We start from the raw sequence: 72,089 nt of genomic DNA on the forward strand, positions 1-72,089 counted from the left end.
AGGCCGCCATTAGTATCTCCGAGAATCCGGTTCAACATGATCGAACCAAGCATGTGGAGGTGGACAGACACTTTATAAAAGATACAATTGATGCAAAGATCGTGGAACTTCCATATGTCAGATCAGAAGATCAACTGGCTGATATCTTGACAAAGGCTGTGAACTCTCAATCTTTTCATGGAGTATTGGACAAGTTAAGCATCGGTAATCCCGTTACTTAACTTAAGGGGGAGTGTTGGAAGGAAAGATTCTTCACCATCAAGGGAAGATCCTACACAATCAAGATTGCAAAATTAGTGATTGATTAGTATCTTTTCCATACCTTGTATAAAATTAGGTATAGGATTTAATAGCTTACCGTATTGAGGAATATTGAAGGGCCTATATAAGGCGTGTAAATCTTTGTAATTCTTCAACCAATAATGAAATCAATTCCCTCAAAACCTATGTTGAACAAATAGTAAAGAAAAAGGATAGTAAAACCACATCTATTTATTAGTCTGTCAAAGTAAAAACTTGTAGAGGACAAATCTCTACAAAAATTATCAAACATTTACAACTGCAAATTTATTTCAAACAAATTGCAATGCATCATGTATGTGTAAACCACACAACACTAAGTCACTAAGTAATACATGTAGAAAATCAAATACACCTCATTACAGACTTTATTATGCATGAATACATATGCCTACAAATATCTTAGACGAGAACTCGTCACAAGTTGGTGAAAATGTCGACTGCCAATCTAAACGTATTGACCGCGACATCCATTCGTGCCTAAAAAACACATTCATACTAGTTAGCAACATATAACGTTGGAGCATTCGGCTATCGAACTTGACCAAATTTGAAGTCTAGATAAAATTTTATGGATTTTCATTTTTAAATTAATTAATAATACGTCAGTAGTCCATTATACTTACACAGTGATTTCAGTTCTCTTTTGATACATACCAGACCATTAGAGGAAGCCTGTTCATTGTGGAGCAAGGTGTAGTTGTCCAAGAACTTGGGGCCGGCGGCGTGGGCATCGTGTTGGAAGGCGTTGGACTGATAGCAACGTAGGCATAAATCGAAGGTCTTTTTCCGGCCTTGAAGCAGTGGACGCACGAGAAGAAAGTTCCGGGGATGAAGTCGCCGCAGCAGTAGCAGAAGGGGTGGTAGCTTTGGATGATGTAATTGAGCGTCATCATGTTAAGGACCTAAATCCTTAACGTCGATTTCCACACAAAATCAAGAAACGAGATGTCGTCGTTGTCGAGCGCCCAACGTTGGGTCGTGACTTGGACGGCAAAAAGGGGCGGTTGAGCGCGAGATCAGCCTCGTCGGCAACCTTAGGAGATGTTTCTTATTTGCTACTCAATTGAGCCAAAAGAATGATAATTTCATATATTGATTGACTGAATAAAACGATAACAACCTAGCCCTATTTATAATACTAGAATACTAGCTTAGGGAACAAGAAACAAATATAAGAAAAGATATGCAAATCCTAATATATCTAAACTAATTAATACTAATCCTAATACTCGTATCAACTCCCCCACGGTTAAAATCCACCTTGTCCTCAAGGTGGGAACCACGAACCAAGGACAAGAGTTGAAAGCAAAAGCTTGGCGAGGCGTCTCCTCCTGGATCAAACGTGTATCGAACCGCTGAATGTCTCCATTTATCACCTCCATAAAAAATCAATAAATGTAGACTAATGTGGTCGTCCAAATTCAACGCTACAATGGAAAGTTCTGCCACACATTCATGAATGCTCAAACACGGCGTGTTATTTCGCAGAGGAATTAACCTTGCATCGGCGTCGAGCGATGGTAATCGAGGCTTCATGCTTGTAACATCACTGACACTGACATCCACATAGACACCAACAATTATGCGGGAACCTGTGTAAGCACCATCTTCTTTCTTTCCCCAACAATTCTCAACAATAGATTTTGATTGCAATTGAACAACCGGGAATGAGGCGATGACCTTTGGCCCTTCCTCAATGGAAGCGTCCTCATCTGCATCGTCTAACGATGAAACTCGTTGGTCTTCGGGTCTGCCATCTCTACCTTCCCTAGATCCATGATTCTCACTAGGCAATCGAATGACAACATTTAATACAGATTCTGTATCCGAATTGTCGGCATCACTATCCTTGGTCTCCTTTGTTGCTGTCTCTAATACAGAGTCCTCAAAATCACCAAGCTCATCTTCGCCGTCGTCTGTCGGGTATCCCTGCTGCTTGTGCAATCCAGACTGGTCCCAACAGGTAGGCGAGCGCAAAGGCTGGTACGGGGTCTGATTGGTCACCCGCGCGGGCTGACCGTACATGTCCCGCGGTGGAAGGCTCAAGTAGTGGGGCTGGTGGCAGGCAGAATGGCCTCGCGGTGCTCGCACCTCCTCCCGATGGTGAGGCCGGTCCCAGCACGTCTCCGCGCGTCGGGGCCGGTGATCTAAGGATGGGTAACTGTGGTCCTGCTGCTGCGTTGGTGGGTCCCAGCACGTCGGGCGGTGTGGCCGCATTGCGTGAATCGGGTGGCGATCGAACCCTAATTGGATTCGTTGATCCCCATGATCAAATAGGTGGCCCCTCTCGGCATAGCCACCGCGGCGTCGAGGGCGCGCATCCTGCGCGCAATCGCGGTACCCGATGGGCGAGTATCCCGTCCGTGGGCGACGATCAGGTGGATCCAAGCGGCGTAAGACGTAGGGTGGTTTTGGCTCAGGCTGAGTGGGCGGACGGCGGTTGTCAATGCGCCGCTCTGCTGCGTCCAGACGATATTCCATCATGTCCAATAGGCGATCGAGTTTTGCAATAATAGGGTGTATCTGGTGCGGGGGCTGATATTGTTGGTGAGTCCGCATAACGGCGGCGGTGAAGCTCGGCAGTGGGAGGTGATCGGTGGTACCTTTTTTTTGGTGAAGAATATATCTTCTTCTTTTTTTTTGATTGCTGAGATTTGGGTTAAGGATGAACGAAGACGGAGGATGAGCTCTGGATGAAAGCACCAGTTGTTAAGGACCTAAATCCTTAACGTCGATTTCCACACAAAATCAAGAAACGAGATGTCGTCGTTGTCGAGCGCCCAACGTTGGGCGCTCGACAACGACGACATCTCGTTTCTTGATTTTGTGTGGAAATCGACGTTAAGGATTTAGGTCCTTAACACATCACCTCCCAGAAATCCAGGGTTCCATAGCCGTCCATGTCCAGTTTCTTAAAGAAATCCGGATTGCCTGTTAGCTTGTAGCCTTTCTTGGACATGAACGATGAAAACTCCGACATCTCGACTTTCCCGTCTCTGTCGCTGTCCATTGCCGTGAAGAACTGTTTTGCCTTCGACTGGGTTTTCTCCGAGCTTGCTTTGACATGTGCTTCTGCTATTGCCTGCAGTTCCTCCATCACACTCCGTAAAAAAATTTCATCCGTCCCTGAAAATTTATCGCTTATTTTCATTTTTGTCTATTTCTAAAAATTTGAAAATTTGTCACTAATTTTTATTTTCATATGATGTATTATGAACGTAGAAGTTACTAACTTTTTCAACTCACTTTCTATTATACCATGCCGGGTCATACGGTGACAAATTATTAGGGCCGGAGGGAGTAGATAAACTTGTAAACGGTACTAGTTTTAAGATAAATTGGTAAAGTAAGAGAGATGAAAAAAGTAAGAAAAAGAGAGGGGAGAAGTAATGAAAGTAGTATTAGTGGATCCGAACAGAACTGAAAAAACGAAATTAGCCAAAAGTTTAAACCGAACTGAATCGAAAAACTAAAAAAAATCGAAATAAATTTTAAATTTCTATTTGATTCGGATCGGATATATTGTTTTCGGTTATTTGCTTACCCCTAACTGAAAAATAAACCAATCACATAATTAGAAACTAAAAAAACCATTTAAAAAAAGTGAAAAAGGTGTTGTTATATCTAACCTTAGCCGGCTGAGTTTTTGTCTGAATGAAACTGACAAGAGCTGCTTGACAAGAACTGACAAGATGGCGGTGCTCGAATTTGCCTCGGCGATGGCAGTCGCAGCAGAGATCGTAAGTACTAGGAAAGTGATCCAAACAAAGAACACAAGAAAAGTAGGGACCTAGTATTTTCTGGTGGCAGCCATCGTAGCGGTAGATACTAAACAATGCTTTCTTTTGATGGTAGAAGACGACAAGAACATCGGAGAAATCTAGGAATCCTGTGTTGCTGGAATTGAGTTTGCTGAAGAATTCTTTGCCTGAAGGGAAGCAGGCTTTGAATTCTTCCAGACTTATACTTTCGTCGTCGTTGAGATCTAATCTTGTGAAGAAATCTTTGGCCTCGTCTCGTTGCTCCTCGTTTGATCTCTCTCGTAATAAGCTCTCTCAAGCTCTTCTTAGCTCTCGCCTGATCATTCAATTTAATTTTTAACTCATAGATCTGTTAGGATCGTCGACTGCAACATTAGTTTCATATTGTCCGCTTTGGGTCAAGCATGCACAAATTTATTTTTAGGTCATTCCCAAAAGACATCAAACTAATTGGGGTTGGACATGAATTATGTACACCTTCCAACTTCCTTCCTCATCCAGTGTGGGATGAGTTTGTACCCCTAACAAACCTCCCCTCAAACCGAGACCACATCGGGAACACAGTCGACAAGAACATGGGTCGTTCCAGCCCTGACCCCTGGGTCATCCTGGGCTCGACTCTACCTCGAGTCCTTCAGGACCCGACCCTAACCGGGGCTCATCCAGGCACGATCCAAAGCTACCTGGCTCTGATACCACTTGTTAGGTTTGTCGACTGCAACATTAGTTTGATATTCTCCACTTTAGGTCAAACTCGCACGGATTTGTTTTTGGGTCACTCCTAAAAAGTTTAAAAATACAAACCCGTGCACACTTGACCCAAAAGGAATAATATTAAACTAATGTTGCAGTCTCCTAACAAGATGATGATTTAAAAAAATAATATTTCGAGCCACTAAAATTTAGTACATAATATGTATACTCTCAAACAGCAAATTAACAATGTTTTCTCTATTCATTAAAAAGTGATCATACTTTGGTCATCGTTCACAAAAGTGTATCACCTTCTTTTGGGACATTCAATCCTTATAATTCAACATCACACCCACCTACTTTTTTGTCTGATGGAGTATATTTTTTTGGTGTCGCCTACTCTTTTTAACTAATTCTATTATTAAATTTAAGTACTTATACAAGAAGGATTGTATTCAAATCCCTTTTCTATATTTTCTCCTATTTCCTTCTTGATCTCAGCCCCACGATTTTGTCATCCGACGGTTAGATTGATGCCACGTGTCATTTAATAATGCAGATTTTCAGTTGAATAATGCACACCGACTAATAATGCACCGTTATAGTGTAATAATGCAGATTTTCAGTTGAATAATGCACACCGACTAATAATGCACCATTATAGTGTAATAATGCAGATCATCTGGACCGTTGATGAATGAGATCGTATCTAGTGCCAATTTTTGTAATGTTCTTTCTTCAATTTTGATTACTCAGTCGTATTTCAGATAATTAGGTGTACGTATTAATTAATATACCCCATTAGTCTTTATAATTAGACTAATTGTAACATACCAAAAACCACCTAATTTTTTTGTGTGAGAACGGTTATCTCAAAGTTATTAATGAAATTATTCGAAATAATTAATGATAAATGTATAGGACCAAAACACTATTAGAAATTAGTACAAGAAGAATAATGTGGGTAAAATAAAGGAAGAAATCGAAATTAAATCGGTGAATGCGTAGGAATCGCAGGGTTACAATCATTGTGCTGGTAACCAATTAAGTGTTTGGTAATTTATTTGTAACTTTTGAAAATGGTTAAAATGATATACTCCTATAAGAATCTGCTAACGACGGTTATCGCTTCCAACACTTTGAGGCTCCATCCACTGATCCACGATACCTTTTTCAACTGTTAATTGGAAGATATAACAAAACTCAGATAACAAAATAATGTAAACTTAACTGGGCAAGATGCCTTCTTAAAAGCATGCTCAAGAGGCAACTGAAACTCATCTATTCATGGATTTTCTTATGATGGCTCATTGTCCAGGAAGAGAAATTAAAGAAAAGTTTTGGGACATTCAATCTTTATAATTCAGTGGTTTTGATGCTGTAAATGGGAATCAAAATGAAGAAAATAGAGTTAGGCTTTTGTAACTACTCAGGCTCAAAGGCTCAAATTGTACTCTCGTCATTCCATAGTAGTGGAGACATTTCTTTTCGGCACGGAGTACTTAGTTAAACACAAATTTGGACTATAATGACTATTGCTAGCTTTTTCCTTTATATCTGTTTAAGACTCACTTATAGCTTTATTTTATTATATAAGTATAGTGTCATGTTAGGTTGAAATTTTTTAGCTTAATTGAAATTTAGAGTCACTCATCCATAATATTTTCGAAATGTCAACTCCAAATAGATTATGTCAACTCGTGGGTATTATCGTCAATAATCTGCACATCAAATGTCAATAGCCTGCACATCAAATGTCAACAACTTATAGTTGGCATTATATGTGTATAATTGACATGAATTGTATATGTAGTTGACATTATATTGTTTAGTTGACATGAATTGTATGCATAGTTGACATTATATGTGTGTAGTTGGCATGAATTATATATGTAGTTGACATTATATGTGTGTAGTTGACATGAATTGTATATATAGTTGACAAAAAAATTTTAAAAAAAATTAAAAAAATTAAAATTAAAAATTATTTATTGAATAAAATGTACCATGAAATTACCATTCTGCCCTTTCATAATTAATTAATCTAAAAATATTTTCCATGTGGCAAATTCTGAACCACTCATTTAATAAAAATAAGTGGCTGATAATGCATCTCAATTCTCAATTAGACTAAAAAATGTCAATTGATCACAACCCTATAAGTATATTGATAAAAGTTTATCACATAAAAAATTGAATTCAAAATATGCAAATAAAATTACCTGTTATTACATTAAGGTTATCACACTTTATTAAAAGTGCCAACATGAAACTCTAACAATACTTTGATCTTTCATCACATTTATGTCACGCACTAACGTTACACTTGAGTTAAAATGTTATTTCAATAATCCTATATTCACATTTCTATCAAGTGCAAACAATGAAAACTTGCTCCTACGTCATACACGGAGTGGTTGTTATAATCGAATGCTTAAACATGATTCTACATTAAAAAAAATCAAATTAGTAATTAAGTTTAGTTTTAGAAGAAAATAATTAAAAACCACTTATTGAAAAGATAATTGATAAAAATTAACTTAGTCAAAATTACTGGTTCATGTTTATTTTGATTGTAATACTTTAACAATTCCTTCATTATTTATTTTATTAATTTACATGACATGATGACATGTATTGTTTATTTAAAGTTTTTTTTAGTTTCCTAACCCAAAAGTTAATTAAGAGACCCAAACGTAAAATTAAATTGAAAAGGCCTAACCAATCATACTCTTGTTCCCGTCGCCTCTCTCACTCTCAATTCCATCTCACAAAATTCAACTTTCAACCCAAAAAATCTCTAAATCAAAGAAAACCGTAGATCAGAATCTTAAAGATGGTAATCAAGAGATATGAGATTGGTAGTAGAAAACATTGTAAGTATCGTAGGATTTCTGTTGTATATCTTATATTTCACTGTGTACAATGCACTCCCTTTTATAGTTGTAAATACAAGATAAATATGGAAAAGATCAATTTATTCTAATTGTATCAATTCCCTATTGATTTGATTCTTCTTCCTAGAATAGAGTGGTTTATGCTTCTTTCCTTTCTTGGTGTGTAGGATATTCCCTTTTCCTTTCTTGACACTCCCCCTCAAGTTGAGTAACGGCATCTCCGATACTTAACTTGGTCAGAACTTCCTTGAAGACCTTAGCATGCACTGCTTTAGTCAGAATATCCGCTAGTTGTTCTTCAGACCGAACGAATGGAAGTTCGATGATGCCACTATCTATATTTTCTTTGATGAAGTGACGGTCAACTTCCACATGCTTGGTCCTATCATGCTGGACTGGATTTTCCGAGATACTAATAGCTGCTTTGTTGTCACAGAAAAGTCTAATTTTCTCTTTTGGAGGGAAACCAATTTCCGTGAGTAATCTTCGCAGCCACAAGATCTCGGTGATTCCACTCTTCACTCCACGGAACTCTGCTTCTGCACTAGATAATGCCACCACTTTCTGCTTCTTACTCCTCCAAGTGACCAAGTTTCCACCAACGAAGGTGAAATATCCAGCTGTAGATCTTCTATCGTTCGGGTTGCTGGCCCAATCAGCGTCAGTGTACCCCTCTATTTCAAGGTTCTCCTTCCTTTCGAGTAGTACGCCATATCCTGTTGTCCCCTTTAGGTACCGCACAATTCTAAGGGCCGCTTCCATGTGCTCTTCCTGAGGTTTGTGCATGAACTGGCTCACAACTCCTACTGCATATGCAATGTCCGGCCTCGTATGGGCGAGGTAGATCAATTTCCCTACAAGGCATTGATATCTTTCTCGATCTGTCATTGCAGCCCCCTCAAGGATCTTCAGTCCGTGATTCATCATAATCGGAGTCTCAGCTGGTCTACACTCGAGTAGTCCGGTTTCTGCCAGTAAGTCTAAGACATACTTTTTCTGTCTTAGGAAGATGCCCCTTTTTGATCTCAGGATTTCAATCCCCAGAAAATACTTCATTGCACCAAGGTCTTTCATCTCAAATTCCTGGAACAAGTTCTTTTTCAATTCTTCGATCTCTTCGATGTCATCACCTGTGATAATCATGTCGTCAACGTAAATGATTAGACACGTTATCTTCCCATCCCTTTTCTTTAGAAACAGAGTGTGATCTGCATTGCTCTGTTTGTAGCCATATTTTGTCATGGCCTGGCAGAATCGCCCGAACCATACTCTAGGTGATTGCTTTAGCCCGTAGAGTGTCTTCCTTAGTCTGCATACTTCCCCTTTCCCGAAATCTCCCGAAAATCCTGGGGGAGCCTCCATATACACCTCCTCATTCTTCTTCAATTCGCCATGTAGAAAGGCGTTAGTCACGTCGAACTGATGTAATGGCCAGTCTTTGCAAGCTGCCACAGACAATAAGGTGCGTACTGTACTCATTTTTGCCACCGGGGAGAATGTTTCATCGTAGTCTATCCCATAGGTCTGGGTGTACCCTTTTGCTACCAATCTCGCTTTGTATCTCTCGATTGATCCATCTGCTCGTCGCTTGATAGTGAACACCCACTTGCATCCAACTGGTTTCTTTCCCTTTGGCAAGATACATTGTTCCCAAGTTCCGTTCTTGATTAGGGCATCCATTTCCTTCTTCATAGCTTCCCTCCAGTGTTTATGCCTCATTGCTTCTTCCCACGACTGAGGAATGTGTACTTCCTCATATAGAGCTGCTTCGAAGGCTCTGGCCATCTCCGTGTATTGTCCCTGAACAGTGTTTGCTATTGAGTATCTGGACTTTGGACCTTGCCAGTCTGGAGAGTACCGTTTTGGTGGCACACCCCTTGTGCTCCTGGTCGGTAAATATCCACTTGTACTTGGATCCGGTTGGGCCACACTGTCCTCCTGTCTCACATCGTTAGCACTAACCTGAGGACTCATATGAGTACTAGAGCTTACCTCAGGATTCGAAGGCGGAGATGATGGTGGGGTAGAAGCATCGAACCCCTCAGACTGTATATGAGTGGGTAGAGACGTCTCGGCGGTTACATTAACTTCCTCTGATGGACCGACATCCAGTGTAGACATGGGCAATGGACCGGCGGGTGTAGGATCGGGTGGCGGTGGAGTAGGAGTTGGGATGGGCAAGGATGAGGGTGTATGAAGCCAACTTAGCGAGTCTGTAGTTTTATTCTCCCCCTGACTGCTAAGTTGGTGGAAAAAGTACTCAGATTCGACAAAGTCACAATTCAAGGTTGTGTGTAGATGATGTGTTTTGGGGTCATAGCATCGGTATCCCTTCTGATTTTTTCCGTATCCTAAAAACACACACTTGACAGCATTCGGTGAGAATTTAGATCGGTTCTGTTTTGGGATGTGGACAAATACTGTGCATCCAAAAACTTTGGGTTCGAGAGTGAGAGAGGATGGAATATCTATATAGGCTGAGAGAAAATCCAAAGGAGGTTTAAAATTTAGGATATGGGTAGGGAGTCGGTTAAGAAGGTAAACTGATGTGGCTATGGCTTCAGGCCAGAAGGAGTGTGGGACACGGGATTCGATGATTAGGGCTCGGGTCATTTCTAAGAGGATCCTATTTTTCCTTTCTGCCACCCCATTTTGTTCAGGCGTGTATGGACAGGTGGTTTGGTGAACAAGGCCTTTTTCAGTGAAAAATTGTTTCATTTTGGTGTTTACATACTCCCCCCCATTATCAGTCCTAAGTATTTGGATATTCTGTTTGTGTTGGGTTTGTATGAGACTATAGAATTGGGTAAATTTATCAAAAACTTCAGACTTAGAGTTCAAAAAATATACCCACGTCATTCTAGAGCAATCATCAACAAACAACAAGAAATATCTAAAGCCATTATTACTAGTAACAGGTGCAGGGCCCCAAACATCAGAGTGTATTAAAGAAAAAACAGACTTCGCACGAGTATTATTGAGTTTATATGAATGTCGGTGGCTTTTGGCCAAAAAACATGTCTCACAATTCAAAGGGTGTGAAGTGGCTAAATTTGGATAAAGTAACCGTAAATATCCTATGGATGGATGTCCTAACCGGCGGTGCCAAAGCCAGGTCTGTCTGTCAGTCAGTCCTTGAGTCAGCATCGCAGTACCCTGTTGAGCCATCTCATCCACGTAGTAGAGTCCTCGGTGTTCAGTGCCACGCCCAACTATCTCCCCCGTCCTCGTATCCTGTAAAATGCAACAGCCAGGTTGCATTAGTAAGTTACAGTGAAGTTCTCTTGTCGCCTGACTGACGGACACCAATTTATGAGACAAGGAGGGGACATATAAACAATTTGAAAGGCTCAATTTAGGTGAAATGGTAATAGTGCCCGCCCCTTGAACCTGTGCTAAATCCCCACTAGCAGTTCTAATATATTTTTTCCTAGTGCCCGAAATGTCCTTAAAATCAGATGCATCCCAAGACATTGTGTCTGTCGCCCCACAGTCAAAAATCCAATGATAATCTTTGTCCTGGGTTTCGGTGGAAGTAGACGAGAGTGCTAAGGCTTGAAAAGAATTTTTACATGCTATATTGGGCTCAAAATCGAAATTATAATTCGGATTTTGGGACTTTAGGGACTTATTATGCACAGTTTTGACTTTATAGGGTGAACAATGTGATAAATAGGATGGATGGGGCTGTTTTTGTGAGACTTGAGCAGTAGGAGGACTAAAAAGAGATAGACTTAAGTTTTGGGGTGGAAAATGATATAACTTCGAAACTGAGGGGTTAAATGAGTTCAACCCCTCATTACCTCCATTCGTTACCCTAGCCGCCATGGCCGATCCCCTCTCTTCCTCGGCACTTCGATTTCCAGCCGGTGGTGGACCGATGCTGCCCGCCGGGGCACCGCCGGCGTTGGAAGCTCGGTTTTCTCCACCTGCCCAGACTCCAGGCGCCGCCATCTGTCCTCCCTGGAACCACGGTTGACTGCCGCCACCGTCTGCCCAAGCTCCAGCCGCTATCGGTGCTCCTCCCTGCGTCGCCGTTTGAACACCGTGATTCCACGGTTGGTCACTGACGGCGACGGCTGCCCTTCCTCCGGCGTTTCGATTTCGGGCAGCTCTTGCCTTTTTCATGTCATCCCACCATTCCGGGAACCCGATTCGCAAAAAACATCCGTCTCGGGTGTGTTTCTTCCCCCCACAGTGAGAGCATGTGAGTTTGCTCTTGTCTTCGTCTCCCTTTCGGCTGTTCCACGTTCTGTTTGGGGCTGAGTTTGACTGTGGTGGAGGTCGGGTTCGGTCGGTGGCCGCTAGTCCAGAGCCGATGCCATTATTCGGTGGTTCTGTGGTTCCGAGGACGCCTTCATTAATTGAATGCCTTCGTACCATCCCGTAAGCTTTCCGGACAGTTGGTAGTGGATCTTTGTCCATGATTTCTCTTTTGATGCTTGCGTATTTTTCATCCAGTGCACTTAGGAATTGGTAGAGGCGATGTCGTTGCTCCCTTTTGTTGTAGTTCTCGACGTCCGTCGGGCTGGGGTCTCTGGAATCAATGGATATCCATAGATCCTGCATCTTGTTCCATAGGCCCTCCAATGTCATGTTCCCCTGTTTGACTGTCATGGCTTGTCTGTGCAGGTCATAGATTTGAAACGGATCAGCCCCGCTCCCGTAGGTGACTGCCAGGCCTTCCCAGAGGTCTCGGGCAGTAGCGTACTGAGATACTTCATTCACGAGCTCTGCCTCGAGATTGTTGATGACCCAATTGAATACGCAATGGTCCCGTTGCTGCCATCTTGCGTAGCCGGGGTCATTGGTTGGGGGAGGTTTTGAAACTCCAGAAATGTGAGAGGTCAAACCTTTCCCCCCAATCGCTCGTTCCATAAGATTAACCCATAGGGGGTAATTATCCCCGTTGAGTTTGGTTTTGATGGAGATTTCTCCAAAGGATTCTGGTTGGTTTGGATTTGGTGGTGTGGCTGCGGTCGATGATGAATCCGCTTTGTCGGGTATTCTGAGACTTTGTTTGAGGAATTCTGCAAATTGTGCAGCAAATTCCGTTGGAAAATTCATTGGGTTTGGGTGGTTTTTTGGTGTTTCTGTATCTGAGTTTTCGGAGTCTGACATGGTTGGTTTTGGATTTGCAGGGTTGAGGGTTGAAGGTTAATCAACAAGGCTGGGAAAAGGGACGATGGGGAACGTCGTATTTCTGAGTCCCCATCTCAAATGCCTGCTCTGATACCATCTTAAAGATGGTAATCAAGAGATATGAGATTGGTAGTAGAAAACATTGTAAGTATCGTAGGATTTCTGTTGTATATCTTATATTTCACTGTGTACAATGCACTCCCTTTTATAGTTGTAAATACAAGATAAATATGGAAAAGATCAATTTATTCTAATTGTATCAATTCCCTATTGATTTGATTCTTCTTCCTAGAATAGAGTGGTTTATGCTTCTTTCCTTTCTTGGTGTGTAGGATATTCCCTTTTCCTTTCTTGACACAGAATCCCCAAAATCGAAATTTCGTCGCCCTTCTTCTCCCCGCGATTTCTACTCCCGACGGGTTGCCGGAGCTTCGCCGGCATTTTACCCTCTGTGAATTCTCCTTCCGGCGAGCTCCATCTCAAATTCCAATCGGAACTCTCGAGTCGAGGTAGCGTCTGGAAAGGAACCCTAGATCGAGGCGAACTCGGCGGCGCCTCTCCCTTCGCCGTCCGTCGGTCACCGCTGCCGCCAAGCTGGCTGTCCGTTTGAAGCACCGCGGCCCGCTGCCGCTGCCTCTTGTCCCTTCGTTGCTGGTGTCCCACCGTGGGCAAGGAGAGGAAGCTTCGTCTCTCTCTCTGCACCCACAGCTCCACTCCGCCCGCACCGCTGGCCCTCCGTCGAGCTGCGGTTCCGCTAGCTGCGATCCCAGCCGGCGTCGCCTGGATGCGCCGCCAAGGCAGCCACCGTCCACCAATCGGCCCTAAAGCTAAGTCTCTGAACTCTCATTATCTAGCTCGCATCTATCCCGTTGATTAGGTGTACAATGGATGAAGCTTGGTATTAGGGATTATAGCTATTCACAAAACATGGAAAGGAAAGCATGAGGACAAGCTATGATTTTTCGTTCTGTTTGGGGGTTGCTCTTGCTTGGTGGCTTATATCCTAATTTAAGATACACAGTACTGTTGTTGCCTACAAATTATCATGTTGCCTGCTGTTATGGTGTTGATAAAATGGTTGTGTGTGTGTTCACATGGATGAAAAGGAGTGATAAGGTGAGTTGTGATGATTTACATGTTGTGGTGAAGGGCTAAAAGGAAGGAAAGGGTTCTTGCTTGCTCACTGCCCCTTTTTCCCTATTGTTTATTTAAAGTTAAAAATAGTGATGATAATAATAATCTCTGGTTTTAAATTAATTAATCCAATCAAATATATGTCTAAATTAAACCTATGATCCAATGCTTGATTGATTTGCTTATTATGTTATAGGCAATAGTTGAGGCCAATTAAATAACTAAATCCGACTAGATGAAAAATCGAACATTTTTTAACTAAGAGGGAGTGTTAGAGCTTGATAAAGGGCTGCTGGAAACAGATGCAAGAGTGGTCAAGCTTGAGGAAGAGCTACTGGAAATAGAGGTACTTCTTTACCTTTTATTTTTGTTTCATTTTTGTTGATTGGACCTGGAACTTAAGCTTATAGACTATTGAAAATTCACTAGGAAACGGACAAGTAAAAGATTGTTTGTAAATTCATTAACAATTTGAGCCCGGTGTGATAAATTTTCTTTGTCCTGAAGAGCAGGTAACACCTTAGTAATTTTCTTGACCTTATTTATGATGTTATGGAATGTAGCAATTTTTGAGCTATCATTGCTAAGATATGTTATTGACACAAATTGATGTTAATATTTTGTGTTTCTAATATCTTAACAGGAACACATGATGTTGGTGCGAAGATGAAGTTAACCAAGTATTCTAGTGCGGATACAATAAGGAGCTTCTAAGAGAAAACCTAAGTGAAACATAAATTGTATAGTCATTTAGAACCTTTTTTGTACCTTTTTATTTAATATTGTATACTTTGATTTCATGAAAACTATTACATAAGTTATTTATATAAAAATATGTTTTGTATTTGAAGTCATGCTAAATGTCATGGGGAATTGATAGTACGTTGGAAAATGGATGTAATTATATATATTTAGATTTAGAAAAATCAAATAATGCAATTTATAAATGTTTGAAGGATGAAAAGATAATTTTTACATATGTAGGTTAAAATTGTAAATTATGGATGTTTGTAGGTGAAAATGTAATTATCAATATTTGTGAGGGGAATTCTGTAGATATTTAGATATAATAATGGGTGTGCTCACATTGATCATATCCTTACACTTTTAAGTGACATGAGATTGTGTTTTTCTTCACATTTATGAGTATGGTAATAGAATGTGTATTATTACACGTTACCTATTCTTACATTTACTGTCATCACACTCACACAAAGTGTGATTATAGATAAAGTGTAATAAAAACATATTCCTGCTCACATTTTCAAGTGTCATTAAAAGTCAATTTTCTAGTAGTGCGAGTATGAAGAATGAGAATTAGAGGATCAGTTTTTGATCTGGTCACGGTTACAAAATTTTGTCCTAATCGATTTTCTATTTTATCAGAGAATCATATTAAATTTCAATTTTAATTTTATATTATATAATTTTATCTGTATTGCAGTAATCAATTTCTAAGTATTGATTTATTAGAAATTTTAAGTGTTAGAAATTTTTTAGTTATTTAATTGTTTAAATTTTTAGGTGTTGGATTATTGAATTTCTAGGTATAGATCATGAATATTGTTGATTTGCATTTTGTTCCGTGTTAATTTCAATTTTTAAGTATAGAATTCATGTATTGTTACATTTTTAGGTGTTGGATTATTAATTTTTGTAGCTGTTGAATTGTTTAAATTTTACCTGTATTAATCCGAATTGAAATTGAAGAAAATTAGTTTTCGATTCCAAAACTAACTGGCTGGTTAACAGAACTTATTAGGTCCGGTTCCTAGATTTTCCAGTCCCATTAGATCCAGAATCAGCTAAATAAGCAGCCTAAGGACAACTTTTTTTTTGTTTCTACTGCATTTTACAGTCTGTCTTTGAAAAAAAAAATCTCATTTTTTTTTATTTTAGGGTGTCCACAAAAATAGTCACATTTTCTCACACCTCTCTCTCACTTTAGCAATTTAGAATTAAAACTCGTGCCGTTCACAAATAAGACTATTTTTCGAGGGTGGAGGAAATAGTATTTTCTTTCTACGTGTCAGATGGGAAGCTCATTTATATTAAAGAAAATACACTCATCGTCTATTAGAAATAAAAACATTTATTATTTGCTACGTCCCTTAAAATTATAAACTTTCAATTTTAGGAAACTCTTCTCTTTTTAATGAGATATGACTCATTCTTCATTAACAATACTTTAGGAAATATTATTTTCCATTATTTTATCAATTTCACATTGATATCCCATTTTAAAAGTTTCTATTATAAAAGAGACAGATTAATATTTATTGCTTTCTACTAACTTTTGTGCCTGTCTCGGATTTTCTGAGCATTATCTAGTGCAGAATTGACTGGTATGTGATGTTGTAAATTGAAAATGAAAAGTAGAACAAGAATATCATTTCTGTAACTACGCGGCCCAATATAATTGCTAAGAGCACCCGCAATGGGGCGGACGATAGGCTAAATTAATATTTATATTATTGTAAAAGGAAATTTTCTCTAAAAATGAAAATGTGACATCTGTAGTATGACAAACTAAAAAGGAAAATTTCACTTTCTTTTATAGAATGGATGAATGTATTATATTTTGTTCAATGTTTTCAACTAATTAATGATTTAATACGGCGGGACACTAATTTACTAAACCTCTATCAAACTCAAAACGTGATACACATTTAGTGAACCTAAAGAATATATATATATATATATATATATATATATATATATATATATATATATATATATATATATATAGAGTAGTGATCAAGGTATAATTAATATTAAGTGTATAACTAGAGAACAAATCTCAACCACTCATTATCTTAATCCAATGATCAAAATAAGGAAACATTTTTAGTTAATAAAAATTGCATAGGGATATTTTAGTAAATCTAACTCTATTCTCATATTTTCACATACACACTATTCCCGCTCACACACAAACACACACTCTCTCCTTCTCTCACGAAAAAGGTGACGGAGCAGCTTGCACCTCCTCTCCGGCGACACCCTCCTCCGGGCTGCCTGCCTCTCACGGCTGCATCCCCATCACTATATGCTCAGTATATGAGAGCGAACCTGATGCTTTCCACACTGTTGACAAGTCAAGCAAGGAACGTAAGTAACAGTACTGCCAGTGTCAACTAAGAGGGCAAACTGCTGCGGCGGCGTTCCGATCCACAGCCGAGTCGGGTAATACCTGCACCACCGCATCATAATTCATCAGGCAAACAAATAATAATCGAGTGATTGAAGATCAAATCTCGCATCACGACAGAAAATGTCAAATTAAAAGAGAAAAGAAGACGCAGAGCAGACCCGTTGAGGAGGAGATCGTCATGGAGAGACATGCGAGCATTTGGGATGGTGCGCGCATGGAGACGGCGGCGGGTGAAATAGTCCTCGTAGCTGTTGCGCTGCTTGAAAAACAGGTGCAAGATCATGGCGTTGCCTCTACTACTCGTGTTGTTTACGAATCTAACTTGCCTTGCCCATTTGGTTTACCTTATTCTGTTCTTGCTCAATCACTGTTGCTGTAGTGTCTGTAGAGAGAGATCTTTGGATTGTGTAGACTGTAGTAGTAACTTTTTTTGTTTCTAGTTACGTCCGACACTCACTCAATACACGAAAGCAACGTGTAACATGAATTTGGATTTGTATTAGTATTATTGAATTTATGTTGAGTTCTTTCCTTGTACTTATACATTTTTAACATCTACACTTGTAATTAGCTTGATTTTGTTAAGTTTTCTATTTAATGATACGAGATCCATTCTTGATTAACAATAATACAATTATGTTATAACCATTATTTTACTTCACTCTTGTTTACAAAACACATCACTTTTAGCATGATTTTACTTCACTCTTGTTTACAAAAAACATCACTCTTAGTATGATTTTACTTCACTCTTGTTTACAAAAAACATCACTCTTAGCATGATTTTACTTCACTCTAGTTTACAAAACACATCACTCTTAGCATGATTTTACTTCACTCTTGTTTACAAAACACATTACTATTAGTATGATTTTACTTCACTCTTGTTTACAAAAAAACATCACTCTTAGCATGATTTTACTTCACTCTTGTTTAAAAAACACATCACTCTTAGCATGATTTTACTTCACTCTGGTTTACAAAACACATCACTCTTAGCATGATTTTACTTCACTCTTGTTTATAAAACACATCACTATTAGTATGATTTTACTTCACTCTTGTTTACAAAAAAACATCACTCTTAGCATGATTTTACTTCACTCTTGTTTACAAAACACATCACTCTTAGCATGATTTTACTTCACTCTTGTTTAAAAAACACATCACTCTTAGCATGATTTTACTTCACTCTTGTTTACAAAACACATCACTCTTAGCATGTTTTTACTTCACTCTTGTTTACAAAACACATCACTCTTAGCATGATTTTACTTCACTCTTGTTTACAAAACACATCACTCTTAGCATGATTTTACTTCACTTTTATTTATAAAACACATCACTCTTAGCATGATTTTACTTCACTTTTATTTACAAAACACATCACTCTTAGCGTAATTTTACTTCACTCTGGTTTACAAAACACATCACTCTTAGCGTAATTTTACTTCACTCTAGTTTACAAAACACATCACTCTTAGCATGATTTTACTTCACTCTTGTTTACAAAACACATTACTATTAGTATGATTTTACTTCACTCTTGTTTACAAAAAAACATCACTCTTAGCATGATTTTACTTCACTTTTGTTTAAAAAACACATCACTCTTAGCATGATTTTACTTCACTCTGGTTTACAAAACACATCACTCTTAGCATGATTTTACTTCACTCTTGTTTACAAAACACATCACTATTAGTATGATTTTACTTCACTCTTGTTTACAAAAAAACATCACTCTTAGCATGATTTTACTTCACTCTTGTTTACAAAACACATCACTCTTAGCATGATTTTACTTCACTCTTGTTTAAAAAACACATCACTCTTAGCATGATTTTACTTCACTCTTGTTTACAAAACACATCACTCTTAGCATGATTTTACTTCACTTTTATTTACAAAACACATCACTCTTAGCGTAATTTTACTTCAGTCTTGTTATATGGTCATCATCATCAGCTTCTATATATGCTTCATCTCTTCTTCCACTAAAATAATAATTGCAAGCAGTTTACAAGTATGAGATTCCCATGTTTTCTACTTGTGATCTACTTATTCAATTTTGTAAAAGCAGAAGAAACTCTAGAGACGTACATCGTCCAAATCGACCCACAAATCAACAATATTAATCAATATTCATTTTTGGCAGCCAATGTCGAGCTCCAGTCACGTCTTCTCCATCACTATAACCACGTTTTCTCTGGTTTCTCAGCAAGACTATCGGCAGCTGAAGTGAAAGTCGTGGCAAATACAGAGGCCCCCTCCTCGCCGTCCCCAACCCCCTCCTCCGCGCCCCCTCCTCCCCCAACCTCGCCGATGTCCTCCGCTGCCACGTCCTCCTCGAATACCTCTCCCTCCCCAACCTCCGCTGCATCCCCCGCCGGCAAGCTCGTCGCCACTCTTCTCCAAACCTGATTTTGGCTATGCAATGACCATAATACCCCCGCCTTGTTATTATGGAGTAAATTTGTAATTGAGGGAACTAATTTCTCCTTAAATTCAAAAATTAATACTAGCCCTTGATTTTTTTGATATTGTGGCTATGATTTGTTCTCTAGTTATTTGGTTAAGGGGTGTTTGCCATAGATCACTACCCTATATATATATATATATATAGGGTCTTGTTAGGTTGAGATTTTTTAGCTTAATTGAGAATTGAGATGCATTTTTAGCCACTCATTTTGAAATGTCAACTACAAGTAGATTATATCAACTAAGGGTATTATCGTCATTTCATTTCAATAGCCAGAATATCAAATGTCAACAACTCGTATTAAAATGTCAACAACTAAAAAAAATTTATTTTTTTATTTTTTTAAAAATTTTTTAAAAAAATTTTTAAATTTTTTTTTAATTTTTTTAATTTTCACGCGATGTCAACTACGATGTGTAGCCTGCACATCAAATGTCAATAGCCTTGCACATCAAATGTCAATAGCCTGCACATCAAATGTCAACAGCTTATAGTTGACATTATATGTGTATAGGTGATATGAATCATATATGTAGTTGACATTATATATGTGCAGTTGACATGAATTGTATATGTAGTTGACATTATATGTGTGTAGTTGACATGAATTGTATACGTAGTTGACAAAAAAAATAAAAATAATAAAAAAATAAAAAATCGAAAAAAAAATTTAATTTTTTTTAAAAAAATAAAAAAATATTTATTAAATAAAATGTATGATGAAATTACCATTCTGCCCTTTCACAATTAATTAATGTAAAAATATTTTCCATGTGGTAAATTCTGGACCACTCATTTAATAAAAATGAGTGGCTAATAATGCATCTCAATTCTCAATTAAGCTAAAAAATCTCAATTGATCACAACCCTATATATATATATATATATCTTTTATGACTAGTTAATTTTACTCGATAATAAACTATTTTTAATTGAATGGGGAATTGATAAGTCTATTTATCTTCGCGACTTCGCCTATAAATTTTTTTGACTCATTGGAGAAATTGATACTTAGATAATGCACGATTGGAACGACGTCAACCGTGTTTACTAATTAATGAGATTTATATTTGTTGTTTTTCTTCAAATTTTTTTCACCTAAGTTGACTATTTGTTTTTTTGTGAAACTTTCATAAAAATTGAGATATTACTATTATTTTTTGAGGGAAGAAACAAAACAAATTGTAAATATTGGTTTGATTCCGTAAATTGGAATCGAATGGAAGAAAATGGAATTCGGCTTTTGTAACTACTCAGCCCAATATAGTCACAAAGTAAGGCCCATTAGTTAAAATCGGGCTGAATGGCACTGGCACATAACAATATGTAATACTACGTTTTACATTAATTGATTTGATGAATATTGATTAAACTATAAAAAAATACTCCTTGAATCATTAAAATCTAAGTATATGGAGTATATAACTTCGGGTTAGGATTAATTGCTAACTAATTAAGAATGCAAAAATAAGATCAATTCTTAGCCATTTAATTAAGAGATCCGATAGTTAAAATAATGACATGTATATTATATTTTAAATTTAAATAATTAGTAAATAAATTTAAAGGATATTAATGTCAATTCTCTCATCAAAATCATCTCAAAACTTTAGATTTATGTAACTCTCTCGATTTAAATTATTTTTTCGTAAACAATTTATCAAATTAAAGATAATTTTATAAGGATTATAACGAGATCTCAATTGTATATGTTCCGGCGATGTTCGAGTGATGAAATTTGATAATTTATATTTCAATTTTCGTACATGTTGATGGCAGATTTTATCAACAAATCCAAAAAGAAATATCAATATAGTGTATGTAAAATATCAATAAAACTTTATCGATATTTTCTTGTACTTGTGTTGATATCCGCACGCCATATTATTGATATTTGTAATACACTATATTGATATAAAAAAACTCACGAAAATTATCATATGATAACATAATGACGATATTACTTTTTTGTTGATATTTTGTCTACTATTTATTGAAATTTATGAGCTTTAATTTCATCTACTCATTTTAAAATTTAAGGGTGTAGTATAAATATTAGATTAGGACTTAGTTGTAATATAAAATAATTTAATAATGGCGCCAAGGTGACTATTTTAACTGGAACTCAGCTTTGGACGTCTGACTAAAAAATTAAAAATATGTCAGAACAATTTACTCCATTTTTTATAGTACTCGTACAATAGTTTCAATAGTACTCTCTCCATTCCAATTTAGAACTGCAATTTAATTAGGACACGAGTTTTAAGAAATTATTGGAGTGTATAATAATTGAAGTGAGGTAGTGGTTGTTGGAGTGCGCAATAATTGAAGTGAGATAGTGGAAAGTAGAACCCTTTTGACTTTTTGTATGTTTAGGATTTTGTTTTGTTTTATTTTTATGAAAGTAATGACATTTTAGTATAAATATCATCAACAGTGAGGTTAAATTTTATGTCTAAACATGGTAAATTTTAAATGGGACTCTTAAATTGGGACGGACGGAAATGACAAAGCATGACTCTTAAAGTGGGACGGAGGGAGTATTCTAAGAGATATTTGAATGAGATATTTGAATTAGGAAGAATGAGACGTGTATAATAGTTAATTAAACCGATGACTTTTATGTGGTCCTCGTCTTACTTGTAGATATTGTTTATGTAAATATTTTAAGAGATAAAATTAGAACGAACCTTGAGCTGATATTTGAGAGCATGCAAAATCACTTAAATTTTAGAGCAAATAGCTAAAAAAATCATAAAGTTTGGTTAAATTTTAGTATTTCACAACTTTCAAAGTAGCCAATTAATATTATCATAATTTTACATTTTACTTAATTGTCCCCTAAGCACGCTTATGCCTATGCTCTTAAAGTTAAAGTTTACACATTGAATATTATAGTAGTGCAATAGGAGCCTAATTAATTTGAAAATAAGTTATTACAATGGAATTTTACTAAATCAAGTCCTAGCATTTGACTGCCAAATGTATAAAAATAGAAAGATGTACGTATATCATTTTGCTAGAAAATCGAACTGCAACAAACTCGACAAGGTCTAAGAGATATTTTATATATAAACAACATGGAATAAAATGAGATTTACAATTATTTAAATAGCCTACAGTCAGAGTTGACACTTTCCAAGCCTTGTCCACACGCCTCCATTTCGTTGCACCAGGTTTCATGTTAAAAGCATATGAACAAGAGAAGATATATTGAGAAGATATATTGAGAAGATATATTTCTAATTTCCTTCTCAAAAATATTATTATACATTCTTAAAAAGTAATGGACTCCAAGGAAAGAAGATAAATAAAAATTACTAATTATTTTTACCTTTTCTATCAAGAAAAGGTAAAGACACATTCTCAAAATAAAAAAATGATACGACTATATCTACAGAATATCATCATATCTCTAGTATTCCATATATTATTGATTTAGCATATATTTCCTATTTCTTGATAATTAAGTTAGGTTATTCCTATTATAAATAGGAGCCTTTGTTATTCCTTTCAATCAATGAAGAAATATTATAAACTTATTTTCCATTTTCGCATTTTACTTTTATGTTCATCTTTGTTCTTGGTTTGATCGACGGGCAAAGCTCCCGCGACTACCGTTTATCGTGTTAAGGGAACTTCACCCTTAACAATTGGTGTTTTCATCCTCGAACTCATGGACAAAGCTCATCCTCCACAATCGACGTATCTTGGCGAAGGAGATCTCCACGACGGAAGTCACCATTGTCACTTTCCATCTATGTATCCAACGGGGACCTTTGGACAACCGCGATATACAACCGCCGGGTACCCCTACGGCCCTACCACGCCCGACGGCCCACTAGTTGGGACCCACCATGGATGCGCCAGACCGCCTCATATCAACATCCGCCATCCTATGAGTCAGATATGTACTCGCCACCACCGCTCGGACGTCGTCCTACTTTCTGAGACCCACCTGCCTACTGGGAGACACCGGGACAACGCCCCTTCCACGAGATCTCGGCATACGATCAGCCGCTGCCCCCAACCATAACTCAGGATGGAATCAGCCCGCGCCGCGGCCACCTCGTCCAGCCACCACTGCGCCAAACCCGATTGAAGCGATGCTTGATCAATTATTGGAGGGGTGCAAAAGGATGGAGTCTAGCCTTGATGCAATCGACCGCCGCATCGACAACGATGCAGTGTATGGCAGTTTGAAACCCATGAATGAGTTCATTCTTGATGAAGTTGTTGTCACTTGTCCTCTGAATTTCGATATGGTGATGATTGAGGACAATAAACCCAATGATGGGGTGATCAATCCATGGATGTTGCTTATCAGTCCATGAAATATGGAGAAGACGCTTCTAATATATCAGTAGAGGAGAAATCGAAATCTGCTACTACAAGGCAGAAAGAAAAACTCTATGTGGAGGAAGAGGATTTATCAGACGTTGAAGAAGAGGATGGATTTTTACAAGCCTTTCAAGTCGCCAACTTCGAGTATATCAATGAAGCAGAAAGGGCAATTGAAGAGGAAATATCGGCTCCACCACCGGAAGGTCAAGCATCTTTGAACAAGCTTGAACGTGCAAGCTTCACGGTATATCGACTGTGGGATAAATACGACGTGTAGAAAGTGGAAGAATTTGAGGCTATGGGCAAGGGAAAGAGGAGCCTCAAGCAGATGGTATCTAGAGAGTCTTCTCCAAAACAAGAGAATTTGCTTCGTGTGGTGGGTCATGACTTGATCAGAGCGGAACATATGATTATTGGTCATCGATCAGTAGCGCTCGAAGCCGATGGTCGGTTGATCCCTCCGCGAAACAACACGCAGTGTTTGGGTGGTATTTGGAGCGATCCAATCCAATTTAGTGTAGTCCATTTTGTGTTGTGCCGGTTCTTGAATTCAAGTGAAATATTGTGTCAACTTAGAGCTTTGCTCCAATTGGGAATACAAGGTGGGTGGAGAATGTTTGAGATCAACAAAGTCACCTCGAGTAAGACCATTGAATGCCTCCTTCTTGGCTTCTACCTTGAGGACAAGATGGATTTTAACTGGGGGAGTTGATACGAGTATATCTACTGAATATGTCATATCTCTATTATTTCATATATTATTGATTTAGCATATCTTTCCTATTTCTTGATAATTAAGTAAGGTTATCCCTATTATAAATAGGAGCCTTTGTTATTCCTTTCAATCAATGAAGAAATATTATAAACTTATTTTCCATTTTCGCGTTTTATTTTCTGTTCATCTTTGTTCTTGGTTTGATCGACGGGCAAAACTCCCGCGACTACCGTTTATCGTGTTAAGAGAACTTCACCTTAACAAAGAAGGTATAATACCTCCTCAAATACCCTTTTCATTGAAGCATGAAATTTTATGCCATTTACCCTTTCCCTTGGAGATGCTCTTAGGGATCAAACTTTGTAACGAAGATAAGAAAATTGTCGCCTTTTAAAATTAAATTCCTTGTGTCCAACCAAGTTAAAGTGTTGGAGTATTTAATTATGAATAACATAAGCATAGTAGTACTTAAAGTCTTTCGGAATCGCAAAGTTACAATCATTCATGTGATGCTAATTGCTAACCATAAACCATGTCTTTGGTAATTTATTTGTAACTTGTGAAAATAGATACTCCGCCTTTGATATGATCACATGATCGTACAGGCAGAGACGGCGCCGGCGATGCTGCTAATGGCGACGATCGCATCCAACGCTTTTAATGCGACACTCGCTGCCTTCATCCACGTCACCTTTTTCAACAACCAACATTCATTTTAATTTATAAGTTCAATCAAATTAACAACAAAAATTTCTATATGTAACGTAGAATGAAAAATAAGTAGGGTAATTAATTATAACCTGTTGATTTGGGGGCCTCACACAAATGGTATTGGGAGTTGAAGTAGTAGATTCAATTTTATTGACGTTTACATTGGGTAACTGATTTACAAGAGGACTAGTCGACTGCGGCTGTGAAGGCGGAGGCGACTGTTGCTGCTCACGAACTATTCTATACATCTGCCAAAGAAACATAAACGATTCTAGTATTTTGCTTTGGGAATTAATAATTTGAAGAGATAATTAGTTTTCTTCATTTCCAAATCTTGTGCTTCATTGAACTACATATACGTACCTCACTCGCCATGTACATAGCGAGGTCATCATTCTTCAAAGTTGAAATTGAAGCAGCCTGCCAAACACCCACAAATTATAAATTTATAAATGGGCAGACGAAAAGACAGGCTTACGAAAAGCGAACCGGCTTGATTGCTGAAACGATTGCATTTCGATCATGGCTGCTCTTGATACGTGCACTAGGAGTCGAAGTCTTAGCTACACTTTTGGCCGGGGTTACAGTTACACTAGTAGCAGACTTCTGATGGAATGAAGAGAGTATGTTCATTGAAATTTGAAGGATACAGTTAGATCAATCAAAAGTAATTGAGTCAAACAAGAACATAATGAAGTCTTTTATGATTCTTTATTTTCTGCAATAGCCTTTAATTTTCCGTATTAATTTTAATTTCTATCACCTACTTTTAGTACTACATACCTTGCTATTCATGTCGCCATTCTTAGAAGTCGAAGTCGAAGCAGATTCACCTTTTCCCAGTAATAATGGTTGTTGAGTCTTAGCAGTTATTGATATTCCACTATTAGCAGCCTACAAAAATTATCAATTAATCTGTTATACTACAAAAATAAAGAAGAAGAAGAAACTAAATTTAGGTTGACCGTTCACTAGAATCATATTGCTTTAGCCAATGGTCATTAATACTCTGTGGTCTAGTTTTCTTTTTGGTCTGTCCACCAATACTTGTCACTACTGTTCAGAATCTCAGGCTTTATTAAATTTCATACCTCACTATTCACATGCTTCTTCTCTGAAGTGGAAGTTGAAGTAGAAGTCGAAACAGAATCACCTTTTCCCATTAATAATAATGGTTGTTGAGTTTCAGTAGTTGATAGATCAGGTGGTTCAGTATGAGCAGCCTCCTACACCCACACAAATTAAAATCAAGGTCATTTAAAAAAAATATCTAATCTGCTTTAAAAAAAAAATCTTAATTTAGGTGGACCTGATTAGTAGTAGTAGTAATTGGTAAATGAGGTTTGGTGGCCTGAAGAAGGGTAAAATTGTCCAAGAATAGTGCAGAGCGGCCGTCGTGCTTGTGGTGGTACTTGTTGGTGTTGAGATGACAGGAGGTGCACAGAGTGAAGGAATCTCGGAGTTGATTGAAACATTTGACGCAGGAGAAGAACGTTCCGGGAATGAAGCGATGGCAGGAGTCGCAGAAAGGGCGGCCGCTTTTGATGATGTAATAAAACGTGATGACGTCCATGAAAGCCAGTGTGCCGCGGCCGGAGGTGTCGAGCATCTGGAAGAATGAGCAGTTCTGCATCTTCTTGTAGTATCCTTGTTGTCTCATGAATGACAAGAACTCATCCAGATTGATCTCCCTGTTCCCGTCGAGATCCATGGAGTTGAAGAAGAGCTCTGCCTTCTCCTTCACTAGTAGGATTTTGCGATCTCACGCACTTCCTCCACTGCTGCTGCGTCTGCATTCACTGTTTTCATTTTTTCAATCTCTTCTCTCCCACTCATAATGCTACAAACTTACTTCCTTATTAGTTGTTATATATGCTACTCCTCCCTACGTCCCACATAATTTGACCCAGTTTTCCATTTTCGGCCGTCCCACATAATTTGACCCATTTCACTTTTACTATTTTTGATTGTGAACCCACATTCCACTAACTCATTCCTACCCACATTTAATTATAAAACTAATATATAAAAGTGGAACTCACATTCCACTAATTTTTTCAACTCACTTTTTATTGCATTTCTTAAAATTCGTGCTCGATCAAAGTGTCTCAAATTATGTGGGACGGAGGGGTAAAAGAGTTCAGTGATGAGATTGGAGTAAATGTACCAAACTGTATTAATATATCTTATTGGTCGGTAGTAAAAGCCCAACTCCTACTATCTGTCGCTCTCTACGGCCAACCTAGCTAGGCTAGGCACACATCTTTGGCCTCTCCCATTTGCACCGACACCTCCCTCTTGCGTTGCATGTCAATTATGTTCTCATAGTTTGTTTTGGATTTGAATAATGAATAACACGTGTCGAAACTCTAGTCGGCCATCAGTGAACGGACATGTTCAACCTTACACTACCGACCCTCTCTATGTAATACTGATGGACATCATACACAACATTTGTTTGTTTAACAAATGTGTATGTTACCAATCCAATTGTCTTCTTACGTAGGTTTTTGTTGATTCTAGTTTTCGATTTTTTGTCATGACATTTTTAACCAAATAACAAAGTAGTAAAGTTTTTTGTTACATTATTGTTTTGTTGCTTTTTTGATAATATAGTATTGTTAGTTTGTAGTACTTATTTTTTGGATTATTGACTTATATATAGTGACTATTGCTAGCTTTTCCTTGGTTTTTGTTTAAGACTAACTTTTAGCTTTATTTAATTATATACATTGATAAAAGTTCATCATATAGTATTCATAAAAAATTGAATATAGTAAATAAGTAAATAAAATCACATCAGAAGATTTCGATAACAAACAGAGACAAACTCCGTTAACTTCGTCAGCCATATTTATTTTTGCATTTTTAATATATTCTATTCTACCAGCTGGACCACTAGTTGCAATATGTTTATTTAATTCAACCTTATCAATTGATCCATTGATAGATGACTTATGGTTGACTTGAAAAAAATGAAAGTCATAATCACTTTCTTTTTTGGAAAAGGAAAGTCTTTATTTAATTTGTTGAAACAAATTACTTAAAAATGAATTTAAACAAAGGAATAAAGAATGTTCAGCAAATATTTTCAATCCTTTGGTATTTGGCGGTGTTATCTCATACCAAATCAAAGGATGCAGAGAACAACTTTTTTATTTGTCTATTAACTCATAAATTATTTTCTTTAAAATAACCTACGTGTCAGATTGGAAGTCAAGTTATATTAAAGTACTTTCTCCGTCCCATTCAAGATGACCATCTTTTTCTTTTTTATTTGTCCCAATCAAGATGACTAATTTTCAATTTTGAAAATAACCCCCTCTCTTCTCATTAAAATATTCAACTACCTTTTTCCTCTCTACTTTATTTTACCTAACAAGACTTCCTAAAATTTCGTACCACTAAAAAATGTGGCCCTTTTGAGTGGGACGGAGGCGGTATAATTTTTATTGCCGCACGATATTTCTACTGAAATTTTGTTCCGGTCTCGAATCATGTGAGCATTTTTAGTCCTAATTTGTTAGGTATTTGATGCTACTAATTGAAATTGATGTCAGAACACGGAATTACGCCTCTAACTAGTTGGCCCAATTAACTTACTAAAAGTTAAGCCAATTAATTGTATACGGGTAAATAGCATCTTTTAAATTAACTGATTTGACTAATATTGATAAAACTTTAATTATAGATTACTGAACTTAAAATTTGAATTATTAAAATTGATAAGGTATTTATTGTGGAATATGAATACTAGTGGATGAAAATATGTCGGAACAATTTATAAAAATATAATGTGCTTCAAAAGTTTTACACCAATTTTTAATTTCGATTGTGATGAATGCACAAATTTAAGCTTCGACTTCTAGCAAAAATATAACAGATCAAATTTATACAATGAGTTTGAAATGAAATAGCAAAATATTTAGATCAAAATTGCAACTTTCATCTTTGTCGATCCTCTTCACGCCGCCGTCAACTTAAACAAAAAGTATATGATGAGCTCAGCATTAATTTCCAGCCGCCGCCGCCGTGGTTTCATATATATTACTGCCTACGTCCACGAAAATTTGTCTCGGTTTGACTGGGCACGGGTTTTAAGAAGTGGTTTGACTTTATATTTATTAAATGAGGTGTGTAGTAGAGTTTGAGTCCACGTTGATTTTATTCTTTTATTCATGTCTTTTAAATGAGGTGTAAAGGGTATATTTAAAGTTTGAGTAGTGATAAATTAACAAAATTGTATATACAAATTGAGGGTATATTTGTCATTTTCTATCCTATGCAAAAATTAAGGAACTTACCTATTTTAATTGTACTTCAGTTTTACATTATAACCCCCATGTTACTTCAAGAATGAATATAATACTTTTAACCAAAACTAAAAAAGAATAAACATATATTTTTTTTCTAACAAAATGTTTTATTTTCAGAATTTCAAACAAATATTTTACATTATGTTTTTTCTAGCTTTAACAAAAAAATATAGAAACAGGTTAAAAGAAACACAAAAAGCAAAATAAAAAAAGACAGTAAATATACTGATAATTAAATTAAATTTATTAAATCAAATTTAAAATTTAAAAAGAATATGATAATAAATTATATTATAAAACTATTTTTATATTAATTTTGCTAGTGCATTATATTTTTTACCCTTTCTTTCAATTACTTAACGTTTTTCATCCATATAACAATTTAGTAGTATATAAACTAATTTTTCATCAATTTTTTTAATTATTCTTATATTCTAATAACTAATTAAATTATATCATTTTTAATTTGGATCTCTCATGTACATTATATTTTATTTCATTTTTTTAAAGTACTTTAAATTTTGTGATTTGGAATATATTTGAAGCTTGGTATTTCACATATTTTATGTATAGTGCAGCACATGGAAAAATATTAAAAAAAACAATACATGATCATTTATACTATTGTTGAAAAATGAAATTATATTAATGCAGTAATTATCTAATACTATATGTTTTGAAAATATTAGTTGCTAACACACTTTAAGAATATGTCACTAACATAGGTGGACGTTGAGTGCGACGACCTTCTATCATCGAATTACCTCTCATATTATCATTTGATGCACTATAAAATATAACAAAATACTATTAATTATAAAATAATTTTATAATATGAGTATAAAATTTATTTATATAATTTCAATATACTGTATCAATATATCTGGTAGTTATACGTATAAAGGATATGTCACATGTGCCACATGTTGCTATCATCGGACCATCCCTATTGTGATATTTTTTAACACGCTACGAAATTAATTATAAAAAATAATATTAAAATAATTTAGTAGTTAAATTATTGAAAATATAGTGATTTATCGTATAATTTCAAATTTTCATGATCCTAGCAATTTATTCACCAATAGCTATACATTAGAAGGTTGTATTATATGTGCTTGAGTCCAGCAATCTATCATCATCGAATGACCTATATTATATGATTAATTAATATTTGTAGCAATGTTATACATCCGCATAAAATAATTCAATATTTAAAGTTTCTTAATTACATAAGATTTCAGTATATGATATCTTATCAATCTATATATATTACTCTATATAAAATAAACAAATATTAGAAAAAAATTCTTTACAAGATATAAAAAATGTTTATGACAAATAAATAGAATATTAAAGAATTTAAATGGCACGTTTTTTATTTATTTTGTAAACTAATAATTTATTCCCCTTTGAAAAATCAACTAATATGTAATACTTTCGAAATTAAAAGTTGAAATTAATAGTAAAATGCCAATGGTTTTGAAAATATATATGACATAATAAAATAGATTTTACAGACAAAACAGTATTTAGCTCAATTTTTACTTTGTAGAAAATGGTATAATACATATATTTTCACATCATTGTGATAGTTTAAATAAAATGAATAAATACTTATTCATTAATAAAATACCATGAATAATTATTCTATCTAAAATTTTATTATGAATATATTAATAAAGGTGAATATTTTTAATAATAAATTCAATTACTACATATTTTTTAAACAATATAAATTAATAAGAATAGGGTTAAATTAGTCATAGATATATGTAATTAATGATGCTCCTAAATCAAATTAAATTTGCCTTATCCAAATTTAAAATTGAAGGGTATTTTGTATATACAATTTTTGTTAATTTATCTTTATTCTTAAAGTTTTTACCTCCATTTTTGTGTGTGATTAACCTCTATACTTAACCAATTTTCTGTAATTAAAATGAATATACCAAAATGACTTAAAATTGATTAAATACATTTGCTCACAATTCTGGAATAAAAAATTGCTCAATGTATGAGTACATAAATAAAAATTGGCATCTGCATTTCAAAATACAGGTGCTGCCACCCTAATCCATACATTTTGAGAAGGAATTCCCCAACAACCTTCTACACTTAGGAGGGAAATTAATTCAAACTAATGGAGGGAACACCATTTCATACACACAACAATGAAGGGAAATTCAAGCTACACATATCTATATAAGGAATAACTACAACTACAAATGGAGATTTTTAGAACTAGTGCCCCCAGAAAAATTTCATCATTGGGCTATGGAGGAGCCTACTAGAAGAGACTCACGCATAATACCAAACACCACCAAAAATCTGCTAGCTCAAAGTTTGCTGCAATCGAGCCAGGCAGGAGAAGTACCATATGGATCTATTGAAAAGGCAGCAAAAGAGTTTGGAGTATGCCGGAAGACAGTCCAGAGAATATGGGCAGAAGCTTCAAATTCAGAGTGGAGTACCTGTCAACATAAGAGACAGAGTTAAGGGCTACGAGCACAAAGACAAATTCCAGCTTGATACTGCCAAGGTAAGAGATCTTTCAGTCCTTGAGAGATCTAACATCCGTAAGATTATTTCAAAACTTGATGTAAGCAAGAGCACAGTTGGTAAGTTGTGAAAGAACAGCATCTCAGGCCACACACAAATGATATAAAACCCCTACTTACAATCTCAAACAAATTAGCAAGAATGAGATGAGGTCTCAGCCATATTCAACCACTCATAGTCAATGGTATGCTAAAATATCACACAATGCACAATGTAGTGCACATAGATGAAAAATGGTTTTACATGACTAAGACTTCGGATAGATACTACCTGCTGCCAGATGAGATTGAGCCATATAGATCATGTAAGTCAAAGCGGTTCATCACAAAGGTGATGTTTATGTGTGCTATGTGTAGACCTCTGATTGTATAAGATGGAAAAGTAATTTTTGATATAAAAATAGGAATTTTTCCATTCACAACTATGGAGCCAGCAAAGAGAAAATCAAAGAACAGACCAAGGGGACTATGGAGACAAAGCCCATTCAATTAGTGAACAAGGAAGTGATGAGAGAATGTCTAATTCAAAAGGTACACTTTTTTTCCTTATTTATTCAATCACATAGTAACAAATCATTATGTGTAGATCATACCAGCAATCAAGGCAAAATGACTAGAGAATATAAGCAAAGAGATATTCATTCAACAAGACAATGTCAAGCCTCATATAAACCACAATGATGCACATTTTCTGTCAGTTGCATCCATAAATGGGTTCAAGTTCCATATCAGGTGCCAACCACCACAATCCCCAGATTGTAATGTGCTGGATTTGGGATATTTCAGAGCAATCCAATCTCTACAGGATGATAAAGTGGCTAAGGGAGTGGATGACTTGTTGAGGAATGTGCATAGCTCTTTTGATGAACTTAGTCCGTACACACTCAACAATGTTTTCCTTACTCTACAAGGTTTTCTAACTGAGATACTTAAGGTGTGAAGGGTGGGTTGTGATGTGTAGAGACAAGTGTGCACATAAATTATCAATGTAAATGCCCGGTCAAGACACCACGCTCCTTAAATCCACTGGATCACTGGGTCCAGGAACTCAAGAGAACGCCCAGTGTTTTTGTCGTTGGACACACTCGACTCCCCTTCAAAAATAATCCCTCAACCCGAATACTATGAATTAGTATAGGGAAGTGAGGTCGATCCCACAGAGATGGATTCGCAAGTAGTGCTAAGAAACTCTGGAATGAAACGGCTGCTGCCACGCAAATTGGGTTGAAAGTTGTAACTAACTCTAGACCTAGGCACGAAATTTAAATGCTAGACCTAGGACAAGAACACTTAGATCAGACATTAACACTGAAAGGCACGATTACTTCCTAGACCGAAAAAGTAACTAACTAAATATGACTAGGCAGAGAGAATAAAAGAGTGGGGCAATGAAATCCAAATATAGTAAGTACGGCAAAAGCTGCAGATAACAAACTTCAAGCTCCAACTAACATCTTCATGCAATTTCCTAACTGACTCAGAGACGCAAGTGGAGAAAACAGAGTACATACCTAGATTCAAACAGAATATAGAAATTCGGACGTCGGAAACTTGCTACAAATCGGAAATACATCAGATCTACGTACACTAGGCGAAACGAAATGAAAACACGTAAACTAGGCATAAAATCAAATCACTCCTGCTCAGATTTACGTCGGACGCTTAACCCACTCCGGGTCCAAGCAATCCGAACCCGACAACCAATAGAATCAACTCCATAGCTCCGGTTCTCACAGATCTGCTCCGATCAACTCCTAATTCCAGCAATCACAAACAATCCTGCACATCAGCTAAACTGAACCTCCGATTCATCCACAAACAGACTCCATTCACTCAGATCCAAACATAAACCTGCAATAACTCAGAAAACTACTACGAAAACATCCAACTCCAACAATCCAACTCCAACAATCCAACTATGAAATTCAAATAAACTCAACCAACAAACCAATAACCAACACAATAGACATAAGCGAAAATAAAGCTTGCATAAAACAGAAGGAATTCGGAAATAACAGAGGACCGAGCTTCGAACAGTGAAGCTCGGCGAATTCAGCGAAATACGAAAATACAGAAATTAAATTGTTTCTTCGCCCCAAATAAGGACGGTGTTACTCCCCTCGAACTACTTTTGAAGACTAAGGTGAAACCCCACAGTGTGAACCAAGTGTGTGAAAAGTGAACTGAGCAGCCGGCTGTTAGCGAGGTCTCCAGCCGAGAAGATCCCTCCAGCTTGCATATTCCCCCCTTTTATAGATACGGACATAGCCTTCTAGAGTCTTCGTAGATATCCCTATTCTACCCTTCAACTCCGAGGCTTCCTCCGTCCAGTAATTTTCTTCATAATGTTCACTTCTTTCGCCAGTTTCCTAGGACCATGCAAGCGTCATCTTCTCTTCCTGGATCTAGCGAAAATCTTAACACACCTGGCTTAAAACGTGCGTTAGATCCAACAATTTCTCAAAAAAACCCTTAGACCTATGCATGAAATTAGCCTTATCAAACTGCTCACACTTAAACCATGCTTGTCCTCAAGTATGAAAGATAAGAAAAAGAAATAAGGCGAATTTCAATGCATGGTTCCCAAGTATGACTTCTACAAAGGAAAACAAAACAGACTCCTAGACCTAGACTACTACAAAGAAAACAGACTTAATAAAGAAAACAACACAAAGGACAAAACACAAAAAAAAAACAAGCAAACATGAACTAATTTCGACTTTTAGGCGACCGTCCCCACAAGTTTAAGGTCAATCCAAGCGTTTACAGCCTTCAAATCTTCCCCCTTCCCCCTTCTACCTAAACGATCCGTCAGTTTGTCAAGATAGCCTGTCGACTCCCCAGCTGTTAGGTTCGCTCGATCACTCATTCCTCACCAGGGATGTTAGGATAGAACGCTCCACAGTTAAAGTTATACCACTGATGCTTTGGGTTATGCGAGTTTCTTCTTCCTACAGCTTCTTTTCTCTTCATTCCCGGGTCAGGTTACTATTGCTTCCTGCCCTTAGATTTCTTTTTCTGCTTTTCCCCCCTTCTTTATATACTTTTATTCCCCCTGAACTTCGTCCAGCTTATACCTCTAATTTTTTCATTTTATTTCTCCCCTGGACTTCGTCCAGCTTATACCTCCTTTTCCTGGACTTCGTCCAGCTTATACCTTCATTACCCATTTTTTCCTCCTTCTTACTCTTCTCCCTAAGCATCAAATGGTGGCCCATTTTACGTGTTAGCACAAAAAGTGTTTAAGCTTATAACTCGCTCTTATAGTAGGGCTGCACAGTTAAGTTATCTAAGGCAATTTCCATCGTCCTAACTTCATTCAGACCGCTTTCGGTTTATTAAGGAAGAAGGTGTCAAAGTTGACATGCATTCTCTTTTCAATCGCTCTTGCTAAGGGAAACTTGCCTTATTATCTTGCTAGCTCATGCGAAACACACATCCTTAAGACTCTAAGACAGACAAACAGATACCATACTTACTCTCCCCCCCTCCCACTTCACTCAAGCTTGTCCCCAAGCTATCGCAGTGAAGGGGGGAAAGGGAAAGTATGAACAGTAGACACAAAACAAAAACAACCTACAAACACAAAAAAAGAAAAACTTCTCACACTTAGACCGAGCATCGAGCTAAGTGGGAGAAAACACATCAAACAAAACCAAGACATGCAGGACAAAACAACTCCTTCTCACACTTAGACCAAAAATTGGGCTAAGTGTGGAAAAGAGCAACATATATATACAAACACGAAGCATGCTGGCACAAACAAACACGAAAAATAACAGACGAAAAAGTAAAAGTTACTTGGTTCGGGCGGGTTCACTTAGACCAAAAACAACTCCTTAGGACGAAAAAGTAAAAGTTACTTGGTTCGGGCGGGTTCACTTAGGACAAAACAACTCCTTCTCACACTTAGACCAAAAATTGGGCTAAGTGTGGAAAAGAGCAACATATATATACAAACACGAAGCATGCTGGCACAAACAAACACGAAAAATAACAGACGAAAAAGTAAAAGTTACTTGGATCGGGCGGGTTCACTTCGGGGTCTGGCCCCCCGCGGGAGCCAGACTTGGGTGGCACGAACTGTTGGGCCACTTTAGTCTTCTTTCTTGCCGGCGACTCCGTCATCTCTGTCATCCTCTCGCTCTGTCCTGTCACTGTCTTCCTTAAGGTTACGGGTGACTCAACTTATTTTAACACAAGAAATTCCCGCAAGTGTACGGGGTAAGTGTAGCACAAAGTAAGCAAGAGTATCGTATCCACAGAGACAAATTGTGTAAACTCAAGTACCACGAACCGATTTCAACTACTATTTAGACAAGGCAAATGTTGGTTTTGATATTTAACTATTAAACAAGTAAACATAAACAGAATAAAATCACGCAACAAAAGAAAGGTTTCAAATAAGAGAAAGAAGTAGAGTTTTGGATCCAACTACAACGAACGCAATGTGAACAATTCAACAACTTCGATTACCCAATTGAAGTCTCTAGGATTACTAGGAAAGCCGCTAGTCTAGGCTAAGCCCTCTCTCGAGTGCACCCAACCCGTTGATTAACCATTAATATTGAAGTCTCCTTCTAATAATTCACGATTAACTCCTTAAAACAAAAGGCTCAAGCCCTCACTCTAGAATTCCTTCTCTCGAATGTAAATTATCTAGGTGTTGTTCATTCTTTTATCAATCCTAATTAGGTATCTCTCGATTACTCAAAACTAGGTCAACAAACCCAATTGGTAGCTAAGCAATTGAATTGAAAAAGCTCAAGAATAACACAAAGGAATCACAAGAGCATAGGTAATCAAAAGTCCTTGAATTAATCAAAAGCATTCATTGTAGTCTTCACCAAAACTCTACAAGGGAATTAGCTACTCATATTCAATGCAAATTCACAAGATAAATCCAAAGAAATCGAACTAAACATAAGAAACTAATAGAGATACTCCCAAAGGTTGATTGAATGGGCAAATTGTCTTCGTCTTCAACCTTGTCGATGAATCGGACTCTTTGTCGCTTCAACCTACTCTCCAATCTGAAAAACTCCTTCTTGGGGCGTGTCTGGTCTCCTTGGGCACGAAAACCTAGCTCTCCTTTTATACCCGGGACGGAAATAATAGCAATTAACTCTCGCAGAACACATCGCCCGGCCGGGCGATTTTAAGTCGCCTAAACGCCCGGTCGGGCGATCTCTCGATGGACCCAATTCTTCACATCGCCCGGTCGGGCGATTCTTCCGAGGGGGAACGCCCGGTCGGGCAAACTCTCTGGATTCGTTCTTTCTTTGCACAAACGCCCGAGCCGGGCGTTTCTCTTGTACATGAACGCCCGAGCCGGGCGTTTCTTCTGTATTCCATCTTCAAGCTCGTTTTCAAGTAATTTTCACCTGTTTTGTCCCCAAACACTAGACAAACTCATCAAAACACTTAAGTAGTGGATAATGGATGCAAACTCAAGTAATATGCTACAAAACATTGAAGTATTCACGTTAATCATCCAAAATACTTGCTAAACCACGAGTTTATCAACTCCCCCAAACTTAAACACTTGTTTGTCCTCAAATAAGAAGTAGAAAACAGAGAATTAGAACTCGTGTAAGTATGTTGGATTGTCATCATTGCCTCAGTAAAAGAAAACAGAATCATCATGTATCAATAACTTCGCATACAAGTAAACCAAAATGAACATTGCTTCAAGCTACTAGCACGTATTCCACTTTGTCAATTTGCCCTCACAGGATACATATAGTGTGATATATATTTTTTCTTTATTTTTCTCTCACTCTCAAAGTGTATAGGTATAGTATGAACCTCTCAAATCAATCAGAAATGTATAGTTTACCATAAGCTTGCTCGAAGTCTAGACTCTCCTCTACTATGTTGTGACTACAGATTTAGGATCCGAAAGGTCTTTTCCAGGGTTGTAATGTAGGGCTCTTTGGTTAGGTGGGGAAAATTTGGCCAAAGTGACTATAATCCCGAAATGAAACTACGATTACTTCACCCTTGTGCACTGCAATCCTTAGCTAGTCCTAGGCTTTGCCTAGACTCTTCTCAACTCCCAATTCTCCAATTTTTCGAACACTCTTATTCATTTTCAAAAACTAACACGCTTTCCTTTTTTTTTTCTTTTTTTCTTTTTTTTTTTTTTATTCTTTCATCCCCATTTTTTCTCTTTTTTTTTTTTTTTTTTTCATGCTTTGCATGTCATTCTCTCATTCCTTTTTCCTACAAAATCCTCCTCTTTTTTTTCTTCACTTGACACTAAGGGAACCCAACCCAAATTATTAGCTATTAAAGAAAAGGCTTTTAGGCTCAAAATTGGCTAACAAGGGGTTATAATTTGCCATTAGGATTAAGGTTAAGATAAGGGTAGAAGGGATGGCCTAACATCCTCTCCTATTTCTATAGTCACTATGTAGATTCAAGAAGACCGCGAGCAAGTTCTAGAAACATATAACATAGTTGATGAAATCACACATTTTTGGAAAAAGATATAGGCTCAATCCTCACAAGGTATTTTCCGGCAAAAGACAAAGCAACGAGCAATTCACTTTAGACAAATTACAAGAAGGAGATACAAGTTACTTAGCTAGATCAACAAGTTTTCACAAACATTTTACGTCAGTTCTCATCATCGGCAACTCATCCAACAAACCTACTTAATTCATCTCCACATGTCTCCCACTCCCCATGAAATTTCACCAACTTTCTTCCCAAAACTTTCATCCTATCCCAGGGAGATTATTCAACACACAAGGAAACAAGAAAAACTAACCTAAAAAGAAGACAACGACACAAAAACAAGTGGAACAAGGAAACAAGACCACACTCCAAAATCCAAGATCAACCAAACATCACAAATTAAGTTTACATGCCCACATATCATCATCAAATATCATCAAAAGAATAGGGGTACAGGCCGGGGTATCATCAAATAGCAGTACGAGAGAAAGATGAAAGAGGAAGAAGGGAATCCACTATACACCCCCCCAAACTTATTCCAAGCAGAGCTGGGATAAGTTTGAAAGAGAGTGGATATCCCATGGACCTTCACTGCGGAGGAGGAGGCGGATGCTGCCACTGGCCACGGAATTCATCGAAACGGGCATTGATGTTGGCCCATTGTTCATTGTTGAACTCGGTGAATTGGTTCCAGTTGGCCTCGAACTGGTTCCACCGCACTTCATTCCGGGTCTCATACTGGGTCAGTCGTGCATCGTTCTGGGCCCAATATTCCTCCTGACTAATCTCCATCCGTGTCAACCTCTCATTGATCGAGCCGTAGTCCTCCTCTTCTCGCTCTCGTCGGCTTCGTGTCCTCTGAGTGCTTGTCCCGGCTTCATCTCCCCTTTGGTGGGTCGGTTGTTCCTCACCTTCCTCCTCGTTTTCTTCTTCATTTTGCTCGGCCCCCATCTCGATCGCGGGAAAATCCATGTGGGGCGCTTCATCTATACTCGAGCTCGGGCTCAAATCCCTAAATTGCAAGTGCCGCGGATTCATCGCCGTGGCTTGTTCGTGGACCGCAGCCTTCATCTTCCAGTTTTCTTTGCGCAGAGGGCCGTTCACATAGGTATTTACGGTGTCCGGGAGGGGGTAATGATCTGCTGCCCTCTGTATCAAATAAATCCGCCCTCGTTGATCCACTCCGACCAGCCTTGTTCTTTTCAAAAAGCTGAAATCCATCAAGTCGTCACCAATGTCGGCGACCAAGCCCCTTGTTGACACTCCCAGATGGAGTGCAATGGCTGACACAACCGCACCAACACAGAGTGTGCCGGTTGTCTTCTTCGAAGCCCTCTCGAGATGTTTGATCATGAAGTGGCCCAAATTCAAGGGAGCCTCCTTGTGCAGAATAGTCCATAACAGGAAGAGCTCGTCTCTCTGCACGCTCCCATGCTCATGACGAGCGAAGGGGTAGCAAACACACGCCTTCTGCAGTAAGCGCAAGGCTGGGTTCCTAATGAGAGAACCCTTCGCCCTGTTGGCGGCGAAGTTGTCATCAATGGTAGTGATGGCCTTCCAGAATTCATTCGCATTGTGACTGAAGCTAAACGGCTCTCTATACACTTCCCCAGAAAATCCAAAGATCTCCTTGAATTGTGCCATCGTCACTGTGTACTCAGCATTCCTCATACGAAACTTGATGGCAACGATCTCCCTCATGTTCATAATTACCTCAAGTGTAGATAAGAACTCCAATGTAAGCCTCTGATAGGAGGGGTTCCTTTGTGCCATGAAGAGCCCATTTAGTTGTCCTTCTTCACATAGCTCAGTGAAGCACTGCTCAATGCCCAACCGTCGGATTGTGATAGGGCATGGATATCTAGCTACCCGGTAGGGTAGTTGCGAGAGTGCGGCCCATTTCTTTTTCTCTGCGGCGTTTAAATTAACTCCGGAGTGGTTGGGTGCCATCGTTCACTACCTAAAAATTGAAAGTATTAGATCAATTCGACAATAAACCAACAAGTTGCATTAATGACGGCACTCTCCCCCAAACATACTCTATACTCAAAGACTCTTCATTCATACATTTATCAAGCCTAGAATCAACCCCCCATTGTGTCACCCAATGTTTCTTCCACAACCATAAACCTCAATCAAGCTTAACTCAAACATTCCACCACCATGCATCACTTAACTAACATTGCATCAATGTAGACATCAACAAATCAAAACATGCTAGTTCCCACACACAATAACCACAAGCCCATGAAGAAAATTGCACAATTCATGCTCAAGGCAACCATTCAAACCAAAATCATCATCTAACTAGCATCATTAGTCAAGAAACCCCCATATAAACGACATACATGCTAGTTTCCAACCACCAATTCACCAAAAACCATCTAAACACCGAGCATAAACAAGAGAAGAATGAAAATTCATACCTTTCGGGCTTAGAGTGATAGAAAATGGATTTCTCCCCTTTTTTTTTTTTTTTTTTTTTTTTTTTTTTTTTTTGTCCTTGAGTAAATCGACCGATTAATCGGTTCAACCCTTGAATTAGATGGATTAGGAGGATGGTGTGTGTGTGAAATAAGTGTATGTGGAAGAATTGAGGGTGGAGGGGCGAGAGAGAGTAGAGAGGGACGAGAGAATTTTGGGGCTAGGGTTTGTAAATGAGAAAACTTACCTGCGGGGCGTTTTAAATTACGCGAGTAAATCGCCCGGTCGGGCGATTTGCAATTTGCAAAACGCCCGATCGGGCAAACTTTCTGGATTCATACTCACGCCTCGCCCGGTCGGGCGATTTTAATTCGCCAAACGCCCGGTCGGGCGATTTACCGATCCGATTCTTCCACATCGCCCGGTCGGGCGATTCTTCCGGGGGTAGCGCCCGGTCGGGCGAACTCTCTGGAATCCAAGTCCATTTCACCCTTTCGAAGCCTGTTTTCCTGTTCCACACAAAAACACACCAAAAACGAGAAAAACACAAAAACACACGAAAACAAGAACTAAACAAAAACACACCAAAACACACAAAAACAACGACAAATTTTACCTACTAGGGGTTGCCTCCCCCATAGCGCAATTGGTTTACGTCGTTTGCCCGACGCTTTGCACGCTCCATTACTCAATCAAGGCAACCACAAAGACCTCGTCTTGCTGCTCCTTAGTAAAGAACCTCTTGAGATTTTGGCCATTAGCTTTGAACGTGCTTCCATCGGGTCCTAAGAGCTCCATTGTGCCATTGCTCATTACCCCCTTAATGGTGAAGGGTCCCGACCACTTAGATTTTAGCTTGCCCGGGAAGAACCTCAACTTGTGGTTGAAAAGCAACACGGCGTCCCCCGGGTGGAATTCACGCCTCTCAATCATCTTGTCGTGATACGCCTTCATTCTCTCCTTATATATTGAGGAATTAGCATATGCTTCATTCCTAAATTCATCAAGTAAGTTGAGGTAAAGCTTCCTTTCCTTTCCGGCCTTGGTGAAGTCCATGTTCATTCGCCGCACCGCCCAATATGATGAGTGCTTCAATTCAACCGGGAGATGGCATGATTTCCCAAAAACCAATTGATAAGGTGACATCCCGATTGGCGTCTTGTAGGCCGTCCTATACGCCCATAGAGCATCATCAAGCTTGATAGCCCAATCTCTCCGGTTAGCGTTGACACTCTTTTGCAATATCTGTTTGATCTCCCTATTGGCCAACTCGGTTTGGCCATTAGCTTGTGGGTGATAAGGAGTTGTCACCCGATGCTTCACTCCATGCCTTGCTAATACCGCCTCTAGCCACCTATTGCGGAAATGAGACCCTCCATCACTTATGATAGCCCGTGGTGCGCCAAATCGCGTAAAAATGTTCTTTTGAACGAACTTTATCACCACCTTTGAATCATTGGTTTGGGTAGGAATGGCTTCCACCCACCTTGATACATAATCAACGGCTAGTAGGATGTACTGAAACCCACTAGATGGAGGAAAGGGCCCCATGAAGTCAATGCCCCACACATCAAAAAGCTCGACTTCAACAATTGTCGTCATTGGCATCTCCTTCTTCTTAGAAATACCCCCCATTCTCTGGCACTCATTGCATCTTCTCACATACTCTTGGCAATCTTTGGTGATAGTTGGCCAAAATAGACCACTTTGGAGCACTTTCATAGCGGTCCGGTTAGCTCCAAAATGACCCCCACTAGGTGCGGTGTGGCAATGCATGATAACGGACTCCCACTCTTCTTGAGGGACACATCTTCTAATCACCATGTCGGCGCATCTTCTAAAAAGGCAAGGCTCGTCCCAAAAATAGAACTTCACGTCGTGGAAAAACTTCTTCTTTTGATAGTCCTCGAGTCCTTCGGGAATCACCTTAGCAACAAGGTAGTTCACAATATTGGCGTACCATGCCACTTGACCCTTGGCCACATACAACAAGTGCTCATCCGGGAATTCTTCATTAATGGCCAACTTCAACTTCTCGTCTTCATTCATATGCTCTAACCTTGACAAGTGGTCCGCCACCACATTCTCACATCCTCTTCGGTCTCGGATCTCCAAATCAAACTCTTGAAGGAGCAAGATCCACCTAATTAACCTTGGCTTTGCGTCTTGCTTCGCAAAGAGGTGCCGGATTGCGGCGTGATCTGTGAAAACAATGGTCTTGGCCCCTATGAGATAAGGTCGGAACTTGTCAAAGGAGTAGACCACTGCTAACATTTCCTTCTCAGTAGTGGTGTAGTTAGCTTGAGCAGGGTCCAACGTCCGACTTGCATAATAAATCACCCGGAATAGCTTATCTCTCTTCTGTCCCAAGGCCGAGCCTACCGCTACGTCACTCGCATCACACATTATCTCAAAAGGTTGAGACCAATCCGGTGAGATGAGAATGGGAGTGCTCACCAATGCCTCCTTCAGCTTCTCAAAAGCCTGCAAACAATCAGGGGAGAAATTAAATTTCACATCTTTAACCAAAAGATTACAAAGAGGTTTAGCAATTTTCGAGAAGTCCCTGATAAATCTTCTGTAGAACCCGGCATGCCCCAAGAAGCTCCTTACTCCCTTCTCATTTGTTGGTGGAGGCAGTTGCTCAATAGCAATGATCTTTGCCCTATCGACCTCCAATCCACCTGCAGAAATTTTATGCCCAAGTACAATTCCATCTCTCACCATAAAATGACATTTTTCCCAATTTAGCACAAGGTTAGTCTCCTCACACCGCTGCAGCACTTGGGATAGATTGTCAAGACAATTATCAAAAGAATCACCAAATACCGAAAAGTCATCCATAAACACTTCCATAATATTCTCAATCAAGTCATGGAATATAGACATCATGCATCTTTGGAAGGTAGCGGGGGCATTACACAGGCCGAAGGACATTCTCCTATAGGCATAGACACCATAGGGGCATACAAAGGCAGACTTGTGTTGATCCTCGGGAGCTATAAGGATTTGATTGTACCCCGAATACCCATCTAGGAAGCAGTAATACTCATGCCCAGCTAACCTATCCAACATTTGGTCAATAAAGGGAAGTGGGAAATGATCTTTCCTAGTAGAAGCATTTAGAGCACGATAGTCGATACACACTCTCCAACCGGTGACCGTCCTAGTGGCTATCATCTCATCATTCTCTCCCTTCACTACAGTCGTACCCCCCTTCTTGGCTACCACTTGAGTGGGGCTAACCCACTCACTATCAGAAATGGCATATATAATACCGGCATCTAACCACTTTATCACCTCCTTCCTCACCACATTCTGCATAATAGGGTTAAGTCTCCTTTGGTTTTGGACCTTAGGCTTATAACCCTCCTCAAGATGGATCCTATGCATACAAACCGTTGGACTTATTCCCTTCAAGTCCGATATTGACCACCCAATTGCCCCTTTATATTTCCTAAGAACCCTCAATAACTTATCCAATTCAGAATTTGAGAGGGATGATGATACAATTACCGGCAGGGTGTCATTTTCTCCCAGAAATGCATACTGCAAGTGTGGAGGTAGTGGTTTCAACTCCTCTTTCTTATCTCTCTCTTCCTTCTTTCCATCTTCTTCTTCATCCCTAAGAGGTAGGAACTGTTGACGGCGTGATCTGGGGATCTCCTTGCCTGAGTCCAGAGCACCTACAAACTCAATTAATTCGAGGTTAGTATTCAACAACTCATGAAGATGGGAAGAATAAATTGAATTAAAAATACTCCCTTCTAGTTGATCTTGTGGAGAGTTGATGTAGGCCATCCTCCTAACACAATCATCCACCACGGTCACTACGTTGCAATGCTGCAAGCTTCCCCCTGTGTCTGTATCATGCCTCTTCAAGGCTTCATAGATAGAAAACTTCACACTTTCACCATTAAAACGAAATGTGAGTTCTCCATTATCAACATCGATCAAGGCCTTCCCAGTGGCTAGGAAAGGTCTTCCTAAAATGAGCGGTACAGCTCTATCCTCCTCCATGTCCAATATCACAAAATCAGCTGGGAAGACAAACTCGTTCACTCTCACCAATATATCCTCCACAATGCCCATTGGATAGGACACAGATCTGTCAGCCATCTGCAGCGTGATAGTGGTGGGCTTCAACGGACCAATCTTCATCTTGTTGTATAAAGATAATGGCATGAGGTTGATGCTTGCTCCAAGGTCACATAGAGCATTCCCCACAAAGCAGTCTCCAATCGTGCACTCAATAGTAAAACTCCCTGGATCCTTCATCTTGGCCGGAAGCTTCCTTTGCAGAATTGCACTACAATTTTCCGTCAAATTGACGGTCTCATGTTGTCCCCATTTCTTCTTCTTGGAGACCGCCTCCTTGAGAAATTTGACATACCCAGGCATTTGCTGAAGTGCCTCAATCAGTGGGATGTTAATCTGCACTTTCTTGAAAATGTCCCAGAATCTGGAGAACTGTTCATCGTTCTTCCTCTTTTGCAACACCTGGGGAAATGGTACTCTAACCTCCGATGGTTTGACTAGTGTGCCCACCTCGGGTTGAACTGCGGGTGGTGCTGGTTCAAGCTCATCCGCTTTCTCCGCTTCTACTTCTTCTACTGTCTCACTCTCGGGCTCAACTGTAGGCTTTTGTGAGATTTCTGGCATAGAAGGACCCTCATAACTCTTTCCGCTTCTCAAATGAATTGCCTTGCAATCCTTGGGGTTTACTTTCGGCTGTCCTGGGAACTGCCCCGGCGTATGCTGACTGCTCACAGCTTGAGCAATCTGACTCATCTGCGTCTCTAGGCTCTTCATATGTACTGCCATACTATGCATATCATTCTCAACCTTCTCAAGCCTTTGATTGGAATGCTCCATGTTCTTGTGTGACTGTAACATGAATGCACTCAGTATATCTTCTGTACTTTTCTTCTGCGGCTCAGTGATCATACCTTGGGAAACTGTGAACCCCGGTGGTGGCTGCAGGGCATTGTTGGGGTTCCCATATGATAGGTTAGGGTGCGTCTTGTTCCCAAAATGATTGTACCCTCCACCCCCTTGATTGGGGCGGGAGTTGTTGTAGTATCTATTGCCCCCTTGGTGTATATAGTTAACGTCTTCTACACCCTCTTGCTGCTCCTGCACAGCCGGTCCCATCCCCATGAGATCTAACTTCTTGTGGAGGAGCTCCATCTGTTTATACATGTTTTCCATATGGCTGCTCTCTGCTGCAGAGGCTACCCTGTGTACTCTGCTCCTCTCGTTGTTCCAGCCTTCATCATTGGAGGTCACTCTCTCAATCACTTCCATGGCCTCTGCTTCTCCCTTCTTCAGCAAAGACCCCCCTGCGCTCAAATTCAGTTCGCGCTTCGCTTCAGGCAAACACCCCCTGTAGAATGCTAGGACTTGATGCGTCGGATTCAGCCCATGATTGGGGCACCTCTTCATCAGCCCCTTGAACCTTTCCCAAGCTCCTCGGATACTCTCTTGGGGAGTCATCTCAAACGAAATGATCTCTGACTGCCTCTTCAATGCTTCACTCGGTGGGTAGTATTTTTCTAAGAACTTCTCAACCATGCCATCCCACGTGCGAATGGAATTGGGTTCCATACTATCCAGCCAATCCTTGGCATCATCCTCCAGAGAGAAAGGGAACACCCTTAATCGGATCTGTTCATCTGTAACTCCATTTATCTTCGTCGTGTTGCAGATCTGGATGAATTTAGTGAGATGCTTGTTGGGATCCTCTGTGGCTCGGCCTCTAAAAGCGTTGTTCTCGGCCATCTGCAGTAGTCCTCTCCTGAGTTCAAATGTGTTGGCATTAACATTGTTGCCAACGGTTGGGTGTGCCACTCCATGATAGGCATACATGTTTTGGACAGGTACCACATTCTGCCTTTGATCTAACTGCCTCTGCAAATCTAGGAGTTGTTGTTGAAGCTGAGCATTCGTTGGAGGAGGTGGTGGTGGAACATCATTGCCGTCTAAGTTCTCCATCAGAATAGGAGAATGTGGCTCAAACTGAATAGGGGAGTGAACCGGTGACGGAGTGGGTGACGGTGATTCTTGAACCGGTGAAGGCGATCGTCTCTGGATAGGAGAAGAGACTCGGATCCTTTGATTTAACCTTCTCAAAGCGTTTCTCCTTCTGTTGGATGCTTCGATCTCAAGATCGATAGGCTCTAAAGGTAGACCTCTAGAGCGTGTGTGCATACAACCTGAAACAAGACAACACGATGTGAGAGCTCAGAAATAAAATAAAAATTAAAGCAGTAAAGTCTAAACTAGTAATCTCTATCTTTACCACGATATTGAGCTAAATTAACACAAATTGTCCCCGGCAACGGCGCCAAAAACTTGACTCAACTTATTTTAACACAAGAAATTCCCGCAAGTGTACGGGGTAAGTGTAGCACAAAGTAAGCAAGAGTATCGTATCCACAGAGACAAATTGTGTAAACTCAAGTACCACGAACCGATTTCAACTACTATTTAGACAAGGCAAATGTTGGTTTTGATATTTAACTATTAAACAAGTAAACATAAACAGAATAAAATCACGCAACAAAAGAAAGGTTTCAAATAAGAGAAAGAAGTAGAGTTTTGGATCCAACTACAACGAACGCAATGTGAACAATTCAACAACTTCGATTACCCAATTGAAGTCTCTAGGATTACTAGGAAAGCCGCTAGTCTAGGCTAAGCCCTCTCTCGAGTGCACCCAACCCGTTGATTAACCATTAATATTGAAGTCTCCTTCTAATAATTCACGATTAACTCCTTAAAACAAAAGGCTCAAGCCCTCACTCTAGAATTCCTTCTCTCGAATGTAAATTATCTAGGTGTTGTTCATTCTTTTATCAATCCTAATTAGGTATCTCTCGATTACTCAAAACTAGGTCAACAAACCCAATTGGTAGCTAAGCAATTGAATTGAAAAAGCTCAAGAATAACACAAAGGAATCACAAGAGCATAGGTAATCAAAAGTCCTTGAATTAATCAAAAGCATTCATTGTAGTCTTCACCAAAACTCTACAAGGGAATTAGCTACTCATATTCAATGCAAATTCACAAGATAAATCCAAAGAAATCGAACTAAACATAAGAAACTAATAGAGATACTCCCAAAGGTTGATTGAATGGGCAAATTGTCTTCGTCTTCAACCTTGTCGATGAATCGGACTCTTTGTCGCTTCAACCTACTCTCCAATCTGAAAAACTCCTTCTTGGGGCGTGTCTGGTCTCCTTGGGCACGAAAACCTAGCTCTCCTTTTATACCCGGGACGGAAATAATAGCAATTAACTCTCGCAGAACACATCGCCCGGCCGGGCGATTTTAAGTCGCCTAAACGCCCGGTCGGGCGATCTCTCGATGGACCCAATTCTTCACATCGCCCGGTCGGGCGATTCTTCCGAGGGGGAACGCCCGGTCGGGCAAACTCTCTGGATTCGTTCTTTCTTTGCACAAACGCCCGAGCCGGGCGTTTCTCTTGTACATGAACGCCCGAGCCGGGCGTTTCTTCTGTATTCCATCTTCAAGCTCGTTTTCAAGTAATTTTCACCTGTTTTGTCCCCAAACACTAGACAAACTCATCAAAACACTTAAGTAGTGGATAATGGATGCAAACTCAAGTAATATGCTACAAGACATTGAAGTATTCACGTTAATCATCCAAAATACTTGCTAAACCACGAGTTTATCAACGGGTTTGGTCACGGAGGATGGGGCAATCTGAAGCCTTGGGGCTTGTGGTGGTTTCTGCGCAGATAGACTTACTGGACCTGGCGTCTTGGAAACGCTGCTAGATCCAGGAAGTGATATTGGTGCATCTGGAAATTTCTCGCGCAACCACTTCATCATCGTCATCATTAAAGAGACGGCCTCCGCCATCCTGTCGGAGTGCCCCGACGATGCCGCCACCAGGTCGGTGATGCGCCCCTTCAGGGCCACGGTCTCCTCCCTGCTCCTCAGGATTTCCCTCCGTATCTCGGTCACCTCTTTACGTACCCCGATTACCTCTTTTCTCACAGCTTTGACCTCACTCATCACTTCCTCGACCGACTTCCTGATTTCGTCCACACCAGCAATTTCTTTCACCTCCACCATCTCAGGTTCTTGTTTGATCTGGGCCTCCGACTTGCCAACCTCATAAAAACAAACTTCCTTCCCGTGCGTAATCAGCAACCCTTTGTTAAAAAGGTAATCTATGTTAAAAACCTCCGGGGGTTGACAAATCTTCACTTCTCGGCAAGACTTATGGATCCTCATGATCGCATTTCTCCGTAGATAAGCCCCAAGAAGATGGCATGTGTATAGATGCCGGGAAGGGTTTGCAGTTACTTGGTGGCAGGCTTGGGCTAACCAGTAACCCAAGTGGACACAGACACCCGTGGCCATGCACCAAGTAAAGTATAAGTCGGGGGTCGTCAATGCATTGTTGGCTGTGCCCATTAGATTGTAGCTAATGAAAGTTTGGGCGAACCTTAGGATCCTGTTCTCTATATGGTGGGCCTTCGAAAAACTGGTTTTAAATTGACCCACCCTCGGGTGAGTCAAGAACTCCCATGCGCTCTGCGCTTTGAAACCTGGTGTGAGCTTCGGCGGACCGACCATCCTCTCGTTCCATAATCCCTCGTCATCTTCTGTACCTGTCAGCAGTCCCATCCGTAAGGTCCATTCACGGACGCTCATCACATTCTCTTCATTGAAAAGCCGAAAGGTAATGGAATCGGCGTCCAAGTCGGTGGTAGATTTAAACCGGAAAGTCGAGAAAAATTCCCGTGCCAAGTCAATCGGAACTTCAAGGGTGCTATGCTTTAGCAACCAGTCAAAGCCGATCGCATCTATATACCCCTGAAACTCGTCATCAGACGCGATCTCCTTAAGTTCCGCCGAGTCATACATCTTCCCAGACTTGGCGACTTTTCCCACTTCATTCTTTTCCTTGTATATGGCGGCACGCTTTGGGTCCTCAAACTTCCTCATCTCGTCCAGCAGTTCTTTGGTGATCCAGATCTTCTTCAGCTCGAAGTTGAGCTCCTCATCCTGTTCTTCCTCGGAGGCACCGGACTCAAGGCTTCCTGGCTCAGCAGCATACGGTATTTTAGCAGGCGGGGGAAGAGAGGATTCGTCGGACTTCCCCTTTGTTCTCTTGGTCGAGGAAGTAGCTATCTGTTTTCCCTTCCTCTTCTTCTCGACCGCGCGGCGGTTTTCCTCCTCTTCACTCTCCCCTCCTTTCGGTCAGGGGGAGTTAACCTGCTCGGGAGCTGCCGTCTCTAGACCCAGCGCTCCTCCATCCGTCTGGTGGACGGTATTGTCAATCTCATCGATCAGGCTCCGTCGAGCCTGCCTCCTCGCTTCTCTGGGGTAGACCGGTGAATCGGTCTCCTCTGTAATCTCGATTAAATCCACGAACAAATTTAACCCGACATCGACGGGTTCTCTGGCACTCTCAGAACCGAGGGCTTACCCCCTCGCTTGACAATGGGGATGCCCCAGCAAAGTAGATAGGGGTTTCTTCCCCCTCCAAACCTTCTTCAACGTGGGCTTCAGTACCCACAGACTTCACAAGGGTTTCCCCTTCCAAATTCCTTTCAGCAAACAGGGTTTCGTCGCCATCTGGAACGTTAACATCAACAACAGGGGTTTCCCCCTCCAAACTTCCTGCATAATTTAGGGCTTCGTCGCCCACAACAGGGGTTTCCCCCTCAACAACCTCTTCCAAAACAGGGGTTTCCCCTTCAGCAAATTCTTCCAACACAGGGGGCCCCTCAGCACGACAATCAGTAACAGGGGTTTCCCCCTCAGCGGCAGAATCTAACCTGGGTTTACTCATAGCCAACACTTCCAAACGTGCCGTCAGATCTGCTTCGTCGTTACGAGTTTCTGCGGCGGTGTAACGCCCGTACTTTTTATGAAAGAATGACGACGATATTGCTATATTTAGCATGACGAATGAAATAATACTTTTTCAACGGTAAATAATTAAGAAAATTAAAGTATGCGCTTAAATAATTTTTAGAAATTATTTTCGACGTTATGGAAATTACGAGGAGCCAACGGAGGAAAAAACGAGCGTAAGCGGCTGACCGGCGTCGCACGCGACGCCTTGGGTGGCCACCGAATAATCGAAAACGCACAAAAACCGAGAAAAAGAATTAAAAAATTTTAATTAGAGTGCATGCATTCTAAAATGTCGTCGTTACCGAGAATTGATATGAATTTTATGTGTTTGCCGAAAAGGTGGTTCGCACGCACGCTAAAAGTCGGAACGAGAAGCTAAGGAAATTCTAAGCTTTTGAGGTGGGCTTTATTCCTTAAACTCTTTTATTTGAGATGATGGATCTCAATATGAGGACGCGAAGATCAGTGAGATTTCCGGTCCAAACTGGAAAGGTGTCTTGTATTCTGTTGTTTCCAATATCAAGAACTTGCAGATTTGGACAACTGGAAAGGGATTGGGGGAAAGATCCTGCCAACTTATTACCATTCAAGTTGAGTGACTTAAGCTTACAACCCATTGGAAATGTAGTTGGGATGAATCCTCTGAGTTGATTCTTGGATAAATCGAAAAACCTCCCAAGTTCCTCAAATTTCCAATTTCAGGAGGAATAATACCTCTGATGCTGCAGTTAGATGCTGAAAAGCTGGAAAGAGAAGTAGAAAAGTTTGCAATGGAAGCCAGATGGATACCTTTCATCATCGGATTGTTACTAATATCCAAGAACGTCAAATTGCGGCAGTTTGTTAGAGAAGATAGAAATCCCAATTCTTGAATAGGCGATTCTACTCCAGCCAGATTATTTTCGCTGAGGCTAAGGACTTGCAGCTGTCTTAGATTACCAAAGTCGGGAACGGGACCAGTGAATGAGTTACTGCTATATATGAGTAAGCTGAGAAGCATTGGTGATACAGGTTGGAATTTCACCTGTGAGTGTGAGTGTGAGTGTTAAAATATAAATCAAGCAATAGGAGATTGACTACCAGAAGACTGAGTGGCATGAAGATAGAACATCTATAAATTTGATAAGTTGAAGACCGTAATAATTCAAGTTTGATAAAATAAGGTGGTGTTCGGTTTTCTAGATACACTAACACCAAGATATAATCTAGGATTGAGTTAGTGAAATTATTTTAGTCATAGAGGGTTAGCTATGACTAATTATCCTATGATTATTCATTTAAGATTGAGTTATCTAATGAACCAAACACACTACATATGTAATCTTGGGATACAATCTTGCAAACCTAACACCCCTAAAACTAGGAGGAACGGAAGAATTAAATAGGTTGGAACCTAAGTAAATCTCTCTCAAGGATTTAACATCACCCAGACATTCAGGTATTGACCCCACAAACATGTTCCCATCAAGGCTCAACTCCCCCAAAATATACAGTCGACAAAGATCGTTGGGGATAGAACCCACCAATTGATTGTCGAATGCTACTCAATATTAGAACAACATCCAATAACTCGAACTAAATTTATGTGTCGAATGCTACTCAATATAGTAGCTTCAAAATCAAAGCACCTTAATGCCCCTTGGAGTTCCAAGTTGAACAATTTTACTGCAACTTTCAACCCATTAGAAAGTGTTGATTCGAACCAAATCTACCTCTTCCAAGTAGATTGGTTTCACTAAATGAACTTGCTCCTAGTTCAAGTTCTATATATAAAATTCTCGAACATTTAGTAGCTAATGGTGGAATATGAATAGAGAGTGCTACTTTTTTTCTGATTACGCATTTTTACGAAAATAAGCATCACAATGACCACAAGAAGAAGGCTTTCAAGATTGGGAAGTGAATTCCCCATAAATAACGGAAGAAGGCTTTCAAGATTGATAATTTCTTCATTGTTGATATAACTCTCAAGCATTGGCAGAGTACCAATCTCTTGTGGTAATTCACCCGCCATATATATCCACATTGAATATTATTACAATATTACACATTCCAACGCATATTATTACAATATTCACCTACACAAATTGAAGATTTTTTTTATCAATTTGTTAAAAAGAGATTTTTTTTAAAAATTTTCCTAACAGGATATATTTACTAAAGGATTTTTGAAGCCAAAAAGGAAAATTTGTTTAATTGGTAAAATCCATGTGAGAAATGAAGCATCGAACTTTAAATTTAACTTCATCAAAATAATTTGAGGAAGCCATAAACAAAAGGAAGAAAGGATCAAGTATAGATAGCTGTGAAATGATTATACGCCAAGTTCAACTCTCTAAGCATGCTTGTATTTCCAATTGTACGAGAGATGGTTCCACTGAGATTGTTGTCGCCTAAGCTCTAGATTTCAAGATGTTTGCATTTCGATATATTTAGTCGAATTTGACCTACAAATTATAGTCTGTTAATCCCTCATGTAATTATTGATTCTATACAAAAAACATCACATACCGCCAATAAATTAGAAGAGGCTGCCTCGTTCATCCCTTCAGTTGACTGTGTCCCAGGTTGAACTAGGTACGACACGGTGATCCTATTGTACCACGCCATATAGCCCGGATTAATGCGACCATCCATTGTCGCCGTTGCGTGGTCAAAAGTTGCTTGGAACCTGTCGTGGCGCAAGTCCCATTCATCAATGTAAAACTTATGTACCTTAGCCCAATCAGCGCCCTTCCTCCCACGGCGATGACTTTTACTCAAATGGCCGGAGCTATGTAGCATCCTATCACAGTACTGAGGAATACGCTGGTAGCGGTTAAATTGTCGGGAAACGCGTCCAGCCTCGTGTGCCTCGACAAATGACCAGCACACCAAATAAGTATCGCACAAGTAGGATGCAGTCGAATCAATGCAGTACTCAGGGAGGATACAGTCTGCATAGGGTGTCCACAGAAACTACAAACAAATAAAATAAAAACACAATTAATTTCATACTAAAGTACGTAAATTCATTAATTAAGACAACACAAATAAATTTCACCTGGCCAGGACGGATCAGTGATAACTGATCACGATAATGAGCTACTGAATGTCGGGGAGCATTTCCAATTTCAGTAACTCCGTGCCACCTATACATAATATTAATGTCAAAAGTTATCAACAAAACACATAATTATGTGAGTTAATTTAAACAAAAACATTACTTGGCTCCGCACGGGGTATACGGCGTGTGCATAGGCGATATCAAGAAGGCTGGCCTCAATGTAGGCATTCTTTCCCAGGCCCACAGCTGCAAAAGAACCATAGGTCCACCCACATCTCTTATCTGTCTGCCTACAGAAGCCTCGCACAAATAATGATACAGGTATGCTAAAGCAGCACTACCCCAACTGATATTAGCCACATCTTCCGGATCGTCTAAGGCATTTAACCACATAAAGGGGACCTTGCACCCTGTGGTGTCCGGTAAAATAAGGCCCCCTAACAGGATCAGAGCATGTATACGTGCTCTTTGAATGTACGCATACACAGGCAGCCCATCACCCAACGGCATCGTCGCTTGGTGGATCAGAGACGTCATCAACAAACCACCGTGCTTCGTTTCGGTTTCTGAGTCAGGTATCCATCCCAACAAATCTCTACACTTGCTGGACCAATCTTCAAATCCAACAGGGTAGTCACGGCCAGTGAAAGCACGACCGTCTGCTCTCAAACCCCACAGGCTTTGCACATCCTGTAAGGTAACAGTAACTTCCCCAACTGGAAGGTGGAAACAGTGTGTCTCAGGCCTCCAGCGCTCGATCAAGGCAGTTATTAGCTCATTGTCCATCCTCATCGGTCTTCCACATTCAACCACGCCTCTGAACCCCCATACACCTAGCCAATACATCACATTTTCATGTATAGGCAATGCCCACACCTTACTCTCCGTCCTACGACTTCTCAACACATTTGCTGTGCCATTCGCCAACAAGGAGCTTGAAATGTGTTCGTTCTGATGAAACAGTAGTGATGGATCCTCAGGTCCATAGCATAACTGTTGTTCGGAACTTGCAGATGCCATCTACTTCAAAACATTCACCCATGCTTCAATTTTTTTCATAACAACTCAACAATCAACAAACTAACTAAATTGCAACTTAGGGGCACAATATATGCATATGAAATACCCAAATTACATACAATCGCCCACCAAAAGGGGCACAATTACAAAAACTTAATCAATTGCTTCTACCCATTCAATTATATGCATATGAAATACCCAAATTACGGAAAATCGACCAACAAATCTAACAATTTCATCATAAACCCTAATTTTGCTAAATTAAATCCATATGAAATACAAAAATTACGGAAAGTCGACCAAAAATTCCATCAATTTCATCATAACCCATAATTTCATCATAATCCCTAGTTATATGCAACAAAACAACACAAAAATACCAAAAATCCATCAATTTAATCAAAAACCCTACTTTTACTAAATTACGGAAAACCTGCCCAAATTAAACATTAAAGGATGTATTTAGCCAAATTGAAGAACAATTACCGGAATATGGTTGCAAAATGGTGGTAATTCGCCGGATTTTGCTCGGATTAGTCGGAAATCGCTTGATTGCGTCGCGCTCTTTCGTTTCTGCCTGATTCTGCCTTCTGCCTGGTTTAAAACTCAACGAACGACGCATAAGTATTATGCGTCGCTAAAGAAAGACGCATAAGAGTTTTGCGTCGCTATATAACGACGCATAATTGTTATGCGTCTCTAATGAACGACGCACAATGATTATGCGTCATTAGTTAACGACGCATAATAATTATGCGTCGTTCACTGATTATGCGTCTTTCTATTAGTGACGCATAAGAGTTATGCGTCACTCCCTGAGGCGGAATACAAGTAAATCTCTTCATTAAAATGGAATTCTATTAAAGTCCTTTACCAAAAAAAGAATTTATCCGTGATATTTCCAGACAAACTGTTGTTATAGAGATACACGTATTTCAAGGAAGATATGTTGAATAGTGAAGAGGGAATATTTCCGGTCAGAGAGGCAGCTGGGATACTTAACACCTCTAACTGTGAAAGATTCCCTATTTCTTGAGGGATCATTCCTGCATTTTTACAAGTAGAAAGATATTAGGAAACTCAATCGTCCCATTATGCTTATGTGTAAGTTTAGTTTGAATAGACGTTTATGTGCTTAGCATATGTTTGATAAAAAACTGATTTAGTTAGATATACATTTATTTCATCTAAACCATCTTTTCAATCATAGTAGCCGGCTAAAAATATTTTTAAACCCAACTATATGGTCATAAAAAGACTTTCAACATAGCACAGTATCGACCTCCGAATTTATAGGAAAATAATTTACCGAAAAATCAAAGAAATCCTAATTTCTTAAAAATAAAATTTAGTAATATTATCAAACTGACAGCAAAATAATAAAACCAACATTCTCTATGTAATCTAAATACTCTAGGACTTTAAAAATAAATAAACAAAATGACCAAAGTAAAATAAAATTTGCACAAACAATAAATTGACAATTTTGTCGTCTGATGGCCTAATTTCATTCTCTATTGATCTTTTTGCTTTGTATGTTGGAAATGCATCTAAAATTGACAATTGGACGCATTTAATTTTAATGTAAAATTGATAAATTAAGATAATTATAAAAAAATTAATTAAAATATTATTAATAAATGAAACTCACTTAGCTAGAGAGATACTAAAATGGTAAAATGGAAAAATATGATTATTTTTTAAGGATGAAGGTGGTATACAGAATAGACAATATAATTGTTTTCAAATCATTTATCCATTTCAAATTATGGAATAGTAATATAGAAATGAAATGTAGAGGTAGTTTAAATACAGATGCGTTTACCTCTGAAATCATTATAGCCGAGCCACAACTCTCTAAGCATACTCAAACTTCCAATTTCAGTTGGGATTTTTCCATTGAAATGATTGATAGATAATTCCAGCTCTTGAAGATGTCTGCATTTCCATATGTTAGGTGGAATTTGTCCAGAAAGTTGGGTGGCCGAAATGTCAAGTGCTTCAATATTTGGGAGATTATCACACATATCACTCGGTAGCCAACCAGATAGGCTATTATTTCTAATTCTAATTTCTCTAAGGGAAGACACATTGAAAATAGCATATGGTATGGACCCACTCAACTGGTTATAGTTTAAGTTTAATATTTGTAACTTCTGGTTCTTGGTATTGTTATACAAAGATGAAGGGATTGTACCTAAGAAAGTATTCTTGTACAGATAGAGTTTCTCTAGACGAGGTAAACTGCCCAACCATGTTGGTATTACTCCGGTGAATGAATTCGCTCCCATATTCATCACCTTAAAATGACGCAGTTTAGAGAGCTCAAAGGGTAAGATTCCCGTGAAACTGTTGAAACTGATGTCCAAATATCTGAGAAACGTAAGGTTTCCGAGAGGTGGAGTGATACGGGGGCCCCGATACCGAGCAGCCGAACAGACCAGCTCGGTAGTACCGAGCATCCGAACAGACCAGCGGCCGAACAGACCAGCTCGGTAGTACCGAGCACCCCAACAGACCAGCTCGCCGAACCAGAACCGACAGCAGCCGAACAGCAGGAGACGGTACCTCGGGAGCCGATGCAGGGGGAGAGTGGCCGTGGTGAAGAGTTGTCGACGACGAAGAGATCCTTGAGGCCGAGAGACAAACTCAGACCTCCAAGCAAGTTCAAGAGTTAGCCGTGTGTGATTTATTTCCTTTTGATTTTCTTTCCTTTTATGTTTTAGTTATTGTTGAACAGTAATTTAATTGCTTTTGAGTCGGGCCTGAGTTATAAGCCCCGTTCGGGTTTTCTTTGCGGTTCTTTCCCGGATGCTTTAGGATACGTCGAACCGCCCTAGGGTCCTTAGTATAAAATAGGGTATTTCTTCACACATTATTTTTATGAATGAAATATTTTCCCTAAAACCTATCTTGCGAAACAAGCAAATCGTTTCTCTTCTTTGCTGTCGTGTGGAATACGTCCACTACTCAGCAAATTTCTCGATCAATTCCGCGAGGTTGTCGTTGGAATTGTTCGTTGTTCCGTCGAGAAGGAAGATCACGGAGTCGTTGCGGAGTACGTCCGTAACAACTGGTGCTTTCATCCCGTAACTCATCATCAATAACAGCACAGAAATCAGATGGCTTCGGATTACCCCGTGGCCGAGACGTCGTCGGCATTATATCTAGAGCCGGCGCGACAGCGGGAGGTAGGCGAGATCGGGGGTACGTCCAAATCAACGGACCCGATCACGCTAGGGTTCGCGCAGTTAAATGCGCGCTTTGATAAGATGGACCATCGGGTCGAAACGTTGGAGCGACGACCGAATCCACAGGCGGCTGATCACACCCCAGTTTGGGATGACGCCGACCGTGAATGGGAGGAGTATCGAGGCCACGGTCGGCCAGTACGAGAGGATATTGACCGCCCATACCGCCACCAGGAGGATGCCTCGGCAGACCAAGACCCAGGGGACGAACTGATTACGGCTGATTTATCGCACCTTCACGCCTTGGATGGCCGGGGGAGCTCGAAACCGTTTATTGTGCAGGGCACGTTGGGCGAGACCACCGTGCGAGTGTTGATCGACACGGGAGCAACATTGGATTTCCTCCAGCCGCGCATCGCGGAGTTACTACAGTTGGAGCTAACACCCATCAGACCATTCCGGGTGTTGGTAGGTAACGGAGCATCCCTGCTCTGCACCCACATATCGCGGGGCACCAAGCTGACTCTGCAGGGCTATGTATTTATGGTGGACCTCCACATTCTCGCTCACCATGGACCGGATGTGATTTTGGGAATGCACTGGTTGGAGTCGCTAGGAAAGGTGTCGGCAGATTTTGTCAAGAAGACGTTGGAATTTACTCACGGGGAGCGGCCAGTGTTCTTGCGAGGTTTGACGCCGGGACTGAAACAGATTTCCCTTCACTCGTTCTACACATTAACGGCCCAGCCAACGGACCACGAGTTTTACGAGATTGTGCCGATCGAGGGGGGATCCGAGGCAGGGGAAGGAAGCAGCCTGGAGGACTTCCCACCGGGTTTACCGAGCGAAATACTCGCTGTATTGAAGACGCATAGGGTTGTGTTCGAACAGCCCCGTGGTATGCCTCCGCCGCGCCCGTTCGATCATCGGATCCATCTTCTGCCGGGTACGAGGCCGATTAATGTGAGACCATACAGGTACCCTTATTTCCAGAAAACGGAAATCGAAAGGCAGGTACGTGATATGTTGGAGCAAGGTATTATTCGCCACAGCCACAGTCCTTTCTCATCCCCGGTATTGTTGATCCGTAAAAAAGATGGCACTTTTCGGTTTTGCATTGATTACCGGGCTCTCAATACAGCGACCGTTCCGGATCATTTCCCCATACCAACGGCGGAGGAACTCTTTGATGAGTTGGGCAGTGCGAAGTATTTTACAAAGTTGGACCTTCGCTCGGGGTATCATCAAATTCGAATGAGCGAGGACGACATCTTCAAGACCGCGTTCAGGACTCACGACGGCCATTTCGAGTTCCTCGTGATGCCTTTCGGGTTGACAAACGCACCGTCCACCTTTCAAGCGGCGATGAATGCGATTTTCCAGCCGTTTCTCCGACAATGTGTTATCGTCTTCTTCGATGACATATTGATTTACAGTACGACCCTTGAGCTACATAGCCGCCATTTGGAAGCCGTTCTTCAGCTACTCCAGACACAAAACTTCTTCGTCAAACTCTCGAAGTGTTCATTTTGTAGTATGTCGGTGGAGTATTTGGGGCACATCATTGACGACGGTCAACTCAAGGCCGACCCGGCCAAAATACAGGCGATGACGGAGTGGCCTACGCCGAGAACAGTTAGACAACTGCGGGGCTTCTTAGGTTTGATAGGCTACTACCGCCGATTCGTCGCTCACTACGCGATGATCGCGGCGCCCCTGACGGATTTGCTTAAAAAGGAAGCTTTTCGATGGTGCCCCGAGGCCGAGAACGCGTTCGTGGCTCTAAAACAGGCAATGACCTCGGCACCGGTCCTACGACTCCCGAATTTCACCTTGCAATTCTGCGTGGAGACAGACGCTTGCGAGGTAGGAATTGGCGCGGTCCTCATGCAGCAGAATCACCCCATTGCGTTTTTTAGTAAGAAACTTGGACCTCGCCGGAGAGTGGCATCTACGTATCATCAAGAATTGTATGCTATTGTGGAGGCCGTGCAAAAGTGGCGACAGTATCTATTGGGGCGTGAGTTCATTATCAGAACGGATCAGAGGAGCTTGAAAGAGTTGTTACAACAAGTGGTCCAGACTCCGGACCAACAACTTTATGTGAGGAAGTTGATGGGATACAAATTTGTGATCGAATACAAGAAGGGCAGCACGAACAAGGCAGCCGATGCTTTGTCTCGGCAACACGACACGCACGGACCGCATCCCGACGAGCCCGAGGGGGACACTGTCCAAGTCGCAAGGGGCGCGGCTGCGACCGAGGTCCAGCTCCTCGCAGCCATCTCCAGGCCTGTGCCCGATATACTGCGGGTTCTGCGCGAGGAAACTGCCTCCCTAGCCGAACTGGTGGAGCTTGCGGCCAAGATCAGGTCGGGCGACGCACCCGCGCACTTGTCATGGGCCGATGGACTTATATATTACCATCGCAGGGTGTTGGTGAGCACGGAGTCCAAAGCGAAGCGTGAGCTGCTACAGGAACACCACTGTTCGCAGATGGCAGGTCATCCGGGACACGAAAGAACGTTCCGTCTTTTGGCGGCGGGTTTTTATTGGCCAAATATGCGCAAAGATGTGGTGTCGTTTGTGAATAAATGTGTGGTGTGTCAAGCCACGAAATACTCGACGCGTAAGCCGGCGGGGTTGTTACAGCCGCTGCCGGTTCCGTCACAGGTATGGGAGGATGTGTCGATGGATTTCATCACCGGGCTGCCCCAATCCCGCGGGTATACAGCCATTATGGTGGTGGTGGATAGGCTTTCAAAGTACGCTCACTTTGCCCCCCTACCAACCAAGTTTGACGCCTCTCGAGTAGCGCAGCTATTTGTGAATACGGTGGTCCGACACCACGGGTTCCCTAAGACGTTGGTTTCGGATAGAGATTCGGTGTTCCTCAACGCAACATGGGAGGAAATGATGCGCCTAAGCGGCACCAAACTTTGTTTTTCAACCGCTTACCATCCACAGTCGGACGGGCAGACCGAGGTCCGTAATCGGGGTTTGGAACAATATCTGCGAGCGTTTGCTTCCGATAAGCCCTCGAAGTGGACGAATTTTTTGCCGTGGGCGGAGCTAGCTCTAAACTGTTTCCATCACTCCGCGTTGGGCATGTCACCTTATAAGGCCTTGTATGGGCGAGAGCCACCCGCACTGGTGGCGTCCCCGCCGTCGGCGAAAACGCCGCCCAATGTGGCGGATATTATCAGACAGCGCGGAGAGCTGCTGGTCACTTTGCGGCAAAACCTCTTGCGAGCCCAACAGCGTATGGCGGATGTAGCAAACCGACACCGCAGGCACGTGGAGTTTGAAGTGGGCGATGTAGTCTGGTTGAGGCTGCAGCCGTACCGCCAACACTCGGTGGCGAAGCCGTTATCAGCAAAGCTAGCTCCACGATTCTACGGGCCGTTCGAGATTTTGGAGAGAGTGGGCCCGGTGGCTTACAAATTGCGTCTCCCGGAAGGAAGTCGAGTCCACAATGTGTTTCACGTGAGTCTGTTGCGCGAATTTGTGGCGGGCGACGGGGATGTGGACGGGGTGAAATTGCCTCCGGAGTTTGTGGGAGATAGACCGGTAGTCCGCCCCGTGGCAGTATTGGAGGAGCGCGTCAGTTGGCGCGACGGTCGACCGGAGAGACAAGGCTTGGTGCAGTGGGAAGATGATGCTTCTACTCCTACGTGGGAGCCGGTCGAGACGATTGGAAGGCAGTTCCCGGAGGTTTGCCTTGTGGACAAGGCAACTCTTAACGGAGGGGGGGTTGATACGGGGGCCCCGATACCGAGCAGCCGAACAGACCAGCTCGGTAGTACCGAGCATCCGAACAGACCAGCGGCCGAACAGACCAGCTCGGTAGTACCGAGCACCCCAACAGACCAGCTCGCCGAACCAGAACCGACAGCAGCCGAACAGCAGGAGACGGTACCTCGGGAGCCGATGCAGGGGGAGAGTGGCCGTGGTGAAGAGTTGTCGACGACGAAGAGATCCTTGAGGCCGAGAGACAAACTCAGACCTCCAAGCAAGTTCAAGAGTTAGCCGTGTGTGATTTATTTCCTTTTGATTTTCTTTCCTTTTATGTTTTAGTTATTGTTGAACAGTAATTTAATTGCTTTTGAGTCGGGCCTGAGTTATAAGCCCCGTTCGGGTTTTCTTTGCGGTTCTTTCCCGGATGCTTTAGGATACGTCGAACCGCCCTAGGGTCCTTAGTATAAAATAGGGTATTTCTTCACACATTATTTTTATGAATGAAATATTTTCCCTAAAACCTATCTTGCGAAACAAGCAAATCGTTTCTCTTCTTTGCTGTCGTGTGGAATACGTCCACTACTCAGCAAATTTCTCGATCAATTCCGCGAGGTTGTCGTTGGAATTGTTCGTTGTTCCGTCGAGAAGGAAGATCACGGAGTCGTTGCGGAGTACGTCCGTAACATGGAGCAAGAGTTCCAACAAGGCCGTAGCCAGAGAGATTAAGAGCTGTGACACGGCCGTGTTTGAGGCCGCACGAACACACCAATCCAATTACAGACTGATGTGTTGTTTTTTGGGACCAATTGGTGCTAAAGAGAGCATAAGGGTCGGAAGTGATGGAGTTTTTGAAGGAAATAAGTGCATTTTTATCAGTGATAGAATCCAAGGAGAGGGTAAAGCTACGTAATAATAAGATTGAAAGAGCAACGAAGAAGATAGAAGACTCCATTAATTTGGTGATTGGTTTCATTTGATAGACTGCGTTCTTTAAAACATATCTATGCTTCATATATATAGTTAGCATTTGCAGTGTAATGGTACTAGCTAGTATGTATAGTGGAGTATAACTAATTTCTTAAATGATTTTTATTTTTCAGTTCATTTTAGATTATAAGCATCATTGAGTCTTCGTCAACCGAAATATTCGTCCAAATATTGGGATTAATTGCATCACATCTTTTTTAAAGCTTAGTTTTATTTTACCATTTGAAATGTCCACAAGATAGTTTTATTCTTCTTATATATTTTTTCCTTTTATCTTAATTTAATAATTTCTTATTAAAATTTGTATCTTGCACAAATGAAATTATTTTTGTGGACTTATAAAGTACTAGTATTTAATTAGGAATTTAATTTAAGTTGAAAAGGATAAACTTGGACATTTGCTTGCCGTTTCATTTTGAAGCTTAGTTTCATTTAGCCAAATGTCCACCAAACTCGTGATTTCAAAAAGCAAACACTTTTATTCGTTTTACTTTATTCCCTATCTCCAATTCCCTCTATCCCAAAATATGAAATATTTGTTTTGTAACATAAAATTTTATATAGTATTGTTTTATAAGTTAATGAAAAAAGAGTAAAATAAGAGAGAAGAAAAAATAGAGAGAGTATCATTTCCATTTTTAAAAATATTTCATTTTTAATGGGACAAACCAAAAATGAAAACGTTTTATATCTAATGGATAGAGGGAGTACTTTATTCTATCTCTTTTTATTTTATTCACTTTTTATTCCTCTTACTTTTTCATCTTTATTATTTATTACTCCTTCTGTCCCATAAATTTTGTTATAGTCTGACCGGGCACGAGTTTTAAGAAATGTAATAAAAAGTAGGTTGAAAATGTTGGTATGATGTGGGTACTATTTTTAAAGTATTAGTTTATAATAAAATGTGAGTGAGAAAAAGTTAGTTGAATGTGAGGTCCATTATCTAAAATGGTGAAAATTGAAATGTGATAAATTTTATGGGACAGATGGAAATGGAAAAATATGATTTTTAGTACATAATTTTAAACTCTATAAAGTATAGCTAATTCAGTCACCCAATTTTGGTACATAATGAAATTGACTGTTTTGACTATAAACAGTTGTCTGTATACAATTTACTTTATGTGATCGATTGGCCGGCAAAGGAGACTGAGTCCCATCAACTCAAAGTCTCCAAATAGTTTTTGACACGCATATGAAAATATAAGTGCTCGTAGATTAAATGAAGTGAAAATAAAATAGAATATTTTAATAAAGAAACATAAAATTATTTTTAAATATAGAAAGTGGAAATATTAAGCGAGACAAATTAAAAAGTAAAGGTGAACATTTTGAATGGAACGACGAGTACTACGTAAAGTAGAAAAGAAAAGATCGACCCAAGTAATCTTATAGGTCGACTTAACTATCATGCAAAGTAGAGAGTATTATATGGAGTGAATTATTATCTGCTTGTAGGCTTCTGACATGTACTTCCTCCGTCCATGAATATGAGTCTCATATCTTTCTAACACAGGTTTTAATAAACATAATAAATATGAGCTGCCACATAGCAGCTTGAGAATCACACGATCTTCAAATCTAACGGTGATACGATGTTATAATAAAGTAGGTTGTCATATTAATACATCCCATTATAAATATACGCTACCTCCGCCCCATTTATATAGTACTATTGATTTGTTATTTAAATGAAATATCAATCTTTCTTCTATTTCATTCATATATAAATAATAAGTGAAATACAAATAAAATAGTATGATTGATATTTTCATTTTTATATCAACAAAGAAAAATGACTTATTTCAAGTGGTGTGAATGACGTACTACTACTTTTTAGTGAATAACTATATATTCCCTCAATTTCTTAAATTATAAACTCTTTTGTTTTTAGATCATTTCTTAAAAACAATTTTTTTATTTTATGAAAGGGATCCCATAATTCACTAATATTAATTTTTTTTGGTTTCTTCTATCTTATTTTTATCATCATTTCTCTTGTTTCTTTTAGTTTTAATTTTAAATTAAAATCTGTGACATTTTCAAAGTTCATATTTTTAAGAATCGAAGATATATTTATCACAAAGCACGTTTTGTGGTTTCATACATTGATTTTTGATTAAATCATCGTTATCTCTATTGCATTCTCTCACAAAATTATTTTCTTTGGAGATACAACTCCCCGAGATTCAACATTAATCATTTTAAATTTGATTATTATCTTAACTTATAAACTAGCGTATAAATTTTATAATTATATACTCCCTCCATTCTATGAATTGGCATCAGTTGACTTGACACAGATTTTAAGAAATATAGTGAAAAATGGGTAGAAAAAGTTAGTGGAACGTGAGTTCTACTTTTATTTAATCAATTTTAGGGGTGTCTGAAACGGGTATCCGCGGATACCCAAACCCGATTTTGCCGGTACCCGTACCAGAAAACTTCAATATTATACTACCCAATCTCGACCCGTATAGTTATACGGGTAACCCGATACCCACATCGGGTATCCCAAACCCGCAGACATAATTTGAATTGTGTATTATATTATTCAATGGTATTATACTTTTAGTTTTCGCTTATCATCAATGATAGTCATTTAATGTCACGACCGCCCATACAAGGGGTACCACAAACGCGGCGATCGTGACCGATATGCATGGATTACAATTTAAAAAGAACAACTTAATTAATTTGAAGAAAGGAAAACAACTTAGTTTAAAGATTTTAAGGTTATATTTTTTTGAAAGACATAAGATAAAATACTTTTAAAAAGACAAAAGGAAAAATTAGACTTAAGAAAAATAATAACTAAAAACTAAAGTAGCACAAGCACTTAACTTAAATCTCGGAGAATACCATTTTCAAAAGACAACGTAGATGCACGTTTAAAAACCTAACACCACCATACATGTTCCAACACCAGAACGAAAAGCTTAACGTCTTAAGACATAAATTAAAACATAGCAGCGGATAAATAAGGTTCAAGAGAGTCAAGGATCACGCCTATGTATGACGACACAACGTATCCTAGGGTCTTTAGCCAGCTCAACATCCACCGCAACATCCCGCTCAACCTGCAAAATTTTTAAAAGAAATTGCAGGGCTGAGTACTTGTTGTACTCAATGGGCTCATGCCGAAAACATTTATCAAGTTATGTCATCCATACCAGTGATCTCGAGTTTTATACGCAGTAAAGAAAATATCACGAGAACACAAAAATATTTCATAGACTGACCAGTCAAATAATTTCCCCACTTTTCACATCAATCCAACAGTCACAACCACAGTGCGACGAAAGTGTGGCCACACTATTCGCCCACGAGACCGGCCGACTTGCAAGGACGGCTCACGATCCCACCAGTGTACACAGCCCGATAGGGTTTACGACCCTACTCGGACCCGAATTCGTTTCACAAAACAGCCATATAGCCTAACGGAGTAAACTCATACGAACTAGGCATCAGACACACAATCTCATAACAAAACAGTCCATGGCATGACATAACAGTTAAACCACCCTTATATCTCCACATAATATTTTTCGGAAAAGTAAAGAGGTTTGAAAAGAAAGCCCACCTCGTTCTCTTAGCAAAATCACAACCCAACCTAGCAACTCTCGATCCTCGAGTTCACGAATACACAACACCCTTGTCAATGACAACACAAGTCAGCCTCACACAACATTATTTTACTATGCATGTCCTATCGTCTCTCTCTCTCAACGTTTTCCTCAATTTTCCAAACCCAACATACATCTCAACTTATCACAAGTGATTTCAACATTTAAGCACATTCCTTGGACATACATGCATCACACAATACTTTTAAACTTGAGAAAAAGTGTCATTTAATCAAGGCAGAAAACTGGCAGAAATGCGCGACCGTTTTGTAAAAATCACTTTAAATTCACCCGACCTCAAAACATGCTAAATTTTGGTCACGATACATAGGACACATGCAAGTTCATCCATGAAAATTTTCATATCGAAATCACGACATTTAGTCAGTCATATCACATATTGAACTCTCTGGTCGAAACATACAATTTCTGACAGTATAGTGCAGTCCATTTGAAATATTCACCATAAATTCATACGATGCCCAAAAAGGACTGAAAATTTAACACAACACAGAAGACACTTCAAATTTTCATATAGTTCAAGAATCACATCAATCGGAGTTCATTTGGTCAGTCAAACAGAAAACGAAATATTCATGGCGAGAACTCACGTTTCTGGCAGATTTGCGCAGTCGACTTAAAATATTTATTAAAAATTCATTTTTCGATAAAACAGGCTGAAATTCACACGAGACACAGAAAACATCTTGAATTTTACTCAGTAAAAATTTCGTAGCAAAATTCGTTCGTTTGATGGGTCGAAAACAGATCATAAGTCACTGGTCGAGCATCACAGAATTCTGGTTCAAATTCGAAAATAGGGTTTTCAAATTTCCACAACGAAAACACCGATTCTTCATGCTCGAAAACACATCATCATGCTTACACGTTACTCATACACATTTTTGCATACAAACTCATATCATCACCACATATTTCGATCCAACACACATGATTTCAACCAACAAATGCCAAAAATCAAACAAGTTCTTACGACACACGATTTCCCCCCGTTAAAACTTGCGATCTATCAAACCTACACTCTCTACATGCATGTAGGACTCAAAACATGGTTCAAAAGCGAAGGAGGAGGAAAAGTGTGCGATTATACCTTCCTTCGACAAAACGAATCGGTAGAAACGTGGAATGGAGCGATTCGTCGGAGGTTCTCGAAGATAACTTCAACGGATGCAATATCAAAGCTTGAATGGAAGGTTTTTGGAGATGGGAGAGTGGGAGAGATGACAAAACCGTGTGGGAGGGGGAGAGGATGAAGTGGACGAAAATTTTGGGGAATGGGGGCTAGGGTTAATGCTTTTAATATTTATAGTCTAGGTTAAAATCCCACACTTCATGAATTAATTAAGTTGTGGGAGATATATAAAAAAAATAAAAATTCCCACAATTTAAATAGATGTAGGCGTGTGGTTTTGAAGGAAAAGAAGTCAAAATTTGCTGATTTAATTACAAGGAAATATAGCAATATTTACTTGGAGAGAATATTCATAATTTAGGAAATAAAGGTGAATATTCTATAAACAAGGGAACAAATATAAATTAAATCTCCAAGTAGGAATTAATATGGTGGGGGCCGAAAATTTCAAGAAGAAATTGTACAAGGAATTTATTTAAATCCCCAATTAAATAGAATAGGATTTAAGTTAGGTAATTTCTTTATAGGAAAAAGGCTCCCATAAAATAGGCAACAATTATTCAAATTCCCACAAGGAAAACAATAGTATGGGGCGTGTGACATGGAAGGGAAGTAGTAGAAAAATTATTCACACCCCCAATTAAATAGAATAGGAATTTATTTGGAATAATGAGGGATTCCACAATTAGGAAGCAAATAGGATATTCCCCAAATTTTATTGGAGAGGGCCGAAAATCGCTAGGCTAAATAGCCAAGGAAAATATCCCAACTCTCTATTTACTTTGGATGAAGAAATAAATTTTAACATGATTTAATTGGATTAAATTCAAAGGAAGGGAGTCAATAAAGCACCAACTAAATCAAATGAAAAAAAATTCTTTCTCCTATAGGAGATTTTCGAACACTCCCAAGGAAAATAAAATGGAGTTCGAATTTCATGTAGTACTACTTAGGGGTCATTTGGTTTGGATTTAATTTGGATAAATATCCCAAAATAATTAATTAAATCCACAAAAAGAAGTATTATTTCCATAATTAGGAAGGGCCGAATATTTCAATGAATCGACTCGAGAAAGGATAAATGCATGATCCTATTAATCTTTCCCTACATTGGAAAAACGATAAAAACTCGAGCTCATCATTCCACAATTATCACGACAATTTATTTCACGCAAAGCACTTAATCACATAAAATCAAGCGTTTCAAAATTCCAAAATTCCAATAACATAAAAGGAAGTCACAAAAGTTTGGGATGTTACATCCTTCCCCTCTAAACAGAAATTTCGTCCCGAAATTTAAACGTCTCACACAAACAACTCGGGAAACTTTTCTTTCATCTTATCTTCTAATTCCCACGTAGCTTCCTCGGGACCATGGTGCTTCCACAACACCTTCACGGACGCTATCGACTTGTTTCGAAGCTCTTGTACCTTCCGATCTAGTATTGCTTCGGGCCTTTCCTCGTAGCTCATGTCGGGGGTTAGGATCACTTCCTCTTGATGAATCACATGCTTGGGGTCGAACACGTACTTGCGCAACTGCGACACGTGGAACACGTTGTGCACGTTCCCAAAGCTGGGAGGTAACGCCAAACGATACGCTACAGGACCTACTTCATCGATGATCTCGTACGGTCCCACAAAACGCGGTTTCAGCTTGCCCTTCACTCCAAATCTCACAACTCCTCTCGTCGGGGACACTTTCAAGAACACTTTGTCACCAACGTCGAATTTGATTTCCGTTCGACGCACGTCCGCATACGACTTCTGTCTATCTTGAGCTTCCTTGATCCTTGCGCGGATTTGATGCACAATTTTAGTCATCTCCTTTATAGCATCGGGCCCTAACATTTTCCTCTCGCCGACCTCATCCCAGTAAAGTGGAGATTGACACTTCCTGCCATACAAAGCTTCGTACGGAGCCATGTCGATCGTCGCTTGATAACTGTTGTTGTAGGCGAATTCAACCAATGGTAGAACCGTTTCCCAACTTTCCCCTCGATCTAAGACGACGGCTCGCAACATATCTTCCAGTGTCTGAATCGTCCTCTCTGATTGTCCATCCGATTGCGGGTGATAAGCAGTACTAAAGTTCAACCGTGTGCCCAATTCTCGTTGCAAACTCATCCAAAACTTTGATGTGAACTTCGTATCGCGGTCGGATACAATAGTCTTTGGCACTCCATGCAGTCGCACAATCTCGCTCACGTAGAGCTTTGCTAGTTTGTCCGCGCCATAAGTAATCTTTATCGGTAAGAAGTGCGCGCTTTTAGTAAGTCGATCAATGATCACCCAGATCGCAGTGTTGCCCTTTTGTGACTTTGGTAAACCCGTCACGAAGTCCATAGCTAGCTGTTCCCACTTCCATTCAGGAATTTCGAGCGGTTGCAACTTCCCATATGGCCGCTGGTGTAAGGCCTTCACTTGTTGGCATGCTAGACATCGTTCCACAAATGACGCTACATCCCCTTTCATCCCATTCCACCAAAACCGTTGCTTCAAATCCCGATACATCTTCGTGCTTCCGGGGTGTGCGGTGTAAGGCGTGTCGTGCGCTTCACTCAAAATCTCCTCTTTTAGCAACTCATCGCTTGGCACACACAATCGTCCATCGTACGTCAAGGCATTATCCGCCTCCTCGAGGTAATGATCAAGCTTTTCGGCTCTCACTTTCGCGCGTAATTCCTCCAACTTTCCATCACGTCGCTGGGCTTCTATGAGTTTGGTTCTCAAATCTGGCTCAATCACTAGTGTCGCTAATCTTGCTTCTACCGTCTCGGGAGCTTTCACTATTTCCAATCTCATCTTGTCAAACTCGTGAATCAACGCTTCCTCTTGCGTTAGGAAATAAGCCAGTTGAGGTTGGTTCTTCCTAGTCAAAGCATCGGCAACCACGTTCGCCTTGTCCGGATGGTAGTTAATACCACAGTCATAGTCTTTCACGACCTCTAACCAACGTCGTTGTCGCATGTTTAGCTCCTTCTGCTCGAAGAAGTACTTGAGACTCTTGTGATCCGTATAGATTTCGCATCTCACTTGATAGAGATGATGTCTCCAAATTTTCAGCGCGTGCACCACTGCTGCTAACTCCAAATCATGCGTCGGAAAATTCAACTCATTTGGTCTCAACTGTCGGGAAGCATATGCTATCACCTTCCCATCTTGCATTAACACACATCCTAGTCCTACTTTCGACGCGTCCGTATAGACGGCGAAGTCCTTGTCGGGTTCTGGTACCGCTAGGACTGGTGTTGTAGTCAATTTCTCCTTCAATAGTTGGAAACTCGCCTCGCACTCTGGCGTCCAAACCACCTTAATTCCTTTCTTTAGCAGTTGCGTCATCGGTCTTGCAATCTTAGAGAATCCTTCAATGAATCGTCGATAATATCCCGCCAATCCCAAGAAACTGCGGATTTCACTTGGCGTTTTCAGTGATTTCCAATTCTGTACGGCCTCGACCTTTGCTGGGTCTACTTGAATCCCGTTTGCCGTCACAATATGACCAAGGAAGTTCACTCGAGTCAACCAAAACTCACACTTACTAAACTTGGCATAAAGTTTCTCCCTTTGCAACGTTTCCAACACTGTTCGTAGGTGCCGTCCATGCTCCTCCTCGTTCTTCGAGTATACAAACACGTCGTCGATGAAGACTAACACAAACTTGTCAAGATACTCGTGGAAAACTCGGTTCATTAAGTCCATGAAAACGGCTGGGGCGTTGGTCAGCCCAAATGGCATCACGACGAATTCGTAATGGCCATAGCGAGTGCGAAAAGCAGTCTTAGGCACATCCTCTCGTCGGACCTTTAGTTGATGATACCCTGATCTCAAATCCATTTTCAAGAATACACCCGCTCCTCGTAGCTGGTCAAATAAGTCATCAATCCTTGGCAGTGGGTACTTATTCTTCAAGGTCATCTTGTTAAGCTCTCGGTAGTCGATGCACATCCTCATCGTCCCATCCTTCTTCTTAACGAACAAAACTGGCGCTCCCCATGGTGACACACTGGGTCGAATAAAAACCAAGTCTAACAGTTCCTGCAACTGGACCTTCAACTCGGCCAGCTCCTTAGAGGCCATTCGGTATGGCGCCTTTGATACTGGCGCTGACCCTGGTTCCAAATCAATGGTGAACTCCACCTGTCTGTCGGGTGGCGGTCCTGGCAAGGCTTCGGGGAACACCTCGGGAAAATCTCGCACCACTGCCACGTCTTCTACTCTCAATTCCTTCTTTTCTTCCCCATTCAAGTATACCAGATACGCCGGACGCCCTTTTCTTATCATCGTAGTTTCCTGCAAAGCAGAGATTATGGAGGTTCGCCGA

General features: G+C 39.9%; 1 protein-coding gene and 1 long non-coding RNA gene across 3 annotated transcripts; one reads left to right on the forward strand and one right to left on the reverse strand.

The window, feature by feature from the left end:
- Window positions 1–12,939: 12,939 nt before the first annotated feature.
- LOC121781189 lies at window positions 12,940–14,747 on the forward strand. Its single transcript, XR_006046154.1, has 3 exons — window positions 12,940–14,276; window positions 14,360–14,442; window positions 14,574–14,747. It is a non-coding gene; the product is annotated as an uncharacterized LOC121781189 (long non-coding RNA).
- Window positions 14,748–25,026: 10,279 nt separating this feature from the next.
- Window positions 25,027–27,160, reverse strand: LOC121780951 (platelet binding protein GspB-like). Of its 2 annotated transcripts, none has more exons than XM_042178615.1 (7): window positions 26,646–27,160; window positions 26,428–26,562; window positions 26,120–26,230; window positions 25,826–25,939; window positions 25,700–25,756; window positions 25,426–25,584; window positions 25,027–25,316 (listed from the first exon to the last, which is right to left on the reverse strand). In XM_042178615.1, exons 1-7 carry the CDS (start codon window positions 27,045–27,047, stop codon window positions 25,215–25,217), a joined length of 1,080 nt encoding a protein of 359 aa, XP_042034549.1. In that variant the 5' UTR covers window positions 27,048–27,160; the 3' UTR covers window positions 25,027–25,214. The 2 variants fall into 2 exon arrangements, with proteins under 2 accessions (XP_042034549.1, XP_042034548.1); XM_042178614.1 differs by having other exon boundaries at window positions 25,826–25,942.
- Window positions 27,161–72,089: the final 44,929 nt, after the last annotated feature.

Source organism: Salvia splendens, chromosome 20, assembly GCF_004379255.2.
Source record: "Salvia splendens isolate huo1 chromosome 20, SspV2, whole genome shotgun sequence".
Lineage (NCBI taxonomy): Eukaryota > Viridiplantae > Streptophyta > Magnoliopsida > Lamiales > Lamiaceae > Salvia > Salvia splendens.

Coding starts and splice junctions, on each gene's coding strand:
- LOC121780951 (XM_042178614.1), bottom strand. CDS start 27,047: ATGGATCTCGACGGGAACAGGGAGATCAATCTGGATGAGTTCTTGTCA. Junction 26,563..26,645: donor TTACTACTACTACTAATCAG/GTCCACCTAAAT, acceptor GTGTGGGTGTAG/GAGGCTGCTCATACTGAACC. Junction 25,757..25,825: donor TCGTTTCAGCAATCAAGCCG/GTTCGCTTTTCG, acceptor GGTGTTTGGCAG/GCTGCTTCAATTTCAACTTT.